General features: G+C 48.7%; 3 protein-coding genes across 5 annotated transcripts in view; 2 read left to right on the top strand and 1 right to left on the bottom strand.

Annotated features, from left to right (window-relative positions):
- Positions 1-23,758, top strand: part of COPG1 (COPI coat complex subunit gamma 1) — a 29,811-nt gene extending 6,053 nt beyond the window's left edge. For both annotated transcript variants that reach the window (XM_053598440.1, XM_053598441.1), the window contains exons 9-24: positions 1,248-1,405; positions 1,499-1,632; positions 3,440-3,507; positions 3,719-3,907; positions 6,594-6,689; positions 8,756-8,999; positions 10,220-10,295; positions 12,007-12,110; positions 12,498-12,623; positions 12,934-13,002; positions 13,861-14,003; positions 14,277-14,448; positions 15,666-15,763; positions 17,847-17,985; positions 18,196-18,294; positions 23,280-23,758. In XM_053598440.1, coding sequence (XP_053454415.1) covers positions 1,248-1,405; positions 1,499-1,632; positions 3,440-3,507; positions 3,719-3,907; positions 6,594-6,689; positions 8,756-8,999; positions 10,220-10,295; positions 12,007-12,110; positions 12,498-12,623; positions 12,934-13,002; positions 13,861-14,003; positions 14,277-14,448; positions 15,666-15,763; positions 17,847-17,985; positions 18,196-18,294; positions 23,280-23,410 — 2,046 coding nt within the window. In that variant the 3' untranslated portion in view covers positions 23,411-23,758. The remainder of the gene's footprint in view (positions 1-1,247; positions 1,406-1,498; positions 1,633-3,439; positions 3,508-3,718; positions 3,908-6,593; positions 6,690-8,755; positions 9,000-10,219; positions 10,296-12,006; positions 12,111-12,497; positions 12,624-12,933; positions 13,003-13,860; positions 14,004-14,276; positions 14,449-15,665; positions 15,764-17,846; positions 17,986-18,195; positions 18,295-23,279) is intronic.
- A 1,143-nt stretch (positions 23,759-24,901) lies between these two features.
- Positions 24,902-59,430, top strand: HMCES (5-hydroxymethylcytosine binding, ES cell specific). 2 transcript variants are annotated; one of them, XM_053598438.1, is made up of 7 exons: positions 24,902-24,984; positions 25,377-25,584; positions 40,446-40,589; positions 41,691-41,816; positions 51,722-51,900; positions 54,675-54,867; positions 58,485-59,430. In XM_053598438.1, the coding sequence occupies exons 2-7, from the start codon at positions 25,402-25,404 to the stop codon at positions 58,716-58,718; spliced, it is 1,059 nt and encodes a 352-aa protein (XP_053454413.1). In that variant the 5' UTR covers positions 24,902-24,984; positions 25,377-25,401; the 3' UTR covers positions 58,719-59,430. The 2 variants fall into 2 exon arrangements, with proteins under 2 accessions (XP_053454413.1, XP_053454414.1); XM_053598439.1 differs by lacking the exon at positions 41,691-41,816.
- A 7,608-nt stretch (positions 59,431-67,038) lies between these two features.
- LOC128592472 (histone H1.10) lies at positions 67,039-68,456 on the bottom strand. Its single transcript, XM_053600405.1, has one exon. It carries the CDS (start codon positions 68,146-68,148, stop codon positions 67,510-67,512), a length of 639 nt encoding a protein of 212 aa, XP_053456380.1. The 5' UTR covers positions 68,149-68,456; the 3' UTR covers positions 67,039-67,509.
- Positions 68,457-69,488: the final 1,032 nt, after the last annotated feature.

Raw genomic sequence — 69,488 nt, 5'->3', positions numbered from 1 at the left:
CGCTACAGGACTCTAGCCAGGGTGACAGAGTTGAGACTGTCTGAAAAAAAAAAAAAAACACCTTAGAAATCAACAGCATCAGCTGTTTGGAGTGGACACTCACCACCAAGGTACTGGTGGCCTCTGACTGCAGCCTGCTTTAATCCTTTTGTCATTGGATTGTGGGGGAAGATTGGAGGTTCTGGGAAATAATCCAGGGTATCTCTTGGGAGGCTTGGGTTAGAGGCCACTTACCAGCTAGTGCTAATAGCCAGCTGTTTTGGAATATGTGATGCTAACCTGGCCCATGCCGCGACCACGCCGGCTTTAAAGTTACTGAGCCTTGGAATTATCTTGGTAGGACTTTCATCTGCTTAACACTTCCTCAGTGACCTACACCAGGTATTTATTTTGTTTGAGTTTTGGTTTCCTTATGTGTACAATGGGAATGAAAGTTCCTGCCTCACAAGCAGCAAGGATTAAGCAAGACGGCACGAATAACATCTGCTCCATCGGGCACGTGCCTGTCTGTGCTCCCTAGCTAGGTACTTATCATTCCCATCATCTTTTGCCTTCCTCCCCATCCTTTGCATGATTCTTGCCTCCAGGGCTGTGGCCCCTCAAGTCATCTCTGAGGGTCAGAGAACTTCCCACATAGAAGGCCACATGGCTGCCATAGCTTAGCTCTCAGCTGCCACTCCATTAGGAAATAGAAAACAGCCATGTGGACAAGGAATAGCCCTATGGGACCTTACATCTCCAGAAGGGGGGGTTCCGGGGTGTCTGACCCTCCTCACCTGGCTTTGCCACTACTGGCCATGAGTCCTCAGGCAAATTAGCAGAGATGAGACTGTCTACAACTGAGGTTGTTGTAAGGTGACATAATAAGGTTTCCTGCCTAAGGTGTCCCATGAAATACCTTAAATGACCGTGCTCAGGCCCACCTCCCATCTTTTCTCTCATTAAACGACACTAGGTCTCCCCCCGAAGGCTTCATCTCTCCAGTGTCTGTTGGCCCTTGGCCAGAATGGGGGCAGGAATAAGAATCCCAGACACGCTTACGGTTTGGTGGGGGTTGTGCTGGGGGCTGTATGTATGGAGTACCTGGGGCAATTGCTGCCGCCGCTCTGTATAATAACTGCTACTATGCCCGTCTTAGAATTGAAAAGCCTGAAGCCCAGAGAGTTTTGGTGACCAGCTCAGGGCCACACGGTGGGTAGACATGGGCTCCACACATCTGTACTCTGTTGCCGTCTCTTACCCTCTAGTACCACGCACTAGGGCTCCTGTACCATGTGCGCAAGAATGACCGCCTGGCGGTCAGTAAGATGATCAGCAAGTTCACCCGGCACAGCCTGAAGTCCCCCTTTGCCTACTGCATGATGATCCGGGTGGCCAGCAAGCAGCTGGAAGAGGAAGATGGCAGGTAACAGCTCATCTCTCACCAGCGTGTGAGGCCTCATTCGTTTTGCTGGTCTGGGCCGCCCCAGACTTCTTATTGCCTTGTGTTCTTTTGTAGCCATGACAGCCCGCTGTTTGACTTCATCGAGAGCTGCTTGCGTAACAAGCATGAGATGGTGGTCTATGAAGCTGCCTCAGCCATTGTCAATCTGCCAGGATGCAGTGCCAAGGAGCTGGCCCCAGCTGTGTCAGGTCACTGGGCGTTCCTTCACCCGGATCCATACCTTCATGCCTACTGGGATCTAGGCCCTGGGACAAGGGCTGGAGCAAAAGAAGAAAATACCCTCAAATAGGTTACTGTTTAGCATTAAAAAAAAGGAGTCAGTACCTAGTAAGCACCTGCTCTGTGCTAGGGCCCCTCATATGCATCACGTTTGGGGGTGGGCTGCTTTCCATCTTACCACTAAAGAGGCTGAGGTGAGGTTCAGGTCCACTCTGGAGCCTGTCAGGCTGGCTAGCCACAGAAGGGGGCTTGGTGGGGGAACCCAGCATCTAGGAAACTAGTGCAGGCAGACTAGGGCTGGGCCATCCAGGTGAAGAAGGGAACAGTGCAAGGGGTCATTCTGGGCCTGGACACTGGAGTCTGGCAGCCCAGATTTGAGCCCTGGCTCTGCTCCTTACCAGCTAAGCAAGCCTGGGCAGGCCGTGCAACCTCCCCACACTTCTTTTCCTGATCTCAGATGTGAATGATAGTTGTGCCTGTTACACAGGGTTACGTGGGCGGTAAACGTGTGATCTATACAGTGACTGGCGCTGTTGTGAACCTGGTTGTGAAGGGGAATCCAGCAGCCTTGAGTTGCTTCAGCACCAATCATGGAATGTCTCATGCCGCCTCAGTGCAGTCCTGCACTGAGTATAGGGATCTTACTGTCAAAGAATAGAAAGCATGTGATGAGGTGCTAAATGGTTAGTACTGGAAAGTGGTTATGGATTCAAAGCGGGGAGGAGAGCATGCTGGATAGGACAAGCCCTGTGGAAGCAGGGGGTTAGATTTGCAGATTTTTAAGATTGGGCCTTCTGTTTTTCTTTTTTTTGGGCCTTCTGTTTTTCTAATATTTCCTGTAATACTGGTTTAAACCTGGTCAGGCTGAGAGACAGGGTTCAGGTAACTCCTAATGAATTCATTCATTAATTTGAGTATTCATTTATTCTTATTTTATCCCCTGTATTTCCAGAATTATGAAAGACATTAAGTAGAGCCTTCAAAATAAGGGTTAACTTATTTTAAGAAAAAAATACTTGTACCCCACCTGGGGTACCAAAAAAAAAAAAAGAAAGAAAGAAAAATTCTAAAAAAGTATTAGAGAATAAAAGCCAAATAATAAAGAAAGGAACTTAGATATTCCAGAAAATAGTAGTCACATTCACTACTATGATCAAATGCAAAATTTAGCTTTGAGCTTCCTGGCAGCCAGGGCAAGGAAGGGATATGGTAAGTGATATGGCTCGCACATAGAGCTAGGAACTAAACCACTTATTTAAGAAAAGACTTTGTTCCCAAGCACTCGGTGTCCAGTGGAAATTCTTTTGGTTCTTGTAGACACAATAAAGAGAGGGTAGAATTTTACTTTACAGTGGTTAAGGGCGTAGGCTGCAGATAGAGATAGCCCTAAATTTTAATTTTGGTTCTCACACTTACTGACTTCTGAAATTACTTTGGTTTCTTTACACCTTTTATGTCTCTGTCCTTATGTGTAAATTGGGAATAACGGTAGTAGCTGCTTCCTAGGGTGTGAGCAATCTGTGAGGCGAGGCATGTCAGCTGCCCAGCAGAGCAGCTGGCACACAGTGGTTGCTCAGAGAATGGTGGTGTCGTCATTCACAGAACAGCTGAGTGCTCACAGACGTTACGTTACAGTCTCTGTTTACAGCTGCCCGGAGTGAGGGGAGGGTGTCAGCAGGGAAATGAACCCTGGCTCACTCTTAAAGCCATGCCCTGGGTTCTCCTAGCTGCCCGGGAGTGAGGGCAGCCTGGCATGTGGCTTGTGTCTCCCCACAGTGCTCCAGCTTTTCTGTAGCTCGCCCAAGGCCGCTCTCCGCTATGCTGCCGTCCGCACCCTCAACAAGGTAAGAGTCCGGGGTAGGGGAGGTAGGGGCCTGGCCTCTTGGCAGGTTGGAGGAGGCAGGCCTGATCTAGCTGACCCCTGACCTGGCTGGTCGCAGTTACTTTCTTCTGAATGGTGATATGATCTCATCCAGAGGACCAGTGACCAGGCCAAACCCAGCAAATGAAGTGACAGAATTGAGGTCCTGCCCTCTTTGTCTCCTCCCAAAACAGGTTGCCATGAAGCACCCGTCAGCAGTGACAGCCTGCAACTTGGATCTGGAGAACCTGGTCACAGATTCGAACCGGAGCATTGCCACACTGGCCATCACCACCCTCCTTAAGACTGGCAGCGAGAGCAGCATCGACCGCCTCATGAAGCAGATCTCCTCCTTCATGTCGGAGATCTCAGATGAATTCAAGGTACCCAGGCCCCCTGCTGAACCACGGTCCCCCCACCCGTGCCCCGAGTGAGAAAGAAACTCTGTACTTGCCTTTCTGTCCACAGCCCTGGTGTCAGGACAGGCCTGAGGGGCGGGTCAGCCTTGAGGACCCTGTTGGGGCTGGCACCTTGCCTTGCAGATGCTCGGGTTTGGAGGTTCGCACAGTCCTGTGTCTGGGCCGTGGTTCACCTTGTCCTTTGTAGGGAGAGAATGGTAGCTTCCAGTCCAGCCAGGGTTCATTCTTTGTTCTCCAGGGATTTGAGGAGCACTTGCCATATATACAATGTGGAGTGCTAGGAGAGGAGAATGTGGTAGTGAACACGACAGGTACTTGCTCATGGCTCTTCCTTTCTGGGCAGGAGAGAGAAACAATCTCAGGTATGGGTTGTATAGCGAAGAATAGAGACACACCAGGGGTTGCCTGGAATCACGTGGTCTGGGAAGGCAGTTCTAATGGGTGGCATCTGAGCTAAAACCTGAATAATGTGAAGAGCCAGATGCAGGAAGATATGGGAGAAAGACAGGAGCAAATTTGTTGGGAGCATCAGAGAGAAGGCTGGGAGGCGGCTTAGGAACATCACAGGCAGTGAAGTCAGACGAGATGGAGCTCAGGCACGTGAGTCCTTGTGGGTCTGGTAAGGGATTTTGACCATAAGGGAGATTTGGGAGAGGTGGGGTTTTGGGTAAGTAGCACTTTAAAAGTTTTTTTTTTTTTTTAAATAATAAGAGGTAGCAAAGAAATATATTGAGAAGTCCTGTGCACCTCTTTGTCAACCCCCCTCTCGGTGCCAGCATCCCACACAGTCACAGATTTTGCCATTTACACAAGTACTCTGTGTGTGTGTGTGTGTATGTGAGCAAGCCAACCTTTCAAAACTGCTACCACAGTGAAGATACTCAACTATACTACCACCACAAGAATCTCTCCTGGGCGGCACCCTGTGGCTCAAGGAGTAGGGCGCCGGCCCCATTTACCTGGGGTGGCGGGTTCAAACCCAGCCTGGCCAAAACCACAAAAAAAAAAAAAAAAAGAAAAAAAATCTCTCCTGTCACGCCTTTGTAGCCACACCAGATCTCACCTCCCTATCCCTAACCTGGAAGCCACTAATCTGGTCTTAATCTGTGTAATTATGTTATCTCACAATTGTTACATAAATAGAATCATTTAGTAAGTCATTGGAGAGTTTTAATTGTGCAGACTAAATGAATAATATAGTGTGGTAAATTCTACACAGCACGGATTATGCAAAGTACACAGAAATCTACTCTACCTGTGGTTTATAAGAATGCTTTATAGGCTGAAATGACATGGTGAGATTTCCATTTTAGAAAGATACTTCTGAAGAAGAGTGGACTGTAGCCACGTGAGGAGATTGTCACAGTAGTTCAGGAGAGGATGATGGTGCCTGAACCGGCCTGAGAGGAGAAGAGAAGGGATGGCGGGAGAGCTCCACAGGGACTAGAGCCATCTGGGAGGGCACAGTTTGAGGGTGGCAGAGTGATGCCATATTCTACTTCAAGTTGATGGTGGTGCCTTTAACCAGGTTGGGGAAGGAGAAGACAATTAGGTCTTGCATGAAATAAGAGAAGGTGAGGATTGCAGATGTATTGAGTTTCAGGTGCTACAGGCACCAGGTGGAGTTGTCTGGCAGATAGTTGGAAATGTAGGTCTTGAGCTCAGACAGGAAATAAAGATTGGGAGTCAGTAGCATGTAAGAGGTGGCATAAGAGGAGCTAAGATTGCCAAAAAGAGGCCAGGCACAGTGGCTAACGCCTGTAATCCTAGCACTCTGGAAGGCTGAGGCAGGTGGATCACCTGAGCTCAGGAGTTTGAGACCAGCCTGAGCAAGAGTGAGACTCCGTCTCTACTAAAAACAGGAAAAACTAGCCAGGTGTGGTGGGCACCTATAGTCCCAGCTACTCAGGAGGCTGAAGCAGGAGTGTCTCTTGAGCCCAGAAGTTTGTTTGTTTGTTTGTTTATTTGAGACAGAGCCTTAAGCTGTTGCCCTGGGTAGAGTGCCGTGGCATCACAGCTCACAGCAACCTCCAACTCCTGGGACTACAGGTGCCCACTGCAGTGCCCAGCTATTTTTTGGTTGTAGTTGTCGTTGGTTAGCAGGCCCAGGATGGATTCAAACTTGCCACCTCTGGTGTATGTGGCTGGTGCCTTAGCTGCTTGACGTATAGGCACCGAGTCTTGAGCCCAGGAGTTTGAGGTTGCTGTGAGCTAGGCTGATGTCATGGCACTCTAGGCCTGGCAACAGAGGGAGACTCTACTGCCAAAAATACAAAAACAACAAAAAAGAAGATTGCCAGAAAGACTGAGAAGAGGGCTAAGGACAGAATTCTTAAGACATAGGTTTGATGAAGGAGGAACCCAAGAAGATGATGGATGGGTGGGAGTCACAGGGGAGGGCTACCCTGAGGCCTGGGTAGAAGAGCAGAGTTTGGGGGCCCAGAGTCCAACTCCAGGACTGTTGGGACTGCCGTGTGCACCACCCGTCCCTGGGTGGTGGGCTCAGGGATTACGTGCTCCTAAGTGCAACCCCCTTGCCCTTGTTTCCTGGCCATAGCCTGGCCTTGCCTAAGGAAGGACTATGTTGGCATTGGGTGAATTGAGTCACTCTACTTGGTGGCAGGGGCTCACGCATGTCTGTTTGGCTCAGGTGGTGGTTGTCCAGGCCATCAGTGCCCTGTGTCAGAAGTATCCTCGCAAACATGCCGTCCTCATGAACTTCCTGTTCACCATGCTGCGGGAAGAGGTAAGAGTTGAGGGTGGTCCGGGAATGCCAGGTATCCTGTGCAGGGAGTGACCTGGCAGCTGGCTCCATGCTCCTCTTCGCAGGTGTGGTCAGATCAACCTGTTGACCAGCCAGTATTCCTGGTGCCTGGGGCCCTGTAAAGTGCTGGTGGACAGAGTGTAAATGTGCAGTGCTAGCTACTATTACAGTCAGAACTGTGTTACTCACCATCCAGCTTTAAAGGGAGCAGAAGCCCTGAGGTGGTGCTTGTGCAGAAAATGGGAAAACACCTGTTCTGTCCTGCTGGGGTCCAGAACTGAAATATTCTAGGCCATTCCAGGAACTCGAGAGGTGGTTTCTTGTGAAATTTGCTAATAATGTGGCATTGGTTCTGTTTTTGTTCCTGTCGTGAATTGGTGGTTTACTTACGCCACCTTTCTTGGTTGTCTCAACAAAATTGGCTGATTCATAGAAGAGGGGCATTAGAAAGTGTCATGGAATCCATTTGTTCTCCGGACACGGGGTGCCCCATTTGACCTATGATTGCAATGCCCGTGAACCAAGCAGGAGAACGTCACCTTGGTTGTCTTTGGGTTTCCCAAAAATGTTAGAAAATAGAAGGGCACTGATGTTTAGGGAGCCTTCAGCTGGTGGGCCTGGCACCTTGGACACACTACAGTGTACACAATCTTATGATCCTCCTGATAGATCTTGTCGCTAAATGTTATTTTCCCTGTTTAAGAATCAGAGATCTGTGGCTCAGAAACATGTGCCCTGCCTACCAGGATCTGCACCCAGCTCAGTCTGGCTTCAAAGCCTGTACTCTTCTCCTAAACTTCCTACCTCCCAGAAAAACACATGTTGCCATGTAACGTTCATGAGACCTTCCAGACACGGGCCTGTACATTCCTGCAGATGGGCCTGTCATTCTCTGGTCACAGCAGGTGCTGGCAAAGCCTCTATGGAGTAATTCTGAGCCCACCAGCTGGCTGTCTGTAGAACTAATGTTGAAAATAGCCTTTGAGGGCGGCGCCTGTGGCTCAGTGAGCAGGGAGCCGGCCCCATATGCCGAGGGTGGCGGGTTCAAACCCAGCCCCGGCCAAACTGCAACAAAAAAATAGCCGGGTGTTGTGGTGGGCACCTGTAGTCCCAGCTACTCCGGAGGCTGAGACAGGAGAATCGCCTAAACCCAGGAGTTGGAGGTTGCTGTGAGCTGTGTGACACCATGGCACTCTACCGAGGGCAATAAAGTGAAACTCTGTCTCTACAAAAAAAAGAAAATAGCCTTTGAAGGTTTATGTTGTACCTATACACGTAACACCTTTATTGAACTATAATTCACTTATTGTACAAATAGCATCTTATTTATTCTTCGAAATACCCCATAAAGGGCCAGGTGAGGTGGTTCATGCCTGTAATCCTAGATCCTAGCACTATGGGAGGCTAAGGTAGGTGGACTGCCTGAACTCAACGAGTTCAAGACCAGCCTGAGCCAGAGCGAGACTCCGCTTCTAAAAATAGCCAGGCGTTGTGGCAGGCACCTGTAGTTCCAGCTACTTTGGAGGCTGAGGCAAGAGAATCACTTAAGCCCAAGAGTTTGAGGTTGCTGTGAGCTGTGATGCCGCGGCACTCTACTGAGGGCGACATAATAAGACTATCTCAAAAAAAAAAAAAAACTGTAGTAAAATAGACATACTTTAACCATCGTAACCATTTTTAAGTGTGCAGTTCATTGGGATTAAGTACATTCACGTTGTTGTGCAGCCATCTCCTCCCTCCATCTCCAGGACATCTTCATCTTCCCGGACTGAAGCTCTGTCCCTCTTGAACAGCAACACCCTGTTTTCTCTTCCCCCGGCCCTTGACAACCACCATTCCACTTTCTGCTTATGGATTCGACTGGGTACCTCATATAAGTGGAATTTTGTAGTATCTGCCCTTTGTGAGTGGCTTATTCTCTTTCGCACATTATCAAGTGCCCTGCTCCAGGTTCTGTGTTGGGACCTCTGTCCCTGGTCCCGTGGGGGCTTTCAGGCTCTTTCTGGAGAGAGCAGACTCTTTGTTTAGCCCAGCCCCTCTCCCTGCAGGGTGGCTTTGAGTATAAGCGCGCCATCGTGGACTGCATCATCAGCATCATTGAGGAGAACTCAGAGAGCAAGGAGACAGGACTGTCACACCTGTGTGAGTTCATAGAGGACTGCGAGTTCACTGTGTTGGCCACCCGCATCTTGCATCTCCTGGGCCAGGAGGGGCCCAAGACCAACAACCCCTCCAAGTACATCCGCTTCATCTATAACCGAGTGGTCTTGGAGCATGAGGAGGTCCGGGCAGGTAGGTCTGAGCCAAGGCTGAACTTGAGCTCTTAGCCTGTGCTTCAGTAAATGTCCTGCTGACAAAGGGACCTGACCCCTGTGGGGACCCATGTACTTGGTGTTCTTGACTCACAAGCTGTTTTTTTTTTATAATAGATAGGAAGGACTTTAGATATCATCTAGTTGAGTTTTTCTTTTTAAGAGATGAGGTCTCACTATGTTACCCAGGCTGGAGTGCAGTGGTGTGATCATAGCTCACTGCAACCTCAAACTCCTAGTCTCAAGCACTCTTTCTGACTCAGCCTCCCAAGTAGCTGGGACTACAGGCACGCATGCTACCACACCAGGCTAATTGGGGGTAGGGAGTAAAGACAGGGTCTTGTGATGTTGTACGGGCTGGTCTCCAATTCTTAGCCTCAAGCGATCTTTTTGCCTTGGGTATGAGCCTTTCTACAGAGCCTTGAATGGTTCTTAACTTCTGTAATTTGTTGATTTAAAAACATTTTTTTCACTTTTAGTACATGTTGGTGTGTAGCCTTTTTTTATTGTTTAACAGCTTTGTGGATACATAGTTCACATACTATAAAATTCATCTTTTACGTAGGTGTGCAATGTAAATTTTAAATTTCTATTTTTTTCATACACTCAAGGCTTAACTGCAAATTGAGGCCATTTGCATGTGGGAGGTGACAGGCCTGGCACTTTGTGGCCTCCTTGTAGTGAATTTAAAAATAGTTCCTGTTGGCTCAGTGGTTAGGGTGCTGGCCACATACACTGGGGCTGCTGGGTTTGAACCTGGCCTGGGCCTGCTAAACAACAATGGCAACTACAGCAACAACAAAAATAGTCAGATGTTGTGGCGGGCACCCGTAATCTCAGCTACTTGGGAGGCTGAGGCAAGAGAATTGCTTAAGCCCATGAGTTTGAGGTTGCTGTGAGCTGTGACACTATGGCACTCTACCAAGGGTGACAAAGTGAGACTCTGTCTCAAAAAAAAAAAAACAAAAAAACAAAAAAAATAACTCCTGGAAGCCTAGAATGGGAACTATTCATCCCACCTGGCTCCCTGATCCATTAAATAGATAAAAAGGTTGAAGCCCATGGTGGTGACTTTGGACCTCCTTGCTCAGGACTATGTGTCTCTGGGGCTCTTCTGGAGATGTGCTCTGAGCACTGGAAGTGCCCAGACAGTGAGTGGTCTCCATTACTGGGTAAATCATACGTGCTTCCTAAACATAGGTGCTGTGAGTGCGCTAGCCAAGTTTGGAGCCCAGAATGAAGAGATGCTACCCAGTATCTTGGTGTTGCTCAAGAGGTGAGTCTTGGCCCAGGGACCCTGGTGGATAACAATGTTCCCTTGGACCCAGGTAACTGTCCTTTTTTTTGAGACAGACTCTCACTCCATCGCCCTGGCATCGTTGTAGCTCATAGAAACCTCATACTCTTGGCTTAAAGAGATCTTCTTACCTTAGCCTCCCAAGTAGCTGGGACTATAGGCGCCTGCCACAACACTCAGCTAATTTTTTTCTATTTTTAGTAGAGATGGGGTCTCACGTTTGCTCAGGCTGGTCTTGAATTCCTGAGCTCAAGCAATCTACCCGTCTTGGCCTTATAGACTGCTAGGATTACAGGTGTGAGCCACTACACTCTACTGAGGGCAACAAAGTAAAACTCAGTCTCAAAAAAAAAAAAGTTTAAAACATTTTTATCATCCCAATAAGAAACCCTGTGTTTATTAGTAATTGTCTTCCCACTCCCTCCAACCCTTCCCTCCAGCCCAGGCAGCAACCACTGTTCTTTTTTTTTTTTTTTAGACTGGCACTTTGTCACCCAGGGTAGAATGCTGTGGCATCATAGCTCACAGCACAGGAACCTCAAACTCTTGGGCTCAAGCAATCCTCTTGCCTCAGCCTCCCAAGTTGCTGGGACTGCAGGCACCTGCCATAATGCCCAGCTAGTTTTTAGAGGCACAGGGTCTCCGTCTTGCCCAGGCTGGTCTGGAACTTGTAAGCTCAAGCAACCACTTGTCTTGGCCTCCCAGAGTGCTAGGACTATAGGTGTGAGCCACTGTGCCCGGCCCAGTATTCTTCTTGTTTCTTCAGTTTGCTTTTTCTGGACATTTCATATCAATGCAGTCATAAAATCTGTGGCCTTTTGTGTGACTGGCTGCTTCCACATTGTTTTCGAGATTCATCCATATCGTGAATGTACCAGTACTTCTTTTTATTGCCAAATAGTATTCAGTTGTGGGACTGGATCACATCTTGTTTGTACGTTAATCAGCTGAAATTTGAATTATATCCTTTTTGTAGCTATTGTGAATGATGTCTATGAAAATGCTTTTACAAGTTTTTCTGTAGACATATGTTCCTCTGTTCATTTACCTAGGTATGGAATTGCTGGATTATATTAAATGCTTTTTGATACTTTACACTGTTGAATACAGGGATTGCTTACTGGGTGGGCTTTAGCAAAGGGTCCAGGAAGCATGAACATGGCCTCCTCTTAGCTTAGTATTAGAGTCTGTGGGCCCTGCTGGGTTTTTTTTTTTTTTCTTTCTTTTTTTTTTGAGACAGAGCTTCAAGCTGTCACCCTTGGTAGAGTGCCATGGCGTCACAGCACACAGCAACCTCCAACTCTTGGGCTTAAGCGATTCTCTTGCCTCAGCCTCCTAAGTAGCTGGGACTACAGGCGCCTGCCAGAATGCCCGGCTAATTTTTGGTTATAGTTGTCATTGTTGTTTGGCAGGCCCGGGCTGGATTCGAACCCACCAACTCTGGTGTATGTGGCTGGTGCCTTAGCTGCTTGAGCTACAGGCGCTGAGCCCCCTGCTGGGTTTTGATGTCCTTGTTCAATCTTACCTGGGTCTACTTTCGCTGTCATCTGGGGACTGAGCTCTCAGAGCTTTAAAGCTCCTGCTTTAAGGAGACCTGCTTCCTCTCACCGCCCCCTGATAAAGCCTTGTAGGATCTTTCCTCCCACCCCTGCTGGGCTCCAGTCAGGAGCACCTTGTGTCCCGGCTGCAGGTGTGTGATGGATGATGACAATGAGGTGAGAGACCGAGCCACTTTCTATCTGAATGTCCTGGAGCAGAAGCAGAAGGCCCTCAATGCAGGCTATATCCTCAATGGTGAGTTTTCCCTGGCTTCCTCTCCCTTCTCATCACTCCAGAGCAGCCACACCCTCCCTAGCCAGGGGAAATTCAAGGCAGGACACTCATGGCTGGACTTGTGTGGCAACCTCAAAATCACTGTGACCTTGGGAGGCCCAGGGTCATGTGGTCACCACGGTGTGGATAAAACAATACAGTAAATTGAAGCACTCATCATTAGTATTTTGTTTTCGTAGTACTTTGCTCTTTGTAAGTCAGTTTGTATGTGTGTTTACTTCCACCCGGATCCTGTGAAGGGGGATGTGAATAAGCAAGCGGAGGCTCAGGGCCTCAGGGTCCGCAGGGGTCCCTGTGTGCATCTGTCGTGCCTGGCAGGCACAGTGACCTCTTTCTACTGGCCTCTAGGTCTGACTGTGTCCATCCCTGGTCTGGAGAGGGCTCTGCAGCAGTACACTCTAGAACCATCAGAGAAACCTTTTGATCTCAAGTCTGTGCCCCTGGCCACCACACCCATGGCAGAGCAAAGAACAGGTAACCCCATGCCCCTCCCAGTAGCCGTCAGGGCCAGGCCTTTGTTGGAGGATCTGCATTGGCCGCAAAACCACTAGACCTGACCAGCATGGGTGGGGCTATGCGGGAAGGAGAGACTAGTCCTTTCTGCCTCTGGCTTCAAGAGATGAAACCACATGTACACAGAGACACTTCCTTTCTTTCTGACATGTCCTATGCTTCTCCCTCTCTCAGGGGGTTAGAATTTATAATCCCTGAGTAATGGCACTAGGTTGATACCACAGTGCTCCTGACTGAAGCTGTTGGTTACCATGTACATTTGCTCCTGCAGAAAGTGCCCCCATCACAGCAGTCAAACAGCCTGAGAAGGTGGCAGCCACCAGGCAGGAGATCTTCCAGGGTGAGTAACCGTGCCCGGAGGAGGCACTTGAGGCCTGGGCCCAATCTCCTTAGGGGGATAAAGAGTAAGAACTACTGTTACTGGGTCTCTCCTGTGGCCGGGCCCTGGAGAGTGTATTAGACTTACTATCACATTTGACACTCAGGTGAAGTGTCGTAGGTCTGTTTGGTATCTGAGGAATTGGAAGTTCAGAGGGAAAAAGTGATTTGCCTAAGGTTGCATAGGTAGGAAGTGGAAGGGCGGGAATTAAGATACAGATCAGGCCAGGTAAGGTGGCTCATGCCTGTAATCCCAGCACTCAGGGAGGCAGAGGTGGGCAGATTGCAGATTGCCTTTGCTCATGAGTTTGTGACCAGCGTGAGCTAAAATAAGACCCTGTCTCTGTTACAAATAGCCAGGTGTTGTGGCAGGCACCTGTAGTCCCAGCTACTTGGGAGGCTGAGGCAACAGAATCGCTGGAGCCCAAGGGTTTGAGGTTGCTGTGAGCTGTGATGTGACAGCACTCTACAGAGGGTGACATAGTGAGACTCTGTCTTAAAAAAAAATCCTTACTGAGCTTCTAAAGTTTCCAAACGGGATTAGGCCTAGGACATTGGAGTCTCACAGTTGGTTTTTTGCTTCTGAGTCTTTCATAGGACACAGGGAAAGAGTATTCCTGGTGAGTGGTACAACATGAGCAGAGTCAGGGAGGTGAGAAAATGCACACACACATTCAGGAAAGAGTAGCCAGCTGTGTAGGCACATTCAGCGTTTCAGGTAGGGGAAGACCTTGAGAATTGGTCATGAGACTTTGTTAGAAATGATTACAAGTTTGTCTGGAGATCGAGAAGCTGAATAGCTGTGGCCTGTGGGTTTCAGAGCAGTTGGCGGCAGTGCCAGAGTTCCGGGGGCTGGGGTCCCTCTTCAAGTCCTCCCCTGAGCCAGTGGCCCTCACCGAGTCAGAGACGGAGTATGTCATCCGCTGCACCAAACACACCTTCACCAACCACATAGTGTTCCAGGTGAGCGGGGCGGGCGGAGGCCCTGCTGGCACATGTGCCCAGGACCAGGTCTGATGGGTCCTGCAGGGTCAGGGCACCCCCAACTTGATGCCAGGATCTGTCACCAGCAGGTTATGTCTCCGCACCTCTTGACACAGGCTCTCTCTGGCTTCTGTGTGTCAGTGTGGAGATGGGAGAGGGCAATCACCTTGGTCAGTGGGGGAGAGGTGGGACCTCCTCCCTCTGCATCATGGGCTGGACCTAGAGCAGTGTGTAAGCTCCTCTCTCGTTCAGTTTGACTGCACGAATACACTCAACGACCAGACCTTGGAAAATGTTACTGTGCAAATGGAGCCTACCGAGGCCTATGAGGTGCTCTGCTATGTACCTGCACGGAGCCTGCCCTACAATCAGCCTGGGACATGCTACACACTGGTGGCACTGCCCAAGGAAGACCCCACAGCTGGTGAGCCCTTCTCCAGATACCACCCTGGCCTTGTGGGAGCCATGGAGTTGGGGGTGGGGGAAGCAGCTGGGTGCCAGCATTAGAGCTTATTTAAGCTCTTGTTTTTATTCCTGAGAAGAAGAATGGCTAAGTTCCTTTCTTTCTTTCTTTTTTTTTTTTTTTTTTTGAGACAGCATCTGATTTTGTCACCCTTGGTAGAGTGCTGGGGCATCACAGCTCACAGCAACCTCTAACTCTTGGGTTTAAGCGATTCTCTTGCCTCAGCCTCCCTAGTAGCTGGGACTACAGGTGCCCGCCACTATGCCCGGCTATTTTTTGTCACAATTCTCATTGCTGTTTTAGCTGGCCGGGGCTGGGTTTGAACCCACCAACCTTGGTATATGGGACCGGCGCCCTACCCACTGAGCCACAGGCGCCGCCCCAGAATGGCTAAGTTCCAAGTGCTCTTCACGTGTTATCTCATCCTCACAGAAAACCCAGGGAGCTAGGTTCCACTAACCCTGTTCATAGGTGAGGAAACTGAGACAGGTTAAATGGTCGTCTAAGTTCCACTGACTGCAGAGCCCAGGCCTGTCTGTCTCCAAATCAGAGCTCTCATTATACCATGTTCTCTCCCAAAGACTTGTCACTTAACCATCCTAAATCCACTCCTCCCAATAACACTACCGGCTGTTTTTTCCAGTCCTTGGACAGTGGGCCTGTGACTGTTATATGGACACAGCCATCCCACATAGTCTCTGCTTTTCTTCTTCTTTTTTTTTTTTTTTTTGTAGAGACAGAGTCTCACTTTATGGCCCTCTGTAGAGTGCCGTGGCCTCACACGGCTCACAGCAACCTCCAACTCCTGGGCTTAAGCGATTCTCTTGCCTCAGCCTCCCGAGTAGCTGGGACTACAGGCGCCCGCCACAACGCCAGGCTATTTTTTGGTTGCAGTTTGGCTGGGGCTGGGTTCGAACCCGCCACCCTCGGCATATGGGGCAGGCGCCTTACCAACTGAGCCACAGGCACCGCTCTCTGCTTTTCTTCTTTATTTCTTGGTTGGACCTATGACTTGATTTCCCTGTCCTTCTATGAGGTGGTTCCCTCTGCCCAGCTTTTGGGGTCAGGTGGCATGTTTCTTTCATCCTGAGGAGCAGGCTGTGACTTCCTAGCCTGTGGAGGAGCTAGTCCCCTGCGGGCTGGCCACATCCTGACCACACAGCCTCTTTTCCCCACAGTGGCCTGCATGTTCAGCTGCATGTTGAAGTTCACGGTCAAGGACTGCGACCCCACCACAGGGGAGACTGATGATGAAGGCTATGAAGATGAGTATGTGGTAAGAAGCTGGTGTCAGAAGGCTCAGTTTTGTGTCTGAGGTTGCAGACGGGAATCCTTTTCTTGCTATTCTTGCCTTTATAGCTCTCTTTAAAATAACTTTTTTTTTTAATTATAAAAACACATGTTTACATGTAAAAAGAAAACTTGGTGCATACAAAAACGAAGTATAAATGAAAAGGAAAACCCAGAATCTTCATGAGATGTGTTTTGGGGAGAGTTGTATAATTGAGGCCAGTCTCTACATTATAGATCTTGCTATTTTCACTTAAAAATCATAGCATGAGTATTTGCCCATGTCATTACAAATACTTCATAAAAAATTCTTTTTTTTTTTGAGGCAGGGTTTCACTTTGTGGCTCTCCGTAGAGTGCTGTAGCATCATAGCTCATAGCAAGCCTAAACACTTGGGCTCAAGTGATTCTCTTGCCTCAGCCTCCCGAGTAGCTGGGACTATAGGCGCCTACCACAAAGCCAAGCTATTTTTTAGAGATGGGGTCTTGCTCTTGCTCAGGCAGTCCGCCTGCCTGGCCTCCCAGAGTGCTAGGATTATAGGTATGAGCCACCGCACCTGGCCATAAATGATAATTTTTTTTTTTTTTTTTGTAGACACAGAGTCTCACTTTATGGCCCTCGGTAGAGAGCCATGGCCTCACACAGCTCACAGCAACCTCAAACTCCTGGGCTTAAGCAATTCTCTTGCCTCAGCCTCCCGAGTAGCTGGGACTACACCCGCCACAACGCCCAGCTGTTTTTTGGTTGCAGTTCAGCCGAGGCCGGGTTTGAACCCACCACCCTTGGTATATGGGGCCGGCGCCTTACCGACTGAGCCACAGGCGCTGCCCAACATAAATGATAATTTTTAATGGCTTTAAAGTACTCTGTTATATGCTATATCATAACTCATTCAACTTTTCACTCCTTTAATGTTGAACATTAGGGTTTCCAGATTTTCATTGTTATTTTTAATATCACATTAAACATTCTTTTGTGTACAAAGTTTTATCTGCATTTCAGACTATGTCTTTAGGATAGATTCCTAGAAGGGGAAATAATTGGGTGAAAGGGTAAGCATGATTTTAAGACTTGTAGGTCCTATTGTCAAATTGCTTTCTAGATAATTTGGATCTGTGTGCTGTGCTGGGCAGCCCTTTCTTGCATTGAATAGCCCTTCCAAGTCTCCCTCTCTGAGCCCGATGGAACCGAGTGCAAGATGCTTCTGTGATGGTCATGGCTTAGTGCCACCTGAGTGCAGGCTGTCATGCTAAGCCTGGGGATGGAGGTTGTTAGAACTCCTCCTGACTAGAGGGACAGTCACTGTGGAATACCAGTGGCATCCACCCTGTGTCATCCTATAGCTGTAGCTGAGGATTCACCTTCTTTGAGCCAGAAATGATCCTAAGGCAGGAACTGTTGTAAGACCAAGTGAGCTCCTTGAGAGAGCAGAGTCTGAGGCATCCTTCTGCTGTGAGGAGTGAATCTCACTTATTTACATACATGTTAAACATCCACAAGAGCAGGGCCTAGTGAAAATCTGCTGGGAGAATGTGTGGAAAACCTTTGTGTAGATTCAGTTAGTCCAAGGTGGGTAGGTGGGTCAAGTTCAGGGAGGACACAGCTGAGGTGGAGATCAAGTATACATCAGGCCCAGAAGACACAGCCGAGGTAAGAGGGAGGGTCTGGAATTCATCATTCTCTGGGAGTGACAGAGGTAAGGGAGGCAGACCTCTGTGAAAGCTCCTATATAGTCCTCTGGACGCTGGTCCTTGAGACACTCACTCTAGGCAGACTTAGAAGTGATGACAGCTGTAAGATGTATAGGATGTGGGTAGGTTGATACTTGGACTCAGTGTGCTTTCTACTGAATGGATGGCACTTGCCTGTGAGCACAGGGAGGACATGTACCCAGTCAGGTTGCTGTGTGCCTCCGGAGTCCAGCACGGTCCTCAGTGCTGAGCAAGGGCTGACAGAGCTGCAGGAAGGGGTGAGTGGTTGAGTTCAGAACAGAGGCCTTGAGGTGTGTGGAGCAGGTGTGTGGAGCACCCCTGGATGTGGGTGCCTAACTCCTACCTCCATCTCGCCAGCTAGAAGATCTGGAAGTTACTGTAGCCGATCACATCCAAAAGGTCATGAAACTGAACTTTGAAGCAGCCTGGGATGAGGTAGGGGATGAGTTTGAGAAGGAGGAAACATTTACCTTGTCTACCATCAAGACACTTGAAGGTAAAATCCTAGGAATGCCTGCTTGCTTTTCTAGACCCATGACTCCTGTTGAAGTGCTCCTCCCCCTCCCTTCCAAGGATGCAGGGCTGTGTCGAGATGACAGTGTCAGATGCCCCTGTATTAAAGGCCCCTCAGAGCGGGGAGCATGGTGGGGCACAAAGAGGAGAAAACACCTTCGGCTTGCTGATACTGAGATTTTTCTCCCTGCAGAGGCTGTGGGCAATATCGTGAAGTTCTTGGGAATGCACCCTTGTGAGAGGTCAGACAAAGTGCCCGATAACAAAAACACCCACACATTGCTCCTAGCTGGTAAGTAGCACTTCCAGGTGGGGAGGGCCTGAGTAGCTTACAGTCTAGATGCCCCAGGAGCCAGGCTGAGGACTCCATGGGGGGTCACTTCACAGCATTTAAAATTCACAAAGTGGGGCAGTTCCTGTGGCTCAAAGGAGTAGGGCACTGGCCTCATATGCCAGAGGTGGCGGGTTCGAACCCAGCCCCTGCCAAAAACTGCAAAAAAATAAAAATAAAATTCACAAAGTGTGGTGGTGCCTGTAGCTAAGTGGTCAGGGCACTGGCCACATACATCGAGGCTGGCAGGTTCGAACCTGGCCCCCACCAGCTACACAACAATGACAGCTGCAACAAAAAAAAAAGCTGGGGCTCAGCGCCTGTGGCTAAGGCACCAGCCACATACACATGGTAGGTTCAAATCCAGCCCAGTCTTGCCAAACAACAATGATGGCCGCAACCAAAAAATAGCTGGGCATTGTGGCTGGCGCCTGTAGTCCCAGCTACTTGGGAGGTGGAGGCAGGAAAATTGCTTGAGCCCAGGAGCTGGAGGTTGCTGTGAGCTGTGATGCCATGGCACTCTACTCAGGGTGATAGCTTGAGGCTCTGCCTCAAAAAAAAAAAAAAAAATTTTTTTTTTCATTAAGTATACCCAGCACTCTGGGAGGCCAAGGTGGGTGGACTGCTTTAGCTCAGGAGTTCAAAACCAGCCTGAGCAAGAGCAAGACCCTGTCTCTAAAAAATTGCTGGGCATTGTGGCAGGTGGCTGGAGTTCCAGCTGCTTGGGAGGCAAGAGGATCACTTGAACCCAAGAGTTTGAGGTTGCTGTGAGGTATGATGCCACAGCATTCTGCCAGGAGTGAGAAAGTGAGACTGTCCAAAAAAAAAATTCATGGCTTAGCGCTTGTAGCTCAAGTGGCTAGAGCACCAACCACATACACTGGAGCTGGTGGGTTCTAATCCAGCCCAGCCCACTAAACGACAATGACAACTACAAATTAAAAAAATGAAATGGGGCAGCACCTGTGGCTCAAGGAGTAGGGTGCCGGCCCCATATACTGGAGGTGGCGGGTTAAAAACTGGCCCTGGCCAAAAACTGCAAAAATAAAAAGAATAAAAAAAAGAAATAGCTGGCTTGGTGCCAGCAACATACACCTGAGCTGGCAGGTTCGAATCCAGCCCAGCCTGCCAAACAACAATGATGGCTGCAACCAAAAAATAGCCATGCGTTGTGGCTGGCGCCTGTAGTCCCAACTACTCAGGTGGCTGGCTGAGGCAAGAGAATTCCCTAAGCCCAAGAGTTGGAGGTTGCTGTGTGCTGTGATGCCACAGCACTCTACCCAGGGTGACAGCTTGAGGTTCTGTCTCAAAAAAAAAAAAAAAGAAATAGCCGGGCGTTGTGGCAGGCGCCTGTAATCCCAGCTACTTAGGAGGCTGAAGCAAGAGAATTGCTCAAGCCCAAGAGTTTGAGGTTGCTGTGAGTTGCGATGCCACAGCATTCTACTGAGGGCAACAGCTTGAGATTCTGTCTCAAAAAAAAAAAAAAAAAAAAAAAAAATCACAAAGTATAAAGATTTGCAATGAAATACCTTCCTCCTTACCCTTGTTCCCAGCCATTCAGCTTCCCTTCCAACAAGCAATGCATGTTACTATTACAAACATTGCCTGTATATCCTTGTGGGGCTTTTTTTATAATGGCCATAAAAGCCAGTACAAATATATTTCCCTTTTTTTTTTTTTACTCAAATGTTTATGTACAAATGGTATTCACATTGTTATTTATTTATTTATTTATTTTAATTTTTTTTAGAGACAGAGACTCACTTTGTCACCCTCGGTAGAGTGCTGTGGCGTCACAGCTCACAGCAACCTCCAACTCTTGGGCTTAGCTGATTCTCTTGTCTCAGCCTCCCAAGTAGCTGGGACTGCAGGTGCTCGCTACAACGCCTGGCTATTTTTTTGCTGTTGTAGTTGTCATTGTTGTTTAGCTGGCCTGGGTTGGGTTTGAACCCCCCATCCTTGGTGTATGTGGCTGGCACCATAACCACTGTGCTATAGATGCCGAGCCTCTGCAGTGCATTTTAGAAATCTTCCCTATTTGTAGTGTTTCCTCATTCTTTTCCTTTTATTTATTTATTTATTTATTTTCTTTTGTAGAGACAGAGTCTCACTGTACCGCCCTCGGGTAGAGTGCCGTGACCTTACACAGCTCACAGCAACCTCTAACTCTTGGGCTTACATGATTCTCTTGCCTCAGCCTCCAGAGCAGCTGGGACTACAGGCGCCCGCCACAACGCCCCGCTATTTTTTTGTTGCAGTTTGGCCGGGGCTGGGTCCGAACCCGCCACCCTCGGCATATGGGGCCGGCACCCTACTCACTGAGCCACAGGCGCCGCCCTCCTTTTTCTTTTTAATTGTGGCAAAATACACATAACCCAAAAAATTTACCATTTTAACTTTTTAAAGTGTATAGTTCAGTGACATTAAGTACTTTCATACTATTGTGGAACTATTACCACTGTCCATCAACAGACTTTTTTTTTTTTTATTGAGCAGATCCCTCCATCACCTAAGGTAAAGTGCAGTGGCATCATCATAGCTCACAGCAACCTCAAACTCCTGGGCTCAAATGATCTTCCTGCCTCAGCCTCCCCAAAAGCTGAGACTACGGACATCCCCACCTCCCTTAACCCTCATTAATTTTTCTATTTTTAGTAGAGAAAAGGTCTCACTCTTGTTCAGGCTAGTCTTTAACTCCTGAGCTCAAATGATCCTCATGCCTTGGCCTCACAGAGTGTTAGGGTTATAGGCATGAACCCTTGAGCCCAGCCTCCAGAACTTTTTTATCACCCTGACTGAATCCTCATTCTTTTTGCTGCCTAGAATTCCCTGACATAGATGTGCCATACATACATTATGAAACCAGCCCCTGCTGATGAACATTAGGTTATTTCCAATCTTTTACTATTACAGTGTTAAAAGTTAACAGTCACTCACATATAGACACATTTTACATGTATGCACTGTGATAAATAATCCCAAGGCATCACCAGCTCAAAGTGATTTGTATTTCTCATCTTGATAAGTAATTCCATGTTGCCTTGCAAAGGAATCGTATGCTTTTCTTCCCACACTGTGGACAACGCAGTATGTTATCCAACTGTATGATCTTTGCCAGTCTGGGTGAAAAACAGTACCTTAGGCTGGGCGTGGTGGTTCACGCATGTAATCTTAGCACTCTGGGAGGCCGAGGTGGGTGGATTGCTTGAGCTCTCAAGTTGAAGACCAGCCTGAGCTGGCTTGGCGCTTGTAGTACAGTGGTTACGGCTCCAGCCACGTACACCAAGGGTGGCGGGTTCGAACCCAGCCCAGGCCAGCTAAACAATTACAATAAAAAAAAATAGCCCGGTGTTGTGGCAGGCACCTGTAGCCCCAGTTATTTGGGAGGCTGAGGCAAGAGAATCATTTAAGCCCAAGAGTTTGAGGTTGCTGTGAGCTATGATGCGATGGCACTCTGCCCAGGGCTACAGCATGAGACTCTGTCTCAAAAAAAAAAAAGACCAACCTGAGCAAGAGTGAGACCCTTGTCTCTACTAAAAATAGAAAAACTGAGGCAAGAGGATCGCTTGAGCCCAAGAGTAGGAGGTTGCTATGAGCTATGATGATGCCATGGCACTTAATCCAGGGCGACAGCTTGAGACTGTCTCAAAAAACAAAAAAAAGAAACAGTGCCTTAGTGTAGTTCTAATTTACATTTCTTTAATTTCTATTTCTTCATTCTTTTGAATGAAGTTAAGCATTTTAAATCTTAAAAAGCTATTTTTTCTCCTGTGCATTGTTTTCATATCCTTTGTCTAATTTTCTACTGGATTGGTTGGTCTTTTCTAATAGGAATGGGTATTTAAATATTTTAACATGGAAATTTTCAAACATACACAAAAATTAAATAGTGTAATGTACCCCATGTGTTCACCTTCCAGCTGCAACAAGTCATAGCACCAGTACCCACACTCATTCTCCTGTAGGTTATTCACTAGCAAATTCCAGATATAGCATTTTACATATAAATGCTTCTGCCTCTGTATGTTTCTCTAAGAGATGACACCTGCTCCCCCCCCTTTTTTTTTTGCAATTTTTGGCCGGGGCTGGGTTTGAATCCACCACCTCCGGCATATGGGGCCTGTGCCCTACTCCTTTGAGCCACAGGCACCGCCCCCGCACCTTTTTAATGGCAATACAATTATTATACCTAAGGCAATTACAAAAGGATAGCTCACGCCTGTAATCCTAACTCTCTGGGAGGCCAAGGCAGTAGATTGCCTAAGCTTGCAGGTTTGAGACTAGCCTGAGCAAGAGCAAGACCCCGTCTCTACTAAAAATAGAAAAAACTGAGACAAGATCACTTGAGCCCAAGAGTTGGAGGTTCCTGTGAGCTATGGTGCCATAGCACTCACCTCGGACCTGAGACTCTGTCTCCAAAAAACAACAACAAAAAAAAACAATTAACGAAAAGAAGTGGGATTTTTCTTTTTTCTTTTTTTTTGGCTGAGTGTTTATAAACAGGGTTGAGAGATGTTCTGCTTCAGTGCCCTGCTCACAGCTGACAGCTCCCAGGCCCATCATTGAAACAACTCAGTCCCATGGGCCTTGAAGACACCTGCTCTGCGGTTTTCTCATGGTGGGGCTGTCCCCTTCATCTGTACTCAGATTCAGCCAACACGAGAGCCTTTGTGATATAATGTATAAGCCTTACATGTCCATTAATCCATTTGAACTTGGCAGAAGCCTGAAATACAGTTAGTTATTAACGTCCCTTCCCCTTTGTAGAGAATACTGAAGCCCAGAGAGGTAAAGTGACTTGCATAAGCTTCACTTGGGGATTTCAGCCCAGCCTTCCTGCCAGCTCACTCCACTAGAGCTGCCTTGATGGGTTGCTGAGAAGGCCACCCCTGCCTAGCCTCTCCAGTCCCTCTGCCTTACGTGACTATATGTTTCTTCATTTCTAGGTGTGTTCCGGGGTGGGCATGACATCCTGGTACGTTCCCGGCTGCTGCTTTTGGATACAGTGACAATGCAAGTGACAGCTCGAAGTTCAGAGGAGCTGCCAGTAGACATCGTCTTGGCGTCTGTGGGCTGAGGGGCAGCCTGCATAGGCCCTGCTCCTGCCCTTTGCCCCCAACACTCTGCAGAAGTTGCGCCTTCCTTGTGAAACTGTTGGAAACACCTTCCCAAGCCTCTATATTTAAACACAATTAGGGATCATTGCTAATATATTTTTTTAATTTTACCCCCCAATCTAGGACTGCTTGGGGGGTGTGTGTGTGACTTTTTGTTTTAATAGGGGATGATTTTAGCTTGTCCTAAATCTTTTCCTGCCTGCAAGTGAAGGGACATTGTAAATGAATAAAACATTCGCACCTCCTCTCAAATTTATCCCCAAAGAAACCATCTCATCCCTTTAATAAATCAGCATGTATTTATTGAATGACTGCTATCTCTGCAAACTCATGCTTAGGGGCTCCATCTTCCCCTTTAAGGCCTCCCACCACCAGGAGGAACACCTGCCCCATCTCCTTTGCACCCACAGCCCTTTGGCTATTGTACTGAGGCAGGACTCTCTCCCCTTCATTGCTGTCCAACCAGCAAGTGGAGGGAGGAGAGCAGTGCAGGTTTGTCTAGTGAATGACCTTAGCTCACAAACATTGCCCTCACACTCACTCATGCTTTCTCACAACCACATCCTTTATAGAGGATAAATGGAAGTTTCAAAGTATGCGAGGTGTCCCCTAGCATCACGCCTGATGGGACTGTGTCCTGGGGTTTCTGTTCCTTGTTAAGCCCAGTTCAGTGAATGAACAGAGTGGAAGAATAGAGAGTGTTCACTATTGCTGCAGATGAAGAAATCCCTGGTTTATGTTCTGGGGAGCAGGCTTTTAAACTCAAACCATGTGTTTCACTAACTTTGTTGCCAAAATACACCCAAAGAATATGGTTTTAAAAATCTGAGCCTCACCCTTAGAGATGCAGATTAGGGAAAAGGGCACCTAAAATGGCTCCTTCTGGTGCTCACCCTTCTTTTGAGGAGGATTTGTGTGATTCCTAGAAGCTTCCTGTATTCCATTTCCAGTGTTCCCTGATTTTTGCCCCATACTGGGACAGGCAGCAGGAACATGAAGTTAAGGGAGTTTATTGGCTGGGAGCTCTGGCTGGCAGCTATCACCCCAACATCTGGGACCCTGAGCCACCTGAACAAGAGCTAAACCCCTCCAGAAAAACAAGCTGGTGTCCTGACGGGCGCCTAAGTCCCAACTGCTGGGGAGGCTGAGGCAGGAGGATCGCCTGACCCCAGTAGTCTGACAGGGTGAGGCTATGGTTCAAAAAAAAAAAAAAAGTTTATCGATTTCACACTTACAATGAACTGGCAACCCCAGTGGGGGGACACGGGATCCTGCCCGCCCCGTCAATATGGAGGAAAGTGGAGCTCAGCTGGCGGGCTGGGCGTCCCCCAAGGCAGGTACAGCCCCCGGAGAGACGTTCATCTTCCCCCCAACTCGCCCCTGCCGCACGGCCCCGCGGACGCGGGAATGACCCGTCGCTGGGGGCGGGGCTGACCTCTGGGGGCGGGGCCTGGCCGAAGTCCCGGCGGACGCCAGCGGAGGCCGCGCGGGTACCTGTGCCGAGTGGCGGGCAGAGGCCGGGCGGGCAGCCGCGGTGAGGCCCGGAGTAGCTGAGGCGGCCAGGGGCGGGGAGGCGACGCAGGGAGGGCGGCCAGGGCCGGAGCGAGGCGACGCGGGGTGACGGAGGGAGTGAGGGCCGCGGGGAGGGAGGCGGGTTGCTCTCGCGGGCCCGCTGCCGTCCCCCCGGCAAGGCGAGGCACCGCGGAAGGAGCTGGTGGCTCCACGAGGGCCCGCGGATATCGGCGTCCTCGGCCACCGTTTTCTCGCTCTCGGGCAAATGTCCATGGAGCGCGCGGGATGCCCGGGCTGGACCAGGCCGAGCGGGGACCGGGCCGGCGCGCTGGGCCTGGAGGACGGCCCCGGGACTAAAGCTGCAGACTGCATCCTTGAGATGCATAAACCTTACCCTTGTGTTTTGTGATACAGAGGTGGTGAGAGACAGGGTTGGAGAATGTGCGGGCGCACGTCGTGTCACTTGCCGCGAGATGCCCTCACCAGGGCTTGTGCCTACCAGGACCGGCGCGGCCGGCGGCGGCTCCCGGACTGGAGGGACCCGGACAAGTACTGCCCCTCCTACAACCAGAGTCCGCAGTCCAGCAGCCCAGTGCTGCTCTCTCGCCTGCACTTCGAAAAGGTGAGCCTGGGGTGCATCGTCCTGACGCCCTGCCCAGGGTCGCGATGGGCATCTCCTGCTGGGGTTGGCGTGAGCGCGGGGCCTCACGCCTGTAATCCCCGCACCTTGCAGTCCCCGCGCGTCCTGTGGGCCAGAAACGGATACTCTGACCCTCAGTTGAGATAGTTCTTGGCCTCATTAAAGAAGATTTATCAGTGTCTTCTGATAAAGAGTTAGAAGTCTGAGTTAGGGGCGGCGCCTGTGGCTCCGCGGGTAGGGCGGGTTCAAACCCTGCCCCAGCCAGCTAAAACAACAATGAGAATTGCAACAAAAAATAGCTGGGCGTTGTGGGGGCTCCTGTAGTCCCAGCTACATGGGAGGCTGAGGCCAGAGAATTGCTTAAGTCCAAGAGAAAAAGAAGTCTGAGTTAGAATGTAACTGAGTATTCTTCAGGCTCAATGTAGATCCCTTTTCTATACCTACGTACAAGGCATACTAGCCTTAATGTATGCCAAATTTATATTAGCCTTATATTTGACTGTTTGACTATGTTGTTTAAAACAGCTGCTTTCAAAGTTCACTGATCATTAGGGTCATTGAGTATCTTAACAAAAAAAATAAAAATAAAATTACTGTGCCCCTTACCAGAACAGCTGAATCAGAATCTCCAGCTCTCCAGGCCTACAGTGGACTTAAGACCAGCTAATCCAAAACACGTCTGGTGTTTTTCTTTCTTTTTTTTTCTGTTAAGAGGCAGGGTCTTGCTGTGAGCTGTGTGAGGCCACAGCACTCTACCCAGGGCCATAAAGTGAGACTCTGTCTCTACAAAAAAAAAAAAAAAAAAAAAGAGGCAGGGTCTTGGCTGGTCTGAAGGTACTGAGTTATCTCATTTGATTGTTCATGGTCACAGATCAAACTCCTTTTTTTTTTTTTGAGACAGAGTCTCACTTTGTCACTCTTGGTAGAGTCTCGTGGAGTCACAGCTCGCAGCAACCTCAATCTCTTGGCCTTAATCAGTTCTCTTGCCTCACCCATGTAGCTGGGACTACAGGCAGCTGAGGCTACAGGCACCTGCAACAAGGCCTGGCTAAGATTAAACTCCTTGTTCTATTCTTTCCCCCTATCTCACTACTGTGTTTGACTAGTCTTAAAAAAAAAAAAAGTATATATATATATATATATATATATATATATACACACACATATAGACACATATATACATATATAAATACTTTAAAAAAGATGGACTGTCTCATTTTGTCACTCAAGCAAGAGTACAGTGGCATGATCATAGCTCACTGTAGCCTCAAACTCCTGGGTTCAAAGGATCCTTCCACTTCAGCCTTATGAGTAGCTCAAACTACAGGTACACACCACCACACCCAGCTTTTTTTGGTTTTTTTTGAGGCAGAGTCTCACTGTGTTACCCTTGGTAGAATGCTATCGCATCACAGCTCACAGCAACCTCAAACTCTTGGGCTTAAGTGATTCTCTTGCCTCAGCCTCCCAAGTAGCTGGGACTATAGATGCCCACCCAGCACCTGGCTATTTTTTGTTGTTGTTGTTGTTGTAGTTGCCATTGTTGTTTGGCAGGCCCCAGCTGGGTTTGAACCCACCAGCCCTGGTGTATGTGGCTGGCACCCTAGCTGCTGAGCTATATGCGATGAGCCCCAGATAATTTTTTTTGAGACAGTCTTTTTTTTTTTTTTTTTGTGGTTTTTGGCCGGGGCTGGGTTTGAACCCTCTACCTCCGGCATATGGGACCGGTGCCCTACTCCTTGAGCCACAGGCGCCACCCCCCACCCCCAGATAATTTTTTTATTATTTGAGGAGACAGAGTCTCACTGTGTTGCATAAGCTGATCTTGAAATCCTGGTTTCAAGTCCCACCTAAGCCTCCCAAAGTGCTGGGATCACAGGTATATTGCACTTCTGATGTTTCTTGTATATTAAAAAGTTTCCATTCTTGGCTCGGTGCCGGCCACATAAACTGAGGCTGGCAGGTGCCAACCTGGCCCGGACCAGCTGAACAACAGTGACAACTGCAACAGAAAATAGCTGGGTATTGTGGCGGGCCCCTGTAGTCCCCTCCTTGGGAGGGTGAGGCAAGAGAATTGCTTAAGCCCAAGAGTTGGTGGTTGCTGTGAGCTGTGACACCACGACACTGTACCGAGGGTGACAAAGTGAGACTCTGCCTCAAAAAAAAAGTTTCCATTCTTTCTGTTTGTGTTTTTAATCTTTTTATGTTTGTCTTTTACTGAAGCTAGAAACTTACGGTTTGATTTGGTCATTTGAAGTTTAATTGCATTCATTATGTTTACAGTGTTTATCCCTGTAAGTTTTGGAATGACTAGTCATTTACGGTCATGTTTTAGATCTTTGTTTATCTGCTGAAAGTGTGTGTTGTCCCAGAAAGTAATTGTCCATGTCTTAAATATTTTAAATGGCCCTGATATATATTTTTTTTCTTTTTTTTTTTTTTGCAGTTTGGGGGCTGGGGCCGGGTTTGAACCTGCCACCTCCGTTATATGGGGCTGGTGCCTTCCTCCTTTGAGCCATAGACGCCACCAGGCCTTGATATATTTTTAAAAATCATGATCTTGGCCGGGCGCAGTGGCTCATGCCTGTAATCCTAACACTCTAAGAGGCCAAGGCAGGTGGATTGCTAGCACTCACAAGTTCGAGACCAGCCTGAACAAAAAAAAAGCAAGACCCCGTCCCTACTACAAATAGAAAAACTGAGGCAAGAAGATCACTTGAGCCCAAGAGTTTGAGGTTGCTGTGAGGTATGACGCCAGGGCAACAGCTTGAGACTGTCTCAAAAAAAAAAAAAAAATTATGATAGTTTCCTTCTGGATTTTGATTCTCTTTGATCCATAATACTGAAATCACCTTATAAAGGTTAGGTGATTTCAGCATTAGGAATCAAAGAAAATTAAAATGCAGGAAGAATTAAATAGATGAGCCTTATTCATACCACCTCTTTAAAATTACAGAATGTTAGCTGGAAGAAAAATTTGTCCAAAATAGAAAACAAGTATAGAAAGATTCTGACTTATTCTAGGTTATCCAGTTGGTGAAGGACAGAGCTGGAACTGAGATTCAGACCACTATCCCACTCCAGTGGATGTATTAGGGCCAAGCCAGGAAAGGGGCAGCGGGTCCCCTAGGAGACATAGCCCTCCTGTGGGTCAGTGGTATGAATTTGCTGATGTAATGTTTGACTCCACATGTGTAATAAGTTTTGTTAACATTGCCAGAATTTTTTTTTTTTTTTTTTTTTTGAGACAGAGCCTCAAGCTGTCACCCTGGGTAGAGTACTGTGGCATCACAGCTCACAGCAACCTTCAATTCCTGGGCTCAAGCGATTCTCCTGCCTCTGCCTCCCAAGTAGCTGGGACTACAGGTGCCTGCCACAACGCCCGGCTATTTTTTGGTTGCAGCCATCATTGTTTGGCCGGCCCAGGCTGGATTCGAACCCACCAGCTCAGGTGTAAGTGGCTGGGCACCTTAGCCACAGGTGCCGAGCCCAGAATTTCTTTATTTTTTTATTTTTTTTTTAAGCTATTTTTTTTTTATTAAGTCTTTTGTACATAGATCATAAATACATTTTTTGCCCATTTCAGTGTGTTGATTATTTGTACAAATTGGAGTGCTTACATCATACTAATCAACCTAGCTTTCACCTTATTTACCCAATTATAGCATTAGGACATTTGTGCTCTACACATGGTAGATCCAACTTGTACTTGTGACGTGCTCCATAGGTGTGGTCCCCTACTATCCCCTGTTATTCCTCCCAACCCCTCCCTGTCTCTCTCCCTCCCCTTCCCTCCTTCATCCTAGGGTAAAGTTGTGTTTCATTTTTCATATGCAAGTGTGAATTATTACAAATTGGTTTCACAGTAGTACTGAGTACATTGGATATGTGGATGTGGAGAAAAGGGAACACTTCTGTACTGCTGGTGAGAATGCAAGCTAGTAAGTTCCTTTTGGAAGGAAGTTTCGAGAACACTCAGGGATCTCCTCTTATAGCTGTATATCCAGAGAATTTCTTAATTTTGATAAATATTTGATACTTCATTTTTCTTTCTTACACTTATGAATTATAAAGCAAAATTAGAACTATTTTAACAGTTCATTCAAATCATCAACAGTCAGCATATGTGTATAGATTGTGACATTTACATTTGAGACCACAGGTTTGCAAATTACTTCCTCTTTAAGTTGTCTTCCCCCGGGCTACCAACTGTTCTGTTCAGAAGTCTAAAAGGGGAGAGGAAAAGATGACTAATACTGAGCACTATTTTCAGTATTTTGGCTTCTCAACCGCTTTCTATTCGTTGTCCTCACGTTTGGGTTTAGTTCACAGTTGTTCAGTGAACACACTCAAGTGAATGGTGATGAACAGAATTTGTGAGAGTAGGATTTCTCCATCTTGGCACTGTCGACATTTTTGGCCAGGATAATTCTGTGTTATGGGGAGCTATCCTGTGCATTGTACAGTGTTCAGCAGCACCCTGGCCTCAAATCACGAAATGCCAGCAGAGCCTCCAGATCGTAACAACCGAAAATGTCTCCTGATGTTGCCAGAAACCTCCAGATGGTGGGGAAGGATGTGTCAGAGTTGTCCTTTGTGGAGAACTACAGATTTTGAGTATTGTCTTGCAGATTTCTGATGAGAGTTCATTTAGTTGACTGTTCTATAATGCTTTTTTTTTTCATTGAGGCATTTCATTTTTTCAGTATGTATTACATCCCTAGAAAAAGAATCGCAGGATTTTCCTTCCTTTGTGTTTTCTTCTTGCTTCTTTGTGGTCCATGATGCCAGTTGAAGTTGTCAGTACAGTGAAACCAAACTGGCGGGATGGGAGCAGACAATTCTGCCATCTTTCTAGAGTTGCACAGCAAACCTGGGGCTGATCGCTCCACACTCGTTTAACCTGTCTGTGAGGTTCTCAACAATTTTCCCAGCTCTGCGATCATCGAGGATGTCAAATTTGCCAATGTAACCATGCTTCAAAATCACAGCGGACAATGGGGCAGCGCCTGTGGCTCAAAGGAGTAGGGCGCCGGCCCCATATGCTGGAGGTGGCAGATTCAAGCCCAGCCCTGGCCAAAAACTCAGCTTCCCGAGTAACTGGGCCTGCTACGGGCGCCCGCCACAACACCCGGCTATTTTTGGTTGTAGTCAGCATTGTTGTCTGGCGGGGCCCTGGCTGGATTCAAACCCGCCAGGTCTGATCCATGTGGCAGGCGCGGAGCCTGTTGATGCTCTTAAAGAGCATTCATGCACACAGTTACGGTGGCACGCACGGAAAGATGGAGGAAGAGGCCAGGCAGGACTGCTATTTTTGCCCTCTGCCCTAGACAGACAGAGGACCTAGAATTTTCGACTGTTATGTTATCTTATCTTCATTTATACTTTCAACAGGGGGTTCTTTCTGCTTAGAAGGCATATTAGATTCTGGAACAGAGAAAATTTATGCAACTTCTGTGTTTTGTTTTTTTTTTTTTTGTAGAGACAGAGTCTCACTTTACCACCCTCAGTTGAGTGCCGTGAAGTCACAGGACTCACAGCAACCTCTTGGGCTTATGCGATTCTTTTGCCTCAGCCTCCCGAGCAGCTGGGACTACAGGCGCCCGCCACAACGCCCGGCTATTTTTTTGTTGCAGTTTGGCCGGGGCTGGGTTTGAACCCGCCACCCTCGGTATATGGGGCCGGCGCCCTACTCACTGAGCCACAGGCGCCACCCAACTTCTGTGTTTTCACCTGTTCTCTCTCACAGGAGATCCTCCTTATTCTTAGATTCCATGTTTGTAATTCACCTTGCTAAAATTTATTTATAAACCTAAAATCAATGCTCATTATGCTTTTGCAATCATTCGTGGTGAAAATTTTAAGTAGCCCAACACATTTCCAGCTCAGGTTGAACAAGGCAGTGCTCTCTGCCTTCTTGATTAATTTCTTCTATAAACTGTGTCCTTTTTCTGATCAGTGTAGTGCCAAGGTTGTTTTGCATTTTGTTGTACCTTTTTTGGTTATTTCACTGTTTAAAATGACCCCCAGTAGTGCCAAAGTGCTGGCTGGTGTTTCCAAATAAAAGTAGCTTGCGATTGCCTTATGAAAAAAATACATATATTAGATAAGCTTCATTTATCTAGTTATTTATTAGTGTTATTTATAGTGCTGTTGGTTGAGAATTCAGTGTAAATCAACAGTAACATGAAGTAAGGTTAGCCGGGCGTTGTGGCGGCCACCTGTAGTCCCAGCTACTTGGGAGGCTGAGGCAAGAGAATTGCTTAAGCCCAAGAGTTTGAGGTTGCTGTGAGCTGTGACGCCACGGCACTCTACTCAGGGCGACATAATGACACTCTGTCTTAAAAAAAAAAAAAGATGAACTAAGGTGCCTTTAAACAGAAATACATATAAACCAAGATTGTGGGGGTTTTTTGTTTGTTTTTGTTTTGGTAGAGACAGAATCTCTCTTTATCGCCCTGGGTAGAGTGCTGTGGCATCACACAGCTCACAGCAACCTCCAGCTCTTGGGCTTAGGTGATTCCCTTGCCTCAGCCTCCCAGTAGCTGGAACTACAGGCGCCCACCACAACGCCTGGCTATTTTTTTTTGTTGTTGTTGCAGTTTGGCCAGGGCCGGATTTGAACCCACCACCCTTGGTGTATGGGGCTGGTGCCCTACCCACTAAGCAACAGGTGTCGCCCTTTTTTTTTTTTTATTTTTTTTTTATTTTGAGACAGAGTCTCAAACTAGGTCTTGCTCTGGCTCAGGCTGGTCTTGAACCTGGAGCTCAGGCAATCCTCCTGCCTCCCAGAGGGCTAGGATTACAGGCATGAGCCACTGCGCCCAGTCCCAAGGTTGTGTATCGAACAGTTGGTGAAAATGTTATCCCCAGAGGCTCTCAGAAACCTAACCTTATCCGAATTTCCCTCAGATTAGCAGTTCATTATTCAAGGTCTCAAGGGCTCAAGGTTATGGAACCTAACTACCGCAAATAGCAACAATCAACTCTGTGTGCGTGTGATAGAGAGAGAAGGTCTGATACAGGAGGAAGGCAAGTTAAGATTGTAACAGGAGCACAGTGAAGGGAGGCACTTTATTTATTTTTGAGACAGAGTCTCACTCTGTGTCACCCTGGGTAGAATGCTCTGGCATCATAGCTCACAGCAACCTCAAACTCCTGAACTCAAGAGATCCTTTGCTTCAGCCTCCCTAGTAGCTGGAACTACAAGCAGCCACCACACCACCTGACTGGTTTTTCTGTTTTTAATAGAGACAGGGATCTCGCTGTGCTCAGGCTGGTCTCAAACCCCTGACATCGGGTGATCCACCCACCTGGGTCTCCCAGAGTGTTAGGATTACAGGCGTGAGCCTCTGCACCCAGCCTTAGATTAGCTTTAATTCTTAAAACTCATCGTGCAAGGTGGATATTGTTTGATGGGAAGGCTGAGGCCGGAGGATCCCTTAAGACCAGGAGTACAGGGCTACAGTGAACTGTGGTTGTGCCACTGTACACCAACCTGAGCAACAGAGTAAGACCCCATCTCTAAAAAATAAGTAAAACAATCTTCTTACTCGGTTCACCAGTGAGAAACTTGGACAGGGTATAGTTTGTATGGTTTTTCTTCTCCCTGACATCTGGGGCTCCAGCTGGGAAGACTTGGCATCTGAGGCTAGAATAATCTACAGCAGAAGTCAGAACCCTAGGGCCCTCTACCTGTTTCTGTAAACGAGCTTTTACAGAACATGGTAATACCCTTTCATTTATCTATTGCCTGTGAGTGCGTTGTTCTCCTACAGCACTTAGAGTTGCAACAGATACTGTATGACCTGCAAAGCCTAAATACTTTTGTCTGATCTTTTACAGAAAAGTTAACCAACCCCAAATGTAGAGGCAGCTCCACTCCCTGGATAGATGATGTTGGCTCTCAACAGGGACTGTTTACCAGAGCACTTACATGTAGTCTCTCCACGGGGACTGGGCTTCCTTACAGCATGACAGTCTTAAAGTAGCTTGATTTTTTTGTTTTTGTTTTTTTGTTGAGACAGGGTCCCACCCTATGCCCCTGAGCAGAGTGCAGTGGGCGTGGTAGCTCACCGCAACCTCAGACTCAGGCTGCGGGCACCCTGCTGCCTCAGCCTCCGCAGAGCTCCCTGCGGCACCTGGCTGGGTTTTTCCATTTTTTTCATGAGTCGGGGTCTCACTGTCGCTCAGGCGAGTAGCTTGATTTCTTATGTGGCAGCTCAGAGCACCAGAAAAAATGTCTCAGCAATCAAGAAGGAAGCTAAAATCCTATTTCTCACCAAGCCTTAGAAATCATAGTGTTACTTGTGCCACATCCTGTTGTTTACAAGTGCGTTATAAGACCCTCCAGATTAAAAGCGAGGGGACATAGACCCCCAGCTCTCAATGGGAGGAATGTCGAGGATTTTGCAACCACTTTTTTTGTTTGTTTGTTTTTGGCCTGGGCTGGGTTTGAACCCGCCACCTCTGGCATATGGGACCAGCACCCTACTCCTTGAGCCACAGGCGCCGCCCAGCAACCACTTTTTAAACTGCCACAGACTTAGTATTAGAAATTCAGTGTATGGGCTGAGCATGGTGGCTCACACCTGTAATCCTAGCACTCTGGGAGGCCAAGGCCGGTGGATTGCCTGAGCTCAAAGGTTCCAGACCAGCCTGAGCTAGAGTGAGACCTCATCTCTAAAAAATAGCCAGGCGTTATGGCCAGTGCCTGTTGTCTCAGCTACTAGGGAGGCGAGGCAAGAGAATCACTTGAGCCCAAGAGTTGGAGGTTGCTGTGAGCTATGACACCATGGCACTCTACCGAGGGTGACAAAGTGAGACTCTGACTCAACAAAAAAGAAATCCAGTGTGTGATCTTTCCTCAAATCAAACCCTTCTTTAGGTTTTTCTCTTCTGGTAGCATTATTTCACTCTTCTAGGCCAAAAACTGAATAATCCCTATTTTCTCCTTTATCTAAATCTGTTTGTACCAAAATTCATTATTTTTCTTTTTTTAATTTTTAATTTTCTTTTTTTTTTTTTTGAGACAGAGTCTCACTATATCATCCTTGATGATAGAGTGCCGTGGCGTCACAGCTCAAGAGTTTGAGTGCCAATCTCAAATTCTTGGGCTCAAGTGATTCTCTTGCCTCAGCCTCCCAAGTACCTGGGACTACAGGTGCCCACCACAAGACCAGCTATTTTTCTGTTGCAGTTGTCATTGTTGCTTAGCTGACCCAGGCTGGGTTTGAACCCTCCAGCCTTGGTGTATGTGGCCGGCACTGTAAACACTGTGCTACGAGCACTGAGCCAGAAAGTTTTTTTTTCTATCTTTTTTTGTTGTTGTTGTTGTTGTTGTTTTTTGGAGACAGTCTCGTTATGTCACCCTCAGTAGAGTGCAGTGGCATCACAGCTCACAGCAACCTAAAACTCGTGGACTTAAGCCATCCTCTTGCCTCAGCATCCCAAGTAGCTGGGACTACAGGCGCTCGCCACAACATGCCCAGCTATTTTTTGTTGTTCTTGTAGTTGTCACTGTTTAGCAGGCCCGGGCCAGGTTTGAACCTGCCAGCCCTTCCCCCCCCCTCCGAGATGGAGTCTTATTATGTCGCCCTTGGTAGAGTGCCATGGTGTCACAGTTCACAACAGCCTCAATCTCTTGGGCTTAAGTGATTCTCTTGCCTCAGCCTCCCAAGTAGCTGGGACTACAGGTGCCTGCCACAACACCCAGCTATTTTTTTTGTTGCGGTTGTCATTGCTGTTTAGCTGGCCTGGGCCAGGTTTGAACCCACCAGCCTTAGTGTATGTGGCCGACACTGTGCTACGGGCGCCGTGCCATCATTTTCTTTTTTTTTTTTTTTTTTTTTTTTTTGTGGAGACCGAGTCTCACTTTGCCGCCCTCGGGTAGAGTGCCGTGGCATCACACGGCTCACAGCAACCTCTAACTCTTGGGCTGATGTGATTCTCTTGCCTCAGCCTCCAGAGCAGCTGGGACTATAGGCGCCCGCCACAACACCCGGCTATTTTTTGTTGTTGTTGTTGTTGTTGTTGTTGCAGTTTGGCCGGGGCTGGGTTTGAACCCACCACCCTGGGCATATGGGGCCGGCGCCCTACTCACTGAGCCACAGGCGCCGCCCTGTGCGTGCCATCACTTTTATTCTTGCTACTGTCACCAGATCTCTGAACCATTTATCCCTAAATGCAGCCTCTCCTCTCTGCTCTTGTCCAACCCAGATTGTACTGTACTATGCAGAATGATGTGTGTGTACATTTTAACTATATAGATTTTATCCAATTCTCAAGGGGCCCGTTATCCAAAGAAAGTTTGACTATCATGTGTTGGGAGTCCCCAAGACTACCCCCATATTTAGATGCCTCAGCCATATACAGTTGCTAAAATTTACAGTGAAAGGACACACACTAGATCAGCAAAGGAAAAAGACAGACATAGAAATCAGGAAAAGTCCATGCACAGGCTTCCTGATGTTCTTTTGGTGAGGGGACACACCTAGCATGTTACCTTTTCTAGTAGTGAAAAATACAGTCACTTATGTGATAGTATTTCTGCCCAGGGAAACTATTAGAGATTCAGGGCCCAAGGTTCTTACTGGAGGCTGGTCACATAGGCACTCTCTGCCTAGCAAGTACCGAAATTCCAGACTCCCAGGAGGAAAGCAGTGTTCAGCATAAACTTCATTATTTGCACAGACAGATTAAGGAGAATAAAATACCCTCATCAATTTGGGAAAGATGAGAACACTCACATCCGTGTTCTAAAATGTTAACTTTATAAGCAGATACTCTTAAAAATAGCATCCTGAGGCCAGGCACGGTGGCTCATGCCTGTAATCCCAGCAATTTGGGAGGCTGAGGCAGGCAGATTGCCTGAACTCATGGCTTCAAGACCAGCCTGAGCCAGAGCGAGACTTCGTCTCTAAAAATAGCCAGATGTTTTGGCAGGCATCTGTAGTCCCAGCTACTCCGGAAGCTGAGGCAAGAGAATCGCTTGAAGTCCAAGAGTTTGAGGTTGCTGTGAGCTGTGATGCCACAGCACTCTACCCAGGGTGACAAAGTGAGACTGTCTCAAAAAAACAATAGCATCCTCAATCCTGCTGTGCTAACTCTTCTGCACAGAACTACTCTGCATGTTCCTGATGTGGCCTCTTTGCTCATGTCATTTTTTTGGCTGATCTTCCTCCTGTGTCCTGGCTGAATCCTGTACCTCTTGTGGGATCCATTTCTAAAAACTGCCCCTCCAGTGTCCTTTATCAGGAGCTGATACTTCCCCATTCTAATGCTCACAGATCACTCTCTTTTGAACTGCTGTAACACTTGTAGGGTATGTTATATTATTATTTAACATCTTTATGTCTTTGTTGCCTCACGTATTCAAGTATAAGCCTTTTGAGGGTGAGCCCTCTTCTGCGTGTCCTTGTAGAACCCTTGCATCCCCTGTACATGACGTAGACCCCATTGCTTTACAGTGGCCTGCGTCCCCGTTCATGACGTAGACCCCATTGTTTTACAGTGGCCTGCGTCCCCTGTTCATGACGTAGACCCCATTGCTTTACAGTGGCCTGCATCCCCTGTTCATGACGTAGACCCCATTGTTTTACAGTGGCCTGCGTCCCTGTTCATGACGTAGACCCCATTGTTTTACAGTGGCCTGCATCCCCTGTTCATGACGTAGACCCCATTGCTTTACAGTGGCCTGCGTCCCCGTTCATGACGTAGACCCCATTGCTTTACAGTGGCCTGCGTCCCCTGTTCATGACGTAGACCCCATTGCTTTACAGTGGCCTGTGTCCCCTGTTCATGACGTAGACCCCATTGTTTTACAGTGGCCTGCGTCCCCTGTTCATGACGTAGACCCCATTGCTTTACAGTGGCCTGCGTCCCCTGTTCATGACGTAGACCCCATTGTTTTACAGTGGCCTGCGTCCCCGTTCATGACGTAGACCCCATTGTTTTACAGTGGCCTGCGTCCCCGTTCATGACGTAGACCCCATTGCTTTACAGTGGCCTGCGTCCCCTGTTCATGACGTAGACCCCATTGTTTTACAGTGGCCTGCGTCCCCGTTCATGACGTAGACCCCATTGCTTTACAGTGGCCTGCGTCCCCGTTCATGACGTAGACCCCATTGTTTTACAGTGGCCTGCGTCCCCTGTTCATGACGTAGACCCCATTGTTTTACAGTGGCCTGCGTCCCCTGTTCATGACGTAGACCCCATTGCTTTACAGTGGCCTGCGTCCCCTGTTCATGACGTAGACCCCATTGTTTTACAGTGGCCTGCGTCCCCGTTCATGACGTAGACCCCATTGCTTTACAGTGGCCTGCGTCCCCGTTCATGACGTAGACCCCATTGCTTTACAGTGGCCTGCGTCCCCGTTCATGACGTAGACCCCATTGTTTTACAGTGGCCTGCGTCCCCGTTCATGACGTAGACCCCATTGCTTTACAGTGGCCTGCGTCCCCGTTCATGACGTAGACCCCATTGCTTTACAGTGGCCTGCGTCCCCTGTTCATGACGTAGACCCCATTGTTTTACAGTGGCCTGCGTCCCCGTTCATGACGTAGACCCCATTGCTTTACAGTGGCCTGCGTCCCCGTTCATGACGTAGACCCCATTGCTTTACAGTGGCCTGCATCCCGTTCATGACGTAGACCCCATTGTTTTACAGTGGCCTGCGTCCCCGTTCATGACGTAGACCCCATTGCTTTACAGTGGCCTGCGTCCCCGTTCATGACGTAGACCCCATTGTTTTACAGTGGCCTGCGTCCCCTGTTCATGACGTAGACCCCATTGTTTTACAGTGGCCTGCGTCCCCGTTCATGACGTAGACCCCATTGCTTTACAGTGGCCTGCGTCCCCGTTCATGACGTAGACCCCATTGTTTTACAGTGGCCTGCGTCCCCTGTTCATGACGTAGACCCCATTGTTTTACAGTGGCCTGCGTCCCCGTTCATGACGTAGACCCCATTGCTTTACAGTGGCCTGCGTCCCCGTTCATGACGTAGACCCCATTGTTTTACAGTGGCCTGCGTCCCCTGTTCATGACGTAGACCCCATTGCTTTACAGTGGCCTGCGTCCCCTGTTCATGACGTAGACCCCATTGTTTTACAGTGGCCTGCGTCCCCGTTCATGACGTAGACCCCATTGCTTTACAGTGGCCTGCGTCCCCGTTCATGACGTAGACCCCATTGTTTTACAGTGGCCTGCGTCCCCTGTTCATGACGTAGACCCCATTGTTTTACAGTGGCCTGCGTCCCCCGTTCATGACGTAGACCCCATTGTTTTACAGTGGCCTGCGTCCCCCGTTCATGACGTAGACCCCATTGTTTTACAGTGGCCTGCGTCCCCCGTTCATGACGTAGACCCCATTGTTTTACAGTGGCCTGCGTCCCCCGTTCATGACGTAGACCCCATTGCTTTACAGTGGCCTGCGTCCCCCGTTCATGACGTAGACCCCATTGCTTTACAGTGGCCTGCGTCCCCCGTTCATGACGTAGACCCCATTGCTTTACAGTGGCCTGCGTCCCCTGTTCATGACGTAGACCCCATTGTTTTACAGTGGCCTGCGTCCCCTGTTCATGACGTAGACCCCATTGTTTTACAGTGGCCTGCGTCCCCCGTTCATGACGTAGACCCCATTGTTTTACAGTGGCCTGCGTCCCCCGTTCATGACGTAGACCCCATTGTTTTACAGTGGCCTGCGTCCCCTGTTCATGACGTAGACCCCATTGCTTTACAGTGGCCTGCGTCCCCCGTTCATGACGTAGACCCCATTGTTTTACAGTGGCCTGCGTCCCCCGTTCATGACGTAGACCCCATTGTTTTACAGTGGCCTGCGTCCCCCGTTCATGACGTAGACCCCATTGTTTTACAGTGGCCTGCGTCCCCCGTTCATGACGTAGACCCCATTGTTTTACAGTGGCCTGCGTCCCCCGTTCATGACGTAGACCCCATTGTTTTACAGTGGCCTGCGTCCCCCGTTCATGACGTAGACCCCATTGTTTTACAGTGGCCTGCGTCCCCCGTTCATGACGTAGACCCCATTGTTTTACAGTGGCCTGCGTCCCCCGTTCATGACGTAGACCCCATTGCTTTACAGTGGCCTGCGTCCCCCGTTCATGACGTAGACCCCATTGTTTTACAGTGGCCTGCGTCCCCCGTTCATGACGTAGACCCCATTGCTTTACAGTGGCCTGCGTCCCCCGTTCATGACGTAGACCCCATTGCTTTACAGTGGCCTGCGTCCCCTGTTCATGACGTAGACCCCATTGCTTTACAGTGGCCTGCGTCCCCTGTTCATGACGTAGACCCCATTGTTTTACAGTGGCCTGCGTCCCCTGTTCATGACGTAGACCCCATTGCTTTACAGTGGCCTGCGTCCCCTGTTCATGACGTAGACCCCATTGTTTTACAGTGGCCTGCGTCCCCGTTCATGACGTAGACCCCATTGTTTTACAGTGGCCTGCGTCCCCTGTTCATGACGTAGACCCCATTGTTTTACAGTGGTCTGTGTCCCCTGTTCATGACGTAGACCCCATTGTTTTACAGTGGTCTGTATGCTTCTTGGGAGCTGGGACCACAGGAAGTGCAGGGTCTGCCATTGTCTCTTTCGTAGTAGTACTAATTACCTAAGCAGAATGCCTTACATTCTAGTAGATACGATTGCTAAGGAACTCAGGTTATCTGTATCATGATAAATCATTAAAATTGTTTTGAGGTAGACTCCCTTTTATTCTTTGTATTTCAGTACCACTAATAATATAATACTATGTACATGTGCTAAATTTGGTTTTCTAAATTTCAATTATGATCTCACTAGATCTTAACCTTTTTTGTGTGGCAGGATGCAGACTCATCTGAACGTATCATTGCTCCCATGCGATGGGGCTTGATCCCATCTTGGTTCAAAGAAGATGATCCTTCCAAGCTGCAGTTCAATACTACCAACTGCCGTAGTGATACTATGATGGAGAAACAGTCATTCAAGGTAGGTAGCTGGTCTAGGGAAAAGGCATATACTCTGTTCCTTTTGCTAACAAAACTATTAGTGCTTTGTGTACCTGAAAAATAAAATAAGTTTAGAGAGAGTATTCCCTGTTATTTTTTTTTTTCTTGAGACAAGAATCTCAGTATGTCACCCTCAGTAGAGTACCATGGCGTCACAGCTCACATCAACCTCAAACTCCTGGGCTTAAGTGATTATCTTCCCTCTCTAGCCTCCCGAGTAGCTGGGACTACAGGCACCCACCACAATGCCTGGCTGTTTTTTGGTTGCAGTTGTCATTGTTGTTCAGCTGGCCCAGGCTGGGCTTGAACCCACCAGCCTCGGTGTATGTGGCTGGGGCCCTACTCACTGAGCTGTGGGCGCCGAGCCAGTATTCCCTGTTATTAATGGGGAGTACTGTTCTTTTTATTGCTATGTAACAAACCACACTTAAATTTAGTGGTTTAGAACAAAACAATAGCATTATCTCTCATATTGTCTGGGTTGACTGGGCTTAACCAGGCAGTTTTCACTTTGAGAACCTGATGTAGTTGTAATCAGATGGCAGCTGGGGCTGGATGTCATACGTGGCTTCTTCACTCACAGCTGTCACCTCAGCTGGGGTGGCCAAGACAGTGGAAGCCTTTCCACACGCCTCGCTTAGAGGTATCAAGGTAGTCAGGTTTCTGCCATGCTGACTCACTTACCCCGAGCCCACGATCCAACAGAGCGGTACAGAAGCCTCAAGGCTTTGTGACCCAGCCTTTGAGTTATACAGCATTACCTGCTGCATGCTGGTTCTACAGAGCCAGCCCAAATTCAGTGTAGGAAGGGCTCCTGGGAAGCATGGTTCATTGGGAACCAGCTTTGGAGACTTGCTCCTATACATTAGAACAGAGCTGGTTGCTTTTATGTCCATTATTTAATCTTTTCAACAACTGTAAGTTGTGACTTTATACATAATAAGAGTGAGGCACAGAGAAATTAACTGTTTAACGTCACATGTTAATAGGCCTGAGATTTTAACTCAAGGGTCCATATAATGGCAGCCTGTGAAACATGACCGTGTCACTAAGAACATATCCTGGACACATTTTCCCTTAGGTGCCTTTTGGAAAAGGAAGACGCTGTGTTGTTTTAGCAGATGGATTCTACGAGTGGCAGAGATATCAGGGAGCAAACCAGAGGCAGCCTTACTTCATCTATTTCCCACAAGTCAAGACAGAGAAGGTATCATTCTCAGCACTCACTATATATATTTGGAAAAGTACAGGGAAACAAATTAATCCAAACTCAGATATTCTATTTCAATATATCAAAGATATACAACCATTACCACTAATTTTAGAACATTTTCATTACCCTAGAAAGAAACCTCATAGGCCATTAGCAGTCACTCCACATTTTCCACTGCCTCTGTCTCTAGCACATGATTTGCTTTCTGTCTTTATAGGTTTACGTAGTACGGACATTTCATAAAAATGAAATCTTACAATATTTGATCTTTTGTGACTGGCTTCTTTCACTTAGCTGGCTTCTTTCACTTCTTTCACTTGATGTTTTCAAGGTTCGTCCTAAGCCTGGCATGGACCAGTGCTTCATTCTGTTCTGTGGTGAGTGATAGTTCATACTATTAATAGACCACAATTTGTTTGTTTATTCATTCAATAGTTGGTAGACTCTTGGATTGTTCCCACTTTTTGGTTATCATGAACAGTGCTGCTGTGAACATGTGTCTACATATTTTGGGTAGGAATGGCTTCATTTCTCTTAAATATATGTGTGTGGGGGGATGGAATTACTTGTTCATATGATAACTCCAACATTTTCCTTGCAGAACTTTCATTCTAAGACATATAGTTTGGGCTCGGCGCCTGTAGCTCAGCGGCTGGGGCGCCAGCCACATACACCAGAGCTGGTAAGTTTGAATCCAGCCCTGGTCTGCCAAACAACAGTGACAACTACAACCAAAAAATTAGCCGGGTGTTGTGGTGGGCGCCTGTAGGCCAGCTGCTTGGGAGCCTGTGGCAAGAGAATCACTTGAGCCCAAACGCTTGAGTTTGAGGTTGCTGTGAGTTAGGATGCTATGGCACTCTACTGAAGGTAACAAAGTGTGACTCTTTCTCTCTTTTTTTTTTTTTGTAGAGACAGAGTCTCACTCTATGGCCCTTGGTAGAGTGCCGTGGCCTCACACAGCTCACAGCAACCTCCAACTCCTGGGCTTAAGCGATTCTCTTGCCTCAGCCTCCCAAGTAGCTGGGACTACAGGCGCCTGCCACAATGCCCAGCCATTTTTTGGTTGCAGTTTGGCCGGGTCCGGGTTTGAACCCGCCACCCTTGGTATATAGGGCCAGCGCCTTACCGACTGAGCCACAGGCGCCGCCCATGTGTGACTCTTTCTCAAAAAGAAAAAGAATAATTTAATGTTAACTTAATACATATTAAGTATTTAATACTTCTAATCCTGTGAAGAAAGTATTGTTATGCTAATTACACAGGTGAAGAAACTGAGACACTGAGAGGAAAGGTAAAAACTGTCTTGTAGGCTCTGGGGCTGTGGCTCAAGGGCTGAGGCGCCAACCACACACACCTGAGCTGGCGGGTTTGAATCCAGCCCGGCCCGCCAAACAACAATGACAGCTGCAACCAAAAAAATAGCTGGGTGCTGTGGCAGGCACCTGTAGTCCCAGCTACTTGGGAGGCTGAGGCAAGAGAATTGCTTAAAAAAATAAATAAATAAGAAAATTTTAAAAATTCACCATTTTTAAGTGTACAATTCAGGATTTTTAGTATATTCACAATGTTGTACAGCCGTCACCACTAATTTCAGAACATTTTCATAACCCTGTAACCACGAAGCATCCTCTCTACATTTACCCCTTCTTCCAGCCCCTGGAAACCACTAATCTGTTTTCTGTGTATACACATTTGCCTGTTTGGGGTGTTTTATATAAGTAGAATCACATAATATTTCTTTTTTTTTTTTTTTTTTGTGGCGATTCTCTTGCCTCAGCCTCCCGAGCAGCTGGGACCATAGGCGCCCGCCGCAATGCCCGGCTATTTCTTTTTTTTTTTTTTTTGGAGTTTCTGGCCGAGGCTGGGCTTGAACCCACCACCTCCGGCATATGGGGCCTGTGCCCTACTCCTTTGAGCCGCAGGCACCACCCCAGACTTCACATTCTTTTTTTTGTGTGTGTGTGTGTTTTTTTGGCCGGGGCTGGGTTTGAACCCGCCACCTCCTGCATATGGGACTGGCGCCCTACTCACTGAGCCACAGGCGCCGCCCAATGCCCGGCTATTTCTTTTTGTTGTAGTTTGGCTGGATCTGGGTTCAAACCTGCCACCCTCGGTATATGGGGCTGGTGCCCTACCCACTGAGCCACAGGCGCCACACAATATTTATCTTTTATGTGTTGGCCTTTTTAGCATAGTATTTCAAATGTTTGGCATATGTTTAACAGGAATTAGTACTTCATTTCTTTTTATTCAGAAATAATCCGTTGTATATAACATTTTGTTTATTCATTTATCACTTGATAGGCATTTAGGTTATTTCCACTTTTTGGCTGTTAGGAATAATGCTGTTATGAACATTGGTATACAACTATCCATTTAAGTCCCTGTTTTCCATTCTTTTGAGTTTCATTTCCAGACATAGTATATGAAGTTTCTAGCTTCTCTACATCCTTCCCAACACTTATTTTCTGTGTTTATCATAACCATCTAGTGGGTGTGAAGTGGCCTCTCATTATGGTTTTGATTTGCATTTCCCTGATGATTAGTGATCTTATATATTTTCTTTATAGAAATGTCTATTTAAGGTTAGGTGCAGTGGCTCACACCTGTAATCCTAGCACTCTGGAAGGCCAAGGTGGGTGGATTGCCTAAACTCACGAGTTCCAGACCAGCCTGAGCAAGAGTGAGACCTCATCTCTAAAAATAACTGGGTGCCTGTAGTCTCAGCTACTTGGGAGGCCAAGGCAAGAGAATTGCTTGAGCCCAGGAGTGTGAGGTTGCTGTGAGCTGTGATGTCACAGCACTCTACCAGGCAGGTGAGGTGGCTCATACCTGTAGTCCTAGCACTCTGAGAGGCCAAGGCAGGTGAATAGCTTGAGCTCACGAGTTTGAGACCAACCTGAACAAAAGCAAGACTCTGTCTCTACTAAAATTAGAAAAACTGAGGCAAGAGGATCGCTTGAGCCCAAGAGTTAGAGGTTGCTGTGAGCTTTGAGGCCACAGGGACTATAGGCACCCACGACAACTCCCAGTTATTTTTGGAGATGGGTTCTCACTCTTGCTCAGGCTGGTCTAGAACTTCTGAGCTCAGCAAATCTACCTACCTCATCAGCCTCCCAGAGTGCTAGGGATCACAGGTGTGAGCCACCTTGCCTGGCCTATCCATTTTTTTTCTTTTTTTTCTTTTTTTTTGAGATAGTCTTACTATGTCACCCTCAGTAGAGTGCCGTGGCATCGCAGCAACCTCAAACTCTTGGGCTCAAGTGATTCTCTTGCCTCAGCCTCCTAAGTAGGTGGGACTACAGGCACCTGCCACAACGCCCCACTATTTTTTGTTGCAGTTGTCGTTGTTTAGCTGGCCTGAGCCAAGTTCGAATCCACCAGCTTTGATGTATGTGGCTGGCGCCATAACCACTGTGCTATGGGCACTGAGCTTGGCCTATCCATTTTTAAACTAAAAATAGTATAACCAAAAAGAATTTTTCTCTAGCACTCTGGAGAGAGACTGTTAAGCAATTGTGTAAACTATGATGGCACCTTGCTTAATTCTATACAGTTATTCTCTTACCTGTAAAAGTGTATCTGGTAGGCCTGGCAAGGTGGCTCATACCTGAAATCCTAGCACTTGGGGAGGCTGAGGTAGGTAGATTGCTTGAGCTTAGATGTTTGAGACCAGCCTGAGGAAGAGCAAGACCCTGTCTCTACTAAAAGTAGAAAAATTAGGCCAAAGTCTAGTGGCTCACACCTGAAACCCTAGCACTCTGAGAGGCTGAGGCCTGTGGATTATTTGAGCTCAGGAGTTTGGAACCAGCCTGAGCAAGAACAAGACCCCATCTCTACTAAAACTAGAAAAACTAGCTGGGTATCATGGCAGGCACCTATAGTCCCAGCTACTCAGGAGGCTGAGACAAGGGAATTGGTTGAGCCCAAGAGTTTGAGGTTGCTGTGAGCTCAAGACACAGACAGTTTGACCAGTGATGATAGAATAGTGCTCAGTGCTTACAGAAGACAAGCTTGTGAGGTTCTTAGGCACAGAATATTCATGGGTCATTATAAAAATTTTGAGATACGCAAAAATCAAAAACATAAAGTCTGTGCAGATGAAAACAAATGAAGTCCTCCCAGCAGTACCAATTAGCTGAGCATATTAAAACTTGTATGGTTGAATCAGAAAGGACGCTGTTGGCTTAGCACCTATAGCTCAGCAGGTAGGGCACTGGCCACATCACCAGAACTGGCAGGTTCGAACCCGGCCCGGGCCTACCAAACAACAATAACAGCTACAACTGCAACACCAAAATAATAGCTTGGCGTTGTGGTGGGCACCTGTAGTTCCAGCTACTTGGGAGGCTGAGGCAAGAGAATCGCTTAAGCCCGTGAGTTTGACATTGCTTTGAGCTGTGACACCACGGCACTCTACTGAAGGTGACGGCTTGAGACTGTCTCAAAAAAAAAAAAAAAAAAGAAAGAAAGGATGCTGTTGAGTATTTCTTGGAAGTGAAAGACCCCATCTCTACTAAAGGAAGAGCAAGATACTGTCTGTACTAAAAATAGAAAAATTAGGCCAAAGCATGGTAGCTCGCACCTGTAATCCTAGCACTCTTGAGAGGCTGGAGCTGGTGGGTTGTTTTAAAAACTTTTATAGTGACCTACATAGCATATAATTCAGACGGGGGCATCATAGAAAGCTTCCCAGAGAAGATGACGTTTGAACTGAATTTTTTTCTGAGGTCTTGCTTTATCCCAAGGGTCCTCAAACTTTTTAAACAGGGGGCCAGTTCACTGTCCCTCAGACCGTTGGAGGGCCGGACTATAGTTTAAAAAAACCGCTATGAACAAATTCGTATGCACACTGCACATATCTTATTTTGAAGTAAAAAAATGGGAACAAATACAATATTTAAAATGAAGAACAACTAAAGTTAAATCAACAAACTTACCAGTATTTCAGTGGGAACTATGTGCCTGCTTTTGGCTAATGATGGTCAATGTTTGGTTCCATATTTGTCACTGCCAGTCGTAACAAGTGATGCAAGTGTGCATCAGTCTAGATCTGGTTGGAGATTTCAGATGTTTCATTCTGGAAAAAGTCTGTTCACAGACATAAGTGCTACCAAAGATGGTTGCCATTTTGAGTGCATGGTTCCTGAGATTAGACTATGTCTCAGAGGGGAGAGATGCATAGAAATTAGGAAGGCTGCTTGATTTGAATGCATCTTTCAGAGAGTCACAATTCTGCAGTTCAGCCAGTTCCATTAGGTAAATCAAATCGTATCCACATTTTCAATGTCAATAGAAAATGGGTTACGGAAAAGCTGTATGTCCTGTTCATGAAGATGAAGCTCTTTAAATCTAAATTGGAACTCCTTTTGCAACTTTTCCAGTGAATCCACACATGTTTTATTTGGGAATGCAACCAATGGATTTTCCACTAACAGATTTTGAGTTGTGGGGAGATGGCAGAAATTTTCCTCCTTCACTTGTTTGATGAGGAGGCCTAATTTTACTTCAAATGCTTTCACATGAGATTGCATATCACAGATGAGCTTCCCCTTTCCTTGAAGTTGCACATTGAAACTGTTGAGTAGCTCTGTTACATCTGTCAGAAAGGCAAGGTGCCATTTCCATTCTGCATCATTGAGCTCTGGTACTTCTTTGTTTTTTGAAAGCAGAAAAGCTGTAATCTGTGGAAGTAGGTCATAGAAATGTTTCAAAATTCTCCCTCGATTCAGCCAATGGACTTCTGTGTGGTATGGAACATCTTTACAGACAACATTTAGCTCAGACAGAAATTCCTGAAATTCTCTGTGGTTTAGTGCATTAGATCTAATGAAGTTAACACAAGATACCACAATTTTCATAACAGGGTCCCACTTCAGTGATTTACTACACAGCGCTTGTTGGTGGATGAGGCAGTGCATGGCTATTGGATGAGAATGGTTATGTTTGTCCATCTCTTGGTTAATGTGAGCAATTACTCCTTTCTTAGACCCACCATGCTAGGAGCACCATCAGTTGTCACACTGGCTAGTTTTGCCCAGTCCAGCTCCAAATTATTCACGGTTTGGCAAAACTTTTCATAGATATCCTCTCCTGTAGTTGTTCCTTTGATGCTTTGCAGTGCAGCAAGCTCTTCTGTGACTTTGAAATAGTCATTTGTCCCACGAATAAAAATTAGAAGTTGTGCAGAATCAACAAACATCATTACTTTCATCAAGTGCCAAGGAAAAATAGGAAAGGTTTTTTATGGAGTTTTGCAAATGCTGATGCAAATTGTCTCCCATTTCTTCAATCCTTCATGTACTTGAGGGTCCTGAAAGACTCACTGTACTAAATAAATTGGCCTTCTCTGGTGACACATCTTTTTGGCAACAGAAAGAAGGCATTCTTTAACAAATTCTCCCTCCACGAATGGTCTGCCAGTGCATGCTATTAGCTTGGCAACTTGAAAACTTGCTCACAGTGATGAAGTATTTAGCTGTTTCTGTTTCACAAAAGTATTTTGCTGAGTTGTCAATGTATATTTCAGTTTTAATATTTTATCTTTTCTCACTTCTCCGACCAAACAATCATATTATCTTTATGTTGGGTTTGATAATGTCGATGCAAATTGTATTCTTTGAACACAGATTTTATATTCTGGCATATCAAACACACAGCTCTTTCCTTGTACTGCATGAAAAAGTAATCATAAGTCCACTGTTCTTTGAATATCCTATACTGCAAGTTAATTTTTCTCTTTCTTGATATCATTGTTTCCTAGGGATTCCAAATTGCTATTAGTAAAATACATACATATATATATATATATATATATATACAATGCTCCAAAAACAATATACCAGCAATAACTGCTCACACAGACATATAGACTGCACTTCCCATCAATGCAGTCTGATTGGTGCCCATCAATGCAGTCTGATCAGTGCCCATCAACACAGCCTTGCCAGTCCACATCATTTCAGCCTGGCCAGTGCCCATATTGTAGAACTCCACTTTTACCTCAGGCTCACACTGGTGCAGTGCGGGAACAGGCACGATTACAGAGCCGGTTCCTCCGCCACCTTTCCAGTTCACACTACCCTGTGTGAACTGCACTGCGATCTGTGAACTCACACAGGAATCTGATCGGCATGGGTGAGAAGACCCATGCCGATCAGATTCCACTGCAGAAAAAAGAAGGCACATATACCTTTTTTCTTCCGAATCTCATGTGAGTTCAGCCATACAAGCATATTGCTGAACTCGCACTGCTCAGAGATCACAACAGTGTGAACTGGGGCTTACACAGCACACAACATACAACATCATACACAACTGAATAGCAATCAGAATATAAATGCACTTACTGTCAATTAAATTGGGTTTCCTACTCCTTGGCTGTCTGCAGAGCCGGATTAAGTTCCCACGGGGCCCTGGGCAGATCAACAGTTTGGGGCCCCCATGTGATAACACTGAGCGCTGACCATTTGCGGTAACACTGCTGACAATCTGCATTAACACTGAGCACTTACAACTATCATCACCACTGAGCACTATTTGCATTACCTCTGAGCGCTGACCATTTGCATTATCACTGTGATGCAACCCCTCCTAGAAACTACCCCCAACCAACTAACCAACTTAAAAAAAAAAAAGGCTCTTTTAACTTCCAAAAAAGGTGCCCCCATCTGCAAAAAAAAAAAAAAGACCTCCTAACTTCAGGAAAAAAGGCCTCCCCTTAACTGTAAAAAAAAAAAGGCCCTACTAACTGCAAAAAAAAAAAAATCCTAACTTGTTCTTACCTCAGTCCTTAGGCAGCAGCAGGCTCTGCACAGGCAACCTGGTGACTCCTCTGATTACACCAGAGACTGAGATGAGGAGTCGAGAGACAGTGAGAAGGAGGGGCGGGGAGAGACAGAGAGAAGGAGCAGAGTCGGAGAGTGTGGGGCACATTCCACACATGCGCAGTGCGACCCGGACAGTGGGTTGCTAAGCAGGACGGTAATAAGACCCGGGGAGAGACAGAGAGAAGGAACGGAGTTGGAGAGTTGGCGCACATTCCGCACATGCACACTGCGGCCCGGGACAAGTCGGCTACTAAGCAGGACAGGCAGCTGTGGCAGAAACATCCAGCTGGCCGTTGGCCTGCAGGCCATAGTTTGAGGACCACTGAGCTAGAGTGCATGGCGTCATCATAGCTCACAGCAACCTCAAACTTCCACACTCAAGTCATCTTCCTGCCCCGGCCTCCAGAATAGCTGGGACAACAGGCACATGCCACTGCCCTTGGCGAAGTTTTGCGTTTCTTGTAGAGATTTGTCTCGCTCTTGCTCAGACTGGTCTTAAACGCCTGGTCTCAAGTGATCCTCCCATTTCAGCCTCTCCAAGTACTAGGATCACAGGGTTATGGGCCTGTGACACTGTCCAGCCTTGAATTTTGGGCCTTTGTTTTTGTTTTGTTTTTTTTAGAGAGAGTCTCTTTCTCGCCCTCAGTAGAGTGCTGTGATGTCACAGCTCACAGCAACCTCCAGCTCTTGGGCTTAGGTGATTCTCTTGCCTCAGTTTCCCAAGTAGCTGGGACTACAGGCGCCCACCACAATGCCCGGCTATTTTTTGTTGCAGTTTGGCCATGGCTGGGTTTGAACCTGCCACCTCGGTACATGGGGCCAGCGCCTCACTCAGTGAGCCACAGGCGCCACCCTTTGTTTTTTATCCCATCTGATAATCATTCTTTTTTTTTTTTTTTAGACAGAGTCTTACTCTGTCACTCTGGGTAGAATGCCATGGTATGTCATAGTTCACAGCAACCTCAAACTCTTGGGCTTGAACTGCCTCAGCCTCCAAGTAGGTGGTACTATAGGTATGCACCACCACAACACCCAGCCAGTTTTTTTTTCTCCCCTCCTCTCCAAGTAGACTACTTAAGTTTGGCACATGGGGACTATTTGTCTTAGGGGGCTTGGAAGTAGTTCTCTGTTGTCTTGGTTCAGTCTGTCTTTGCCAGACTTGGCTCTCTGGCTCAGGCTTTTGTGTTGACCCTACTCCTTCCCCAGGGCATAGGGAATTCTTTCTTTACCTTTCCCAGCCTCAGTGGATCTTTACCTGCATTGTAGGGTGATGGGGATTTTTTGCCTTTTCTCTGGCAGCTTAAGACTTTTGCTCCTTAGAGGAGAAGTAATCGGGTGAGGCTCCACTCTTCCCTGTGACTCCCAGTGAGGTCCATGGAGACCGTGTGAGCTGGTACAGCACCCCGAGGTCTCTTGTTAGCCCATACTCTGCTTTTAGCCAGTTTACTTTACCTGAATTCTCCATTTGTCACCAATAAGCCGGTACTTGTGTCCCATCTCTGCTTTGAGATCTCTGTCTTTCCTTAAGTTTCAGGCTCATGTTTGCCCTGGGACCTCAGTTATCTGATGAATTTAGGAAAAGTTACAATTTGGTAAATTATCCAGCTTTTTGCTTATAGTTAAAGTAAAAGTGATGTTCTTTCCGCTTTCTGTGTTTCAGGCCTTGAATTGAATCTTGAGTGGCAAGTAGGAGTTGGGATAATGAAAAGGGTGGGAAGGATATTTGGGGGAGAGGAAGGTTGCTTCAGCAAGACACAAGGGCATAAAACACATGAAAGCTTCATTCGCAAGCAGCTGGCTTGGGTTCAGATTAACAATGTAATGACAGCTAGAATTTGGGCCAGCGAAGGCATCAAATTCTGAAAGTATGAAGGAACCATAAATTAACAGCTTCAGTGGACATTTGCTACCATGTTCTTGCCTTTGATGACAGTTAATCAAGAGGGGTCGATAAACATGTGCTGAATTACTTCTAAAATGAGGTGTGTGCTTTCACATCTGTAGTGCCCAGCCTGCATGTAGAAGAAAGCTGCTGGGTGCATTTGATCTGCGTCTGTGTTTTCCTTCCAGTCAGGTCACACTGGTGTTGCAGACGGTCATGAGAACTGGGAGACAGTCTGGGACGACTGGAGGCTGCTGACAATGGCTGGGATCTTTGACTGCTGGGAGTCCCCAGAGGGAAATGTCCTATATTCCTATACCATCATCACAGTGGATTCCTGCAAAGGCTTGAGTGACATCCACCACAGGCAAGTCATACTTATCCCTGGATTCAAAAGGATTCAAAGGAGGATTTGTCCTCTGCCTTTTTAGTTAGGAAGCTTTAGAGAGTAGGAAACTAAGTTGTTCTGAAAAATATAGTTATGGTCACTTGAGGGGTAACATGGCACACATTCCTCAAAATCATTGCACTATGCAAAATTATAGCATAAAAACCACATAAACTATGGGAAAAGTGGGTGGGTTTTTTTTGTTTGTTTGTTTTTTTTTTTTTTTTTTTTTTGCAGTTTTTGGCCAGGGCCAGGTTTGAACCCGTCCTCTGGTATATGGGGCCAGCGCCCTACTCCTTTGAGTCATAGGCACCACCCTTGGGAAAAGTGGGTTTTAAAGAGACACTTAAAAACTTTTTCAGCGATGCATTAAAAAGTAATGGGCTGGGGCTTGGTGCCTGTGGCTCAAGTGGCTAAGGCGCCAGCCACATATACCTGAGCTGGGGGGTTCGAATCCAGCCCAGGCCCGCCAAACAACAATGAGGGCTGCAACCAAAAAATAGCCAGGCGTTGTCACAGGTGCCTGTAGTCCCAGCTACTCGGGAGGCTGAGGAGGAGAATCACTTGAGCCCAGGAGTTGGAGGTTGCTGTGAGCTGTGATGCCATAGCACTTTACCCAGGGTGACAGCTTGAGGCTCTGTCTCAAAAAAAAAAAAGTAATGGGCTGGGGGCTGGGACTACAGGTGCCCACCACAACGCCCAGCTATTTTTTGGTTGCAGCCCTCATTGTTGTTTGGCGGGCCTGGGCTGGATTCGAACCCCCCAGCTCAGGTATATGTGGCTGGCGCCTTAGCCACTTGAGCCACAGGCACCAAGCCCCAGCCCATTACTTTTTTTTTTTTTTTTTTTTTGTAGAGACAGAGTCTCACTTTATGGCCCTCAGTAGAGTGCCGTGGCCTCACACAGCTCACAGCAACCTCCAACTCCTGGGCTTAAGCGATTCTCTTGCCTCAGCCTCCCGAGTAGCTGGGACTACAGGTGCCCGCCACAATGCCCGGCTATTTTTTGGCTGCAGTTTTGGCCGGGGCCGGGTTTGAACCCGTCACCCTCGGTATATGAGTCCGGCGCCTTACCGACTGAGCCACAGGCGCCGCCCAGCCCATTACTTTTTAATGCATCGCTGAAAACGTTTTTAAGTGTCTCTTTAAAACCCACTTTTCCCAAGGGTAGTGCCTATGACTCAAAGGAGTAGGGCGCTGGCCCCATATACCAGAGGACGGGTTCAAACCTGGCCTCCTTTTTTCTTTCATTCAGCCCATATGCTAAAGAATCTTTGCATTAAAAAAAAAAAAAAAACAGGCGCGGTGGCTCACTCCTGTGATCCTAGCACTCTGGGAGGGTAAGGCAGGTGGATTGCTTGAGCTCACGGGTTTGAGACCAGCCTGAGCAAAAGCAAGACCCTGTCTCTATTAAAAATAGAAAAACTAGCTGGGCATTGTGGAGGGCACCTATATAATCCCAGCTACTTGGGAGGCTGCGGCAAGAGATCTCTTGAGGTTATTGTGAGCTAAGATGCCACAACACTCCACCCAAAGAGACAAAGTGAAACTCTGTCTCAGAAAAAAAAAACACTTTCTAGTGATTTTGTTCCTTCACAGTACTGACTTCATAGCTCAGCTGATTTTTCTATGTTTAGTAGAGACAGGTTCTTGCTCTTGTTCAGGCTGGTCTTGAACTTCTAACCTCACAAGATCCTCCCACTTTGGCCTCCCAAAGTGGTAGGATTACAGGTGTGAGCCACCTTGCCCAGCTAAAAGATACCATTATTTTGTATGTTGTTAAGCCAGTTACTGCCAACTAAACCATTTTACTGTGAGAGATGCCATTCATTATAAAACGCATCTGGATCTCAGAGACTTTAACATTTTTTTTTTTTTTTTTTTGAGACAAAATTTCACCCTGTTGCCCTTGGTAGAGTGCTGTGGCATCACAGCTCACATCAACTTCAAACTCTTTAGCTGAAGCAATTCTCTTGCCTCAGCCTCCCAAGTAGCTGGGACTACAGGTGCCCACCACAAAGCCTGGCTATTTTTTTGTTGTTGTTATTGTTGTTGCAGTTGTCATTGTTGTTTAGCTGGCCGGGGCCAGGATTGAATGCCAGCCTTGGTGTATGTGGCTAAGCATTGTTAAACACTATGCTACGAGCACCGATCCTTATTTTTCTATTTATGTATTTATTTAGAGACAGAGTCTCAACTTTATCACCCTTGGTAGAGTGCTGTGGCATCACAGGTCACAGCAACCTCCAACTCCTGGGCTTAGGCGATTCTCTTGCCTCAGCCTCCAGAGTAGCTGGGACTACAGGCACCTGCCACAATACCTGGGTATTTTTTTTTTGTTGCAGTTTGGCCGGGGCTGCCACCCTCGGTATATGGGGCCAGCACCCTACCCACTGAACACTGCCCTATTTTTCTATTTTTAGTAGAGATGGGGTCTCACTGTTACTCAGGCTGGTCTTGAACTCCTGACCTCAAAGGATCCTCCCACCTCAGCCTCCCAAAGTGCTAGGATTACAGGTGTGAGCCACCCTGCCTGGCCCATAGTCCTCTTTGTAACCTGGCTCTCAAGGTGTTGAATCTAGTACCCTATCAGCATGTGCGCAGGGAGCCTGTGGCAGCAGTCAGCATGTGAGGGGCTAAGGGAGGTAAGCTTCCCTTGTGATATTTGAGCTATCGCTCAACTCACATCTCTCTCCTTTCTCTTCCTACCTTCACTCTACTTCTCCCAACCCTTATTTTAACCCCTCTGGCTAGGATGCCTGCCATATTAGATGGTGAGGAGGCGGTCTCTAAATGGCTAGACTTTGGTGAGGTCTCAATGGCAGAAGCTCTGAAGTTGATCCAGCCCACAGAGAACATCACCTTCCATCCAGTCTCTCCTGTGGTAAACAACTCGAGGAACAACACTCCAGAGTGTCTGGCTCCTGTTGACTTGGTGGTCAAAAAGGTAGGGGCCTATGACTATTACTGTCCTTTTGAGCTTTCTGTCTTCCGTCAATGTGTCTTTTGCTTTTAGGATATGACCTTTTACAAACAGAACTTTAACACGAACCACCAAAACCTCTTGTACTACTTGTGCATGGCAAAATCAAGTACAGCAATGATTCTCAAACTTGGCTGTGACTCAGAGTCCTCACACACCCAGGGCTCCTTGACCCAAGATTTCTTCTCCAAAGCTAAGAAGAGCATCTCAGTTTATTTCTTTTCTTTCTTTCTTTTTTTTTTTTTGAGACAGATGCTCACTTTGCACTTTGTCACCCTCAGTAGAGTCCTGTGGCATCATAGCTCACAGCAACCTCCAACTCTTGGGCTCAAGTGATTTTCTTGCCTCAGCCTCCCAAGTAGCTGGGACTACAGGCGCCTGCCACAATGCCCAGCTATTTTTAGAGATGAGGTCTCTCTCTGGCTCAGGCTGGTCTCAAGCTATGAGCTCAGGCAGTCCACCCGCCTCGGCCTCCTAGGGTGCTAGATTACAGGCGTGATCCACTGTGTCCAGCCAGCATCTCAGCTTCTTATGTCAAGAGAATTTGACCAAACTTTCAAGAATTTCACAGGCAACAGGGCCGAGGAGGCATGCCATCCTGCACAGGGTAAAGAGGCCTTCTTCCTCCACCTAGTGACCTCCCAGTGTCTGATGGGTTGGCTCCCACTCCTCTTCACTCCTGTGAGCATGCACACTTAACCAGACCAGGGGCTGGGCCACCCTTTCCAGGAACCAGCCCCGAAAATTAATCAGATCTCATCTAGAATGTGAGAAGGTCACAGTAAGCGAGGAAAAGTACAAGGACACAGTGCCAATGGGGTGAGAAGGAAGCAGATCCTTTCCAGGGGGGAAGTGCTCTCCCCACCCAGGGGGTTAATCAGACCCGATCCTGAGTGTGATACAGTCACAGTCAGTAAGGAAAAAAAGCCATAAATCCTGGACCCTATCTAGACATCCTAAATCACATTCAGGCCTGGGAGGACTCGTAACCTAGAGGGTGGTTGTGAGAAAGACAAAGGAGCCCTGGACCATGTTGTGTCAGATGTGTTGGGAGGTCTCTTTTCTGTACCTCTGCTTAGCCAACAAGTCGGAGAGCTCCACTCCTCAGTCTCCTTCAGGAGGATTTGAGAGTATTCCTGCCATGAACTTCTTAGAATTAGCGAAGATCCAGAGGGTCTTTGAAGGGAAGGTGAATGACTAGGGGCCTACAGCAGAGAGAGAAGTTTCAGAGCAAAAAGCTGGGCCTGACTGACATTCAGGAGTAGAGGTTGAGAAGTAGCAGTTGTTTCTGAATAGCATGCAGGGACTTCTGAGGCCTGACGTGCTGGGAGTACGCCAAGAGTAAACGTTTTAGAATAGCGGAAGTGTTAAGGAGGATGATGGCAGGAACAGCTACCCCCTGCCCCATTTAAAGCTTTTTTATTTTCCATATCCACAACCAGTGTCAGGTTTTTTCTTTTTATTTTTTTTTGAGACACAGTCTCACTTTGTTGCCCTGGATAAAATAGAGTGCAGTGGCATCAGAGCTCACAGCAACCTCCACCTCCTGGGCTTAAGCGATTCTCTTGCCTCAGCCTCCTGAGTAGCTGGGACTACAGGCGCCTGCCAGAACGCCCGGCTGGCAGGGCATTTTTTTGTTACAGTTTGGCTGAGGCCAGGTTCAAACCCACCACCCTCGATAGGGGGCCGGCACACAATGCCTGGCTATTTTTAGAGATAAGGGTCTCTTGCTCAGGCTGGTCTCAAACTCCTGAGCTCAAGCAATCCACCCCCGCCTCAGCCTCCCAGAGTGCTAGGAGTATAGGTGTGAGCCACCACACTCAGACTACCTTTTTTTCTTAAGTCTGGATTCTCTGGAAACTCCTGCCACCTTGACACTTTTTTTTTTTTTTTTTTAATTAAATCATAGCTGTGTATATTAATGCCTTGACACTTTTTTAAAATTAGAGCTTTGAGGCAGCACCTGTGGCTCAGTGGGTAGGGTGCCAGCCCCATATACCGAGGGTGGCAGGTTCGAACCCAGCCCCAGCCAAACTGTAACAAAAAAATAGCTGGGTGTTGTGGCAGGCGCCTGTAGTCCCAGCTACATGGGAGGCTGAGGCAAGAGAATTACCTAAGCCCAGGAGTTGGAGGTTGCTGTGAGCTGTGATGCCATGGCACTCTTCCAAGGACAATAAAGTGAGACTCTGTCTCTAAAAAAAAATTAAAAATGAAAAAAATAGGGGCAGCACCCTTGGCTCAGTGGGTAGGGTACCAGCCCCATTTACCGAGGGTGGCGGGTTCAAACCCAGCCATGGCCAAACTGCAACAAAAAAATAGCTGGGTGTTATAGTGGGCGCCTATAGTCCCAGCTACCCAAGAGGCTGAAGCAGGAGAATTGCCTAATCCCAGGAGTTGGAGATTGTTGTGAGCTTTGTGACACCACGGCATTCTACCGAGGGTGACAAAGTGAGACCCTGTCTCTACAAAAAAATAAAAATAAAGAAAGAAAGAAAATTAGAGCTCTGGGCCAGGTGCAGTGGCTTATGCATGTAATCCTAGCACTCTGCGCGGCCAAGATGGTTGGATAGTTTAAGGAGTTTGAGACCAGTCCAAACAAGAGTAAAACCCGCCTCTTTGTAGAGGAAGAAGACCTCTTTACCCTGTGCAGGATGGCATACCTCCTTGGCCCCATTGCCTGTGAAACTCTTGAAAAGTTTGGTCAAGTTCTCTTGACATAAGAAACTGAGATGCTGGCTGGGGCACGGTGGCTGACATCTATAATCTAACACTCTGGGAGGCCGAGGCAGGTGGATTGCACTAGACATTGCCTCATTTCTGCTATGGTGTTTAGTCCAAAATGTCATGTTTTGGTGGCATAATGCTAATTCAGAAACTTTCAGTTCAAGATTGGGGTGTGGTGTAAGAAAAGCAAAGGGAGCGGGTGGCGCCTGTGGCTCAGTGAGTAAGGCGCTGGCCCCATATACCGAGAGTGGTGGGTTCAAACCCAGCCCTGGCCGAACTGCAACCAAAAAATAGCCGCGCCTGTAGTCCAAGCTGCTCGGGAGGCTGAGGCAGGAGAATCGCGGAAGCCCAAGAGCTGGAGGTTGCTGTGAGACCTGTGACGTCAGGGCACTCTACCGAGGGCAGTAAAGTGAGACTCTTGTCTCTACAAAGAAAAAAAAAAAAAGCAGAGGGAGCAGTGACATTTGAGAAAAGGTTGTGTAGAAGGGGAAACCGCCTGTAATCCCCGATCGTGGTGGCTATTGGAAGTTCATCCGTACTTCTCCATCTTCCCTTAGTCACGCTGAATTACATTATTTTCCATGAGACCACTTCATTCTCTGCACGTTTAGAATGCCCTACAGTTATCTTTTCTGGCCCCACACATTCCTCTGCAACACTTTCTCTAAGAGCTACTCTCTACCCCTTTCGAACATACTCTTTTCCTTCTCCTCTGACTAGTGGCCCCGTCTGGCCCTTAGTAACATTTTCCAAGCCTGGGTCAGTACCTAATGCCTCTTCCCTTATTTCTTCCTTTAGAGTTGGTCTTTTCCCAAAAGCTTGAACTGTTTGGATTGAGTTTTTCCTCTTTCTCCTAGGAGCTCAAGCCAAGTGGCAGCAGCCAGAGGATGTTGCAGTGGCTGGCCACCAATTCACCCAAAAAGGAAGACCCCAAAACACCCCAGAAGGAGGAGCCGGGTGTGCCCCAGTGGTCCAGCCAATTCCTGCAGAAGAGCCCACTCCCCACCAAGAGAGGCAGTGCAGGGCTCCTGGAGCGTTGGCTGAAGGGAAAGAAGGAGGAGCCTGTGGCCAAGCGGCCTCACAGCCAGTGACCCAGCAGGACTTTAGAGACTAAGGGCAGGGTCTGCTGCACCAATACTTGATCTTGCTGATAATATAGCTTCTTGCACTGTATGTGTACGTTTGTTTCAGGAGGAGGTGGCACAGTGCTAGTTCACCCTTGTGTTTGGAGAAGTGGCCGTCCTGGCTATGACTAGGAGCCCCTAGTGGGGCTGGTGGGCAGCCTCAGGTGAGCCCACCGCCATGGCTGGCTGTCTGTTCCTCACAGGGACACTATGCCTGTTGCCCTTCCTAGTAGGGCTGGCGAATTCTTCCTTGAAGCCTGTGTGACCCTGGTGGGAACTCTCAGCCCTGACCTGGTGCTCCTAACATGAAGCTCTGCTAAGCCTCTGGGCTCTTTGTTTTAGAATAAGTTCTTAAAAGGCTGGGTGAGTTGGCTCACGCCTGTAATCCCAGCACTCTGGGGGGCTGAGGTGGTAGATTGCCTGAGCTCACAAGTTAGAGACCAGCCTGAGCCAGAGCAAGACCCCGTCTCTAAAAATAGCTGGGTGTTGTGGTGAGCACCTAAGTCCCAGCTACTTGGAGGCTGAGGCAAGAGAATCACTTGAACACAAGAGTTTGAGATTGCTGTGAGCTGTGACACCACAGCACTTACTGAGGGCAACCAAGTGAGACTCTGTCTCAAAGAAAAAGTAGAATAAGTGCTTAAAATGTATTTTTTCCTGAATAAATTATATTTGTAAACCTCTGCCTACATTTTGGAAAAGTGCTGGTGAGAAAAAGTTCTGGATCTTACCCAGTTTTCTCCTGGCGTCAGTCCTAAAGAATAGGTTTTGTGGCCAGGCACGGTGGCTTACACCTGTAATCCTGGCACTCTGGGAGGCCAAGGCAGGTGGACTGCTTGAATTCAGAAGTGGATTTTGTCACAAATGGGGCACTGGGGCTTTATGAGGAAGAAACTACAAAAAGGTGGTGGGCCCTTTTGTTGGGTCTTTTTTTTTGAAGACAGTCTCACTTTATGACCTTGGTAGAGTGCTGTCACGTCACAGCTCACAGCAACCTCCAATTCCTGGGCTCAAGCGATTCTCTTTTTTTGTTTGTTTGTTTTTGTTTTTGTTTTTTTTTTTTTTGTAGAGACAGAGTCTCACTTTATGGCCCTCGGTAGAGTGCCATGGCATCACACAGCTCACAGCAACCTCCAACTCCTGGGCTGAAGCAATTCTCTTGCCTCAGCCTCCCGAGTAGCTGGGACTACAGGCGCCCGCCACAGCGCCCGGCTACTTTTTGGTTGCAGTTCAGCCGGGGCTGGGTTTGAACCTGCCACCCTTGGTATAGGGGGCCGGCGCCTTACCGACTTGAGCCACAGGCGCCACCCTCAAGCGATTCTCTTGCCTCAGTCTCCCAGTAGCTAGGACTATAGGCGCCCGCTAGAATGTCCGGCTATTTTGTTGTTGTTGCAGTTTGGCCATGGCCAGGTTCAAACCCGCCACCCTCGGCATATGGGGCCGGTGCCCTACCCACTGGGCCACAGGCGCTACCCTGTGGTGTCTTTTTTCACTCTGAATACTTGGAAGTTGTCTGAATCCTTCAGATTAAAACCAACCTAAGTCCAATGCTTGCCATATTTAACTCGAGGGGCCAGAGGGGAGAACTGACCATCTCGACCAACACCCTGTCGTTACCACAGGGAGCACTGGCTGGGAGAGAAGACCTGCAAAGACTCCTTGGCTCTGGGATGACATGGGCTTTGGGGCCTTCGTTCTGGGGGCTGTAAGGCTGCTGGGTGGGGTCTGACTACCTGCTCCAGCCTGGGTCAGAGCTCCTGTGATTCATTTTTTTTTGTTTGTTTGCTTTTTGTTTTTTGAAGCAGAGCCTCACTTTTTCACCCTGGGTGGAGTGCCCTGGCATCATGGCTCACAGCAACCTCAAACTCGGGCTCAAGCCATCCTCTTGCTTCAGCCTCCTGAGTAGCTAGGACTGTGGGTCCCTGCCACAATGCCTGGTTAGGTATTTTAGAGATGGAGTCAGGCTGGTCTGGAACTCTTCTTAGTTCAGGCAATCCACCTGCCTCCAGGCTGCCAGAGCTAGGATTAGCTAGGATGAGCTACCACGGCCTCCCAGTCTCTGGGATTTGTTCTGCTGGTACCTGTTCTTGGCACTGAATCACTTTTTAATTAGATAGGATGGGGGGTGTATCTATTTCTGTGTCCCTGTCCAGATCATTAGTTTCATGAAAGCACTTTTTTAGGCTGAGTGTGGTGACTCATGCCTAAAACTCTGGGAGTTACACTCTGGTAGGCCAAGGTGGGTAGATTGCTTGAACTCAGAGTTTGGGACCAGCCTGAGTAAAAAGGAGACCCAGTTACTACTAAAAAATAGAAAAAAAGAAAAAAAAAAAAGCCAGGCATGGTGGTGGGCACCTGTAGTCCCAGCTGCTCAGGCCTGATGCAGGAAGATCTCTGGAGCCCAGGAGTTTGAGGTTGCCGTGAGCTATGATGATGCCACTGCACTCTACCCAGGGTAACAAAGTGAGATGCTGTCTCAAAAAAAAACAGCTCAGCGCCTGTAACTCAAGCGGCTAAGGCCCCAGGTACACTAGAGCTGTAGGGTTTGAATCCAGCCTGGCCCGCCAAACAATGACAACTCCAACCAAAAAAATAGCCGGGCGTTCTGGCAGGCGCCTATTAGTCCCAGGTATTTGAGAGGCTGAGGCGAGAGAATAGCTTAAGCGATTGGAGGTTGCTGTGAGCTGTGATGCCGCTGCACCCTACCCAGGGCGACAGCTTGAGTCTCTGTCTCAAAGAAAAAAAAAAAAACAAAACAAACCCCACTTTTTTGTCATTATAGAGGTGTGCAAATACCGTCCAGTGAGTTTGAGCACTTACAGCATACCAGACCTGTGCTTCAGCACTGACTGCATTTACCAGATAGACACCACCATGAAGCACTCACACGTGTGCTCCGAAGGGCCTGCAGAGGGCTGCGGTGGGGCCGACAGAGGTGCCCCTGCAAGTACCTCCAAGGGAAAAGAAGGTACAAAGAAGCAGAGGAGGCCTTCCTTCTTTTCTTCTTCCTCTTCCAGTCCCCATGCACCATCCCCGGTGGCTGGAAGGAGACAGGCTCTGAGGCGACCAGGGAGTACCGGGCAGCTCCAGGCAGCCCCTCACTCCTGCTGGCCAACTGTGCTCCAGCTGCAGCGGCGCGGCCCCGGGCCCTATGCAAATCAGGGATCGGAATTCTCACCAATCAGAGGGAAGCTCCGGCCCTGTATCTGCTAATGGGAGTGAGCGACGCCGCAAGTCTCGGGGCTGGTCGCGGGGCGGCGGGGAGCCTGGTGGGGCCAGTCCCGCCCCGCGGAGCCCTCCTCCCCGCCGCTTCTCTGAATTCCTTCCGGCCGGGCGGCAGGGGCGCTTTGGGTCTCGGGAGCCTCGCGTTGTGTGGGCGGGGGCTCTTTCTCTGTGGCCTGATCTTGAAGGCTGATTTGTGTGGGGTTTGGTGGTTTTATTAATTTGCAACCCTGAGAAACACTAGTGAGATAGTAACGAAACAAAGAGAACTTCATTTTGTTCATTAAACTTGGAGCAGATATGACAAAATAGTAATCCCAGTGAACATTCAAGTAGATGTTTGTAAAAGGTCCTATCCTAAAAGAAAAGGCCACACTGGGCGGTGCCTGTGGCTCAGTCGGTAGGGCGCCGGCCCCATATACCAAGGGTGGCGGGTTCAAACCCAGCCCGGCCAAACTGCAACCAAAAAAATAGCTGGGCGTTGTGGCGGGCGCCTGTAGTCCCAGCTACTTGGGAGGCTGAGGCAAGAGAATCGCTTAAGCCCAGGAGTTGGAGGTTGCTGTGAGCTGTGTGAGGCCATGGCACTCTACCGAGGGCCATAAAGTGAGACTCTGTCTCTACAAAAAAAAAAAAAAAAAAAAAAAGAAAAGGCCACACTGACAGAAGACAGGTTTCAGTCTGTCCTCATGGGGCCTCATGTTCCTCTCCTGACCCTTATGGGGTACTTCAAACTCCATCAATCCCAGAGGTACAGCTTTACCAAAACTGCTTAATATGACCCCAAGATTGTGGAAGACAGTTCCCTGTGACAAATCACATACAGGTGTGCATGACCCTGCACCCTGCTCTTGACCCGGGAACCTGGAGCCCACCTGATTTCCCGGGCTCCAGCCATGGCTCGGCTTCTGTCTGCTTTCCAGCATAGCCAATTGAGCTCTAGTCCCTCAAATGCGGACTCATCTTCCAGACCTCAGGGTCCTGGTGGTGCTAGATCTCCAGTCTGGAATGTCCTTACCCAGAAGTCACTCTCATTTTATCTGTCACTCTCCTGCAAGTGGCTAAGTCCCAAGTCCCTATCCCTGCTTCTGTTCTCTCCATCCCCAGCCTGGCACAGCCTGGCACAGTCTTTGAGAAAAGGGCCCAGACTGGGGGTGCTGAATGAATGGACCAAGCCCTGGACATCAGATCTCATTTTGGTCTCCCATATCTCTGCAAATATCACTGCCTTCATTTTCCAAGTGGAAAGTTGCTGTGGAAAGAACCAGGGCCTCTTTGCTGTCTCACAGCTGAAAGAGCTGCCCAACAGCTAACGTGCCCTGGCATCTGTTGCCTGGGACAGGGAGATGGTACTAGGTAAGATTGTGCTCAGACCCTCCCCAACAGGCCATGAGCTCAGCTCCAAGCCCTGCCCCGGCAGAGATAGGGTCAGGCCATGTTGGTCCAGAGAAATTGACTGCATAGAGTTCCTATTCTACTGGTCACTGAGGCTGTATGGCCTGGGACAGAGTCTTTGTAGTATCTGCAGGGCTGTCCTCAGGTCAAGGAAAAGGCAGGCCTGAGATGCTGAGGCGGCTCACAGGGAGGAGGCAGCATTACAGGAGCGGCTCTAGTGATAGGTAGAGAGAATGCTACCTCTGAGGGATACAAAGGATAGTGGAGGGTGGAGAGACACCTAGAGATCCTAGCCAGAGGGTAGAGTGCCGTAGCATCACAGCTCACAGCAACCTCCAACTCCTGGGCTCAAGCGATTCTCCTGCCTCCACCTCCCAAGTAACTGGGACTACAGGTGCCTGCCACAGCACCCAGCTATTTTTTAGTTGCATCATTGTTTGGCGGGCCGGAGCCAGACCCACCCTTGTGGTGTCTGGGGGTGGGGGCTGGTCTGGCCTGACCCCTCCTAATTAGGGGGTGCAGAGAGGAGCTCAGGCCTGGGCTCTCAGACAAGTCTTTTGCCTCCTTGCTGTACCAGGGTCACCTCCCCCAGGAGACCCTCCTTGGCCTCACAGTGTCAGGTGCCTTCAATATTCAACTGGAACTGAGGCTCCTAGAAGCCAAGTCCAGGAGACACTGTATGTAATGGTGGATCCTGGACTCTCCAGCCACTGTAGCAGCTGAGTGTGGTATCAGAGCAGAACATATGGGCTTTGGAATTAGGTAGAGCATATTCAAATTCTGAGCTGGCTACTTGCAGGCTGCATGGCCTCCTAGATTGAGGTTAAGACCCATGCCCCCTCCTCAGAGCAACTGACTGCTCAGAGAGCACTCAGGGGTGACTGGTCAGTCACATGGCTTCAACTTCGGCTGCCTCCCAGGGACATGGGGCCTACCCACAGAGGTCACATAAACTCAGAAAGCAGCCCAGCTGAAGAGTCTGAGTGGGCAAGCTGGGAAGAAAGGAGAGGGGCCTATGGGTAGAGTGGAACATTAGAAAGGTGGTTTGGAGGAAGAGCAATTTGAAAGGATGACAAGGTCCAGGATGTGCCTGTGCAGAAGGTGAAGTCAAAGAGTAAGAAACCAGAATGCAAGTGACAGAAACCCATTTCCAACTGGCTTATGTGAAAAGCAATGATCTTTTCACATGATACCCAGGTCTGTGAGTTACAAGCATGGCTGAATACTTAACCTCCTTTAATGTCAAGCCATCTGTCCATTTTCTGGCTCCAACTTTGTCTTGGTTCCTCTCAGGTGGGCTCTATGTGTTGGCAAAGAGAGTCACTGGCAACTCTGGCCCCATATCCTTACCATTTAATGATCCTAGGGGACAGAGCCCATTTCACAATAGTTTCAATCAAGATCCCTGGATTGACTCCTATGGAGCCCTCTATCAAACCCAAGATCGAGAACAACTGACTCAATATTCATTAACTGGTCTTGGGTCATGTGGTCACCCCCAGGGCTAGAAAAATCAGACACCCCCCCACACACACACACACTGCTGTAAGACCTCTGCGGCCCACGAAGACGAAGAGGATGTAGGGGTAAGCTGAGTCTCCAAGGGAAAATTACAGTGATACCATCAGAAAAGTGAAAGGCCTGCCCCACTGAGGGCTCAAGGACTCCTGGAGAATGCAGGTTTCAGGGTGAAGGCAGCAAGCTGTAGGCCCTGACTTCAAGAAATGGGAGAGTTGGGTGGCGCCTGTGGCTCAGCGGGTAGGGCGCCGGTCCCATATGCCGGAGGTGGCGGGTTCAAACCCAGCCCTGGCCAAATTAAAAAAAAAAAAAAAGAGGGAGAGAGGGGTGACAGGAGGTAGAAGTGGGGTGCAGGGCAAGGGCAAAGGCTGCTGGTGAAAGAAGGTAGTTTTTGGTGAGAAATGTGGAAAGGCAATGATGTACAACCTGCAGGACACTTTGGGGCACCGGAGCTCACAATGAGCCCGGTAGGGGCCTTGGTTAGGGAAGGCAGTTCAGGGAGGGCTCAGGGAAGGAGGGATGAAGCTCAGTGAGCATGGAGCCCCAGTGAGTAAGCAGGCAGGAAGGAGCAGTGTCCCCAGAGAGCAGGTGGTCAGAGGCCTTGGTGGCAAGGGTCCCCTTCCCAGCCCTCTCTGAACCTCAGAACCACCTGGGAGGAGCTGATCAGAAGGCTGATTCCTAAAACCAGAAATTCAAATTTGGACAACCAGTAAAATCTGGGATTGGAACATACCCCACAAGTGTCCCCAGTTTAGGGATGTAAAGTGTGAGCTGAGGCATCACATTTAGCTGGTAACACCATCTCTGAATCCTGGGTACACCAAGGCTTTTTCTGCCAGCTGCTGGTGGCTAGTCCTGCAGGCAGCACAGGACAGGGGACATGGCTGGCACACTTTTCCCCATCAGAATTGCAAGTGAATGAGGTTATTACTGGTCAGCAGGTGGCAACCACATGGGCTGACTGCCGAGACAGAGTTGTCAGCCCCTGAACCGTCTCCAATCTAGGTTCACCTACCTCTACCTCCTAGATGTCCACAGACCCCCCAGACCTCCAACAGCCTCAGTGCAGTCTAGCTGTGTCCCAATGATGGGTACCTTGTGCCTCCTCTCCACACTCTGGTCGGGAAAGCACTTGGGCTGGTTTCCACGGTTATGTTCTCAATGTGTAGGACAAGGCAGATAGGACTCCCTGTTGGCAACTGGCCATGCAGCTTAGTTAGTGCAAGGGAGAAGCCTCCAATGTGGTAGATTTGAGGAAGAGGCCATTTGCCTAGGTAGCTGAGACTTCTGCCTCCTGACTGCAACTGTATATAGAAGGGGAGGGTAGAGACCTAATCAGGGGCTCTTTTCCAGCAGTGCTCTTTCCTCCAACCTGCCATTGCCAGAGTCCTTTCCCCACCTGCAGTTTCCAGTCTCTTACTCGGAGGGTAAAAAGAGCATCTGTACATACATAGCGGTTCCAGCATCTTCCCCATTTTGCACTTGTACCTTATGGACAGCTGTTAGATATTGGCCTGTTGCCCAACTGGATGAATAACTGTCCTGTATACTAACCAGATCTGGATGGAAGCCATTCTCTTCTGAATTCCCCTAGTAATCCTTAGGGTCTCCTTTACATTCCAAATCAGCCAAAGGGCACAAAAGAGTACCCACCATGCCACACCTCCAGTTGTGGCAGACCTTGGCAGGTCACACCTCACCAGTTTCACCAAATTCAGAATTAGCTCTATAAAGGGTCAGTCTGATGACTGTTAAGAGCTGCCCCTCGGGATGCAAAATTCCACTTTCCTGGGTTAAGGCCTGTGGATCCAGACAAATGAAACACAGCAAACCAGTCCCCTATGCTCCTGCCCCAAGCTGGTAGGCCAGTGCCGCTGGAGACACTTCCTCCTCGGGCTGGACCCTCCCTCTCTCCGCCCCCAGGTACGACCTCAAACATCCTCTCACCTCCATCTCAGGAGGTTCGGAGGTTCCCCTGAAGCTCCTCTTAGGATGCATCGGGACATCCCTTAACCTGCAGTTTACACCTCTCGCCAAAGGTCCCAGTCCAGGCTTACCTGGCCAAAACGTCTGGGGTACAAGGACTCCTGGGGCCCACCATCCAACCCCAGCTATATGCCCATCCCTGTTCCACCCGGAATAAAGAGAGGGGTTCAAAGGTTTAAACGATTTATTGTTCCCCCCCCCAAAGGCCAATGGAATGAAGGGAAGCGCCACGCAGCCCTGAGCTCGGAGCGATTGTCGCCCACCCAAAAGCAGAGAGTGAGGAATCAGGAAGGGATGCGCGGTCACCGACCACCCGGTGGGCAGACACGGCCTCGGCCATTGGCGCCCAGGGGCCGGTAACCATGACGACGGCCGTTGTCAAGGACGAGAGCCAATAGAGGCGTCGCCAGGGCTGTTTCAAAAATCTAAAGCAAACAACGAAAAACGCTACATCGTTGGGGGAGGGGAAGGAAAAAAGGGATGGCGGAGACCGGTGGCCCCTCCCTGCGGCTCAGAGCAGGCGCGGCGGCCCGGGCCCGGGGAAGCCGTACAAAACCTACGTACACTTGGGGTAGAAAAAAACCGAACACCGAAAAGGCCACGGGGGCCCGCGCTGGGCGATCCGACCGGGCCGGCGCGCTCACTTGCGGCCCTTGGGCACTTTGGGGACGCTGGGCTTGGCCGCCTTCTTCACCTTCTTGCCTCCAGCGGCCGCCGCCTTCTTGGCCTTGCTGCTTTTGTCCTTCTTGGAGGCACCACCCTTCTTGTGCGAGCGCTTCTCCGCCTTCTGGCTCCTGGCGGGCTTCTTGTCCGCACGCCGGGGCCCGGCCGCGCCCGGGGCCGCCTTCTTGGCCTTGTGTGCAGCCGGAGCCAGGGCGGTGGCAGCCGCGGGGGCCCCGCGCCGCTCCCCGCCGCCCTCCAGCTTCTTGCGGTTGAGCTTGAAGGAGCCGTTGGCTCCGGTGCCCTTCACCTGCAGGAGCGTGTCGTTCTGCACCAGCGCCTTGATGGAATACTTGAGGTAGGTGCGCCCGTTCTGCTGGTCGAACCACGGCACCTTCTTGGCCTCTGTGTAGATCTTGGCCAGGGACGAGCCGTTGCGCTCGCCCAGTCTGCGGATCGTCTCCACCACTAGCTGGCTGTACTTGCCCGGCTGGTTCTTCTTCTTGTTCTTTCTCTTCTTGGACGGGGACAGCGCCGCCGAGTTGCTGGCTCTGGTCGCCTTCTTGGCCGCCCGCTCGGCGGTCGTCAGCGGTAGGGCCTCCTCGAGCTCCACAGACATGGTGGCGAGCGGGTTGGTGGAGGGCGGCGCGCGGAAGCCGGGAGGCCGCGCCGGGAAGAGGAAGGCGAGAGGCCGAGGGGGTGCCGGGGGACTGGGGGCTCGCGGCGGCTCCAGGCGGGAGCGGCCGCGGCCGGGTCTAGGGCCGGGCGGCAGGGCTGGGGCGGAGACCGGGCCGGGGTGGAGCGGAGCTGGGGGCCCGGGGCTGGGGGCTCGAGCTGGAGCGCGGTGGCACCGGGCTCAACTCGCGCCGCTGTCGTCGCTGCCGCCACCGCCACCTCCAAAGATCTCTGGGCTTGCGCGCTGCGCTCTGGCGAGGAGGGCGCCCCGCTTCGCTTTTATGGCTCCATGGCGGACCACGTTGAGAACAACAACATCCTGGTCCGGAGCCAGCGCCAACTTGTGCTTCTTGGAGCCCCTTTCCCAGCCGCTGGCGTCCCGGACCGCACCTTCCCGGTGCAGCGGTGCCCACAGCCGTGCGCCTCGGACAGGGCCTGAGTCCTAAATGCAGCGGAGAGGCGGCCTGCGCCCAAGAAGGGCTCAGCAAAGGGAAACGGAGATGTGCACCGTAAGCTTCAGGAGCGCCAGAGGAGGGGGGCACCCCATTTGGTGGCCAATAGCATGGTGCTGGAGGAAGGCTGCAAGGCCTGGAGCTCTGTGGATGGCACCCAAGAGTGCACCACGGGCACCCAAGCCCTGGCCTAGCCCAGGGGACCCCAGGCGTACCCGCAGGACGAACTTTAATTTGTCCAAACTAACACAGGGTACGCCCTCACGTGGTCGGCTAGGGCAACATGAAATTGCGCTAGGATGCTTCGAGGAGGGTCTCGGCCTGGTGGATCCTGAGGGGATAGCCAGCCGGAGGCATCTTCGGGCTACGCGCGTAGGCTCTAGTTGTGCCTTGGGACCTGTGCGCAATACGGGGGCTGTGGCAGCAGGGCCGTTCTGGGGACATTGCCTTGTTGCTGTCATCCTCGTCCCTGATGCCCCAGTTTGTGTTGTGCCGCTGAGTAGCCGCTGTCGGCTCCAGGGTGGGGCAGGGTGGACGAGCTCCCCTGGGCAGTTCCCATGGTAAATACGAGGAGGGAAGTTGCTTTGAGTTCCCGGCCGCACCCCTCCCCTTCTGGCGTGGGAAGGGAAATTATTCAGGGAACGCAGTAGAGCAGAGTGGGTTCTGGAGAGGGCTCTCCAGTCCCTACCCTCTCTGGGCAGGCGAAGTCCTCCTGGGGGCTTGTGTAAGTCTAGTGATTCTAAGCTCTCTTGGATCCAATACTGAGGGTGCAGAAGAAACACTGGGCAGTCTTTTTTTTTTTGAGAAAAAAGTACATTTATTGTACTCTCAA

Source organism: Nycticebus coucang, chromosome 8 (genome assembly GCF_027406575.1).
Source record: "Nycticebus coucang isolate mNycCou1 chromosome 8, mNycCou1.pri, whole genome shotgun sequence".
Taxonomy (NCBI): domain Eukaryota; kingdom Metazoa; phylum Chordata; class Mammalia; order Primates; family Lorisidae; genus Nycticebus; species Nycticebus coucang.
The sequence above is the reverse complement of the archived record's forward strand: the minus strand, read 5'-3'. Positions and strand labels throughout refer to the sequence as shown.

Bases quoted from the DNA above. Each gene is read 5' to 3' on its own strand.
- HMCES (XM_053598438.1), top strand. From the start codon at position 25,402: ATGTGCGGGCGCACGTCGTGTCACTTGCCGCGAGATGCCCTCACCAGG. The intron at 25,585-40,445 runs GTGAGCCTGGGG...TTTGTGTGGCAG, and splicing joins CTCGCCTGCACTTCGAAAAG to GATGCAGACTCATCTGAACG. The intron at 40,590-41,690 runs GTAGGTAGCTGG...ATTTTCCCTTAG, and splicing joins TGGAGAAACAGTCATTCAAG to GTGCCTTTTGGAAAAGGAAG.
- LOC128592472 (XM_053600405.1), bottom strand. From the start codon at position 68,148: ATGTCTGTGGAGCTCGAGGAGGCCCTACCGCTGACGACCGCCGAGCGG.